The sequence below is a fragment of the Mytilus edulis genome, chromosome 1, assembly GCF_963676685.1.
Source record: "Mytilus edulis chromosome 1, xbMytEdul2.2, whole genome shotgun sequence".
In the NCBI taxonomy this organism is placed as follows: domain Eukaryota; kingdom Metazoa; phylum Mollusca; class Bivalvia; order Mytilida; family Mytilidae; genus Mytilus; species Mytilus edulis.
In genome coordinates this window covers 18,981,983-19,054,071 of record NC_092344.1, presented here as the reverse complement: position 1 = coordinate 19,054,071, position 72,089 = coordinate 18,981,983, and the positions used below count along the sequence as shown (strand labels likewise).

Below are 72,089 nucleotides of genomic sequence, written 5' to 3'. Positions count from 1 at the left end.
TAATCAAATATGAGAATTTTAGTCAAATCGGTGAACATGAATTTGACAACTAGTGCCCTTAAAACATATGATAACGCCCACATTTTCACGCCTCTATTCGGTATTTAACGGAACACGACAAGTTAAATCAAGATGACGATTGTTTCATCAATGATAAGTGTGGTCTAACTTATTGTTTTATCCTTTTAATTTCTACGTTTTGTTTACTTGTATATTATTAACGTTTACACCTCTTGAAAAAAAGACGGTAGAAAAGACCCTTTCAATATGTAATTTCTTTTAATATTACATGTGTTTTTATATTAAAGTCCATATTTTATTACTTCATACAACATGCAAAATTCAATCTAAAATATTTACATTGTAATAAACAAATGTTGTGTTGTTTTCTTTAAAGCAACGCATTGGAAATAACATGTGGTTAATTGTGTTTATAATGACGAGTTTTTAAAGTTTTGCACTGTAACTTTAGCAGTTAGTAAAATAGTATCTGTTGGGCTATGCAAATATTTAGCTAGTTTATGTCGTAATAATATAAATCAATGAGAGCGTTTCAATTGTTTATATCTTTGTTCTGAGCATACAACATTGTTCCTACTGTGATGCATGCCATTATGTTGCAGTAATTAACTAATGTTAATTGATAGATTTTCAAGAAAACCATATCACTTGACGTGATAAGTTCTTACCAATTATTATCTTAAGCGCTGAATCGAAATTACGATGAAGAGAGACAAAAAATACCAGATGGTCATTCAAACTCATAAACTGACAATGGCTCAATAAACAATTTAAAAAATTCCAACTGGACCATACACTGGGGTTGCTTTCAGTCGCCCCAGAAGGGTAAGCAGATCCTGCTAAACATGTGGATGTAATTGGTTCAATCTGGGAAATAGTATATATTTAGTTTACCTGCTTGTTAAACATGACAATGGGAGAGATAGTTGTTAAAAAACTGTTATAGACTTAATTGCACTGTTATAATATTTTCTAGTGTTAAACTTGCAAATAATATTCTAGGAAATCATCAAGATTATAGCAGCATTACTATATTTTACGGTATAATAAGGCGATAGTAGTATACTGATATTCAATTACCGTAAAATCGTTGGGGAAGAGACAAATCAAAATGACTAACATACACTGAGGTAATTACATAAACTCCAAAAGGATTGAAAACGGGTGCGTTGACATAGTAAGCGTCTTATATTGAAGATTTCAAAAAACTACTCTATCAAAATTTCTATCAAAATCATTGGAAGCTAACAGCATCAGCAAACAGGGAGAATATTACAAATTAAAACAGTCAACTTTTGATTGAATGTTGAGTTAGGTATAAGTCATATAATGGAACGATATCAATCTTGTCTATCCATCGGTTTATCCATATTATTTTGTCGTCACACTTTTCTATTCAATTACTAAACCGTATGACTGATTTTTTCGCAAGCAGATTAACCGTCAGGGGTTCTTACGCGTGTGCTCCGTTCGGATTAGCCATATTCCATTTCCATTTTCAATACTTTCAATTTTTCAAGTTGAACGGAACCAAATATGTTCGTCACAATTTTTCAGGAATTACTAAACACAACTAGAGACTTCATATTTGATTAGCAACTGGGTCGTTGTAAATTTTCTGTCAAAAAACTTCTCCCTGTTTGCTGAAGTTGAAACAAATATGCCCGCCAAACTTTTCTCAGGAACAAGTGGAAATTTATGAACGCTTTTTCAAAACATATCAGACACCTACATCATTGTGGTTTTTTTTTTAAATAACGCGTGGGGTTTTCTATGCACGACAACGCATCACACTTCTTGTTTTAATTAGTCTTGAGAGTTCAATATGGAATAGTTGTTAACAGAATATAATTATACGTGTATCAACATTTGATATCAGGATAGTATTTGCAATCCCTTATATTGTCACATTTTCATATAAGATAAATAGATATTTTCAAGTTAACAATATTAATGTTTTGCAGTCTCATAAATATGAAAACTGATGACAATATAAATCATTTAATTCAATGTTTAAATGATAATACATAATGAATAGAGTATTTTAAATTTATGGATACTTAACTAATAGTGTGTGGTGTGGTGTCGAAAGCATTCATATCCTGATAATTCGATACTTTCGGAAAGAGAAAATTTAGTTACATGATAAAGATTCAAATATGCTCATTTGGCAGATTTCAATTAGATAAAACTTTGTGAGAATTTATTATTTGAATTTACAGCATAACTATCATGATTCCAACAAAATTGCAACACTAAATGATTTGCCATCGGCTAGATGATATCTTTTATGTTTTATGATAATATACCATTTAAAATTCAAGGCAAAATTCTAAGTTTTTTTGTAGAAGGCTTAAGTCAGTGTTTTGTGTACCCTTGGGGTAAACAATCACATTACTACAAAATCTATGCAGATATAAAGCCACTGATAATGTATTTTATTGTATAGCAATATAATATTTCCCAACAGAAAGTAACCAAAAGTTAGCGTGCAATAAATTCCAATATTGCACTAGTGCAATAAATCTTCAAAATACATGACGTCATCAACGTCAAAATCTTAGTTTAAACCAGTGTTTTATTTTCAAATATTAAATTGCTATACAATAAAAGGGTTATTGCATGAATATTGGGGAATGTTGTCCCTCGTAGAACATATATTACACTCGCAAGCTCGTGCAATATAAATTTCTACTCGGGACAATATTCCACAATATTCATGCAATAACCCTATAATATTATATGGGAAGGAATACTAATACTGAGATCATGCATGGTGTTTAGGTTTAGTATTTGGTTCTTTTATTCCCATCAAGCAATATTTTTATTTATGTATAACATTAAAAGTGTAAATACTCTCCCAATGCAGATGATGAAAGTCTTGGAACATCATTTTTCTTAAATGTTGATTAAAGTAAAATTACAAAATTTAAAACAGAAGTCAATTTGACAAAAATATTTTCTAAATTACAGATGTATTTTAACTCTCCAATCAGGTAGTTACATATATCTGTAATCAAGAAGTTACAGGTGGTTCTTTAATAAATAAAAATACGATATTAAAATCTTTAATATTTCGCTAATCAAAGAAATAAAACAAAAACATACTACATAAAACAGTATATATGCTACAAAAAAAATACAGATTTTATGGAAAATATGGTAGCTTTGATAGAACTACTGAATCGTTTTATCTTGTAAGCCTGCAGATGATGTGGGCTAAATATACATTCAACCTTCACAGAACGTTTAATAGTTATTACATTTGATCATACTTCATTATGCATAACACAGTGACGTTTTGTTAAAAAAAAATTTAAGTTAATATTTAAACTCACTCAAGGTCTTTCTTGTAATAATACTATAATGCTACTAGTTTTTTTCATAATTTCTCTCTAGATTTAAAAAAAAACTTATCCACAAAATTATGACGCTGACACACTGAAATCGATCTTTTACCATCACCATCTCGAATTGGTTGACTGGTACAATGTGTGTTTGTGTTTCTTAACTCACAAAGGACATAATTTTGTTTGTTGTATTGAATCTTTAAATACCAGAATAGTAGTCTGATCTTGTGAATTACCGATTGTGTCCTATTCATGAATGTGCTAAATTTGACTGTGTGTGGATTCGCACAAGAAACACTTACTGTCGATGCTTTTGGTCTCGCTACTTTTGAGGTCATGCGATTCCCTTAGTTTCTTAATGGTTATATGATATTTGAACATCATTTAACTACCGTTGCCTCGTATTTATCGAGAATAAGTATGCAGCAACAAATATCATAGTATGTACCGCGTAACTGTACAATTCGTATTTTATGTAAAGATCAAAGATTACATTCTTGCATTGGTAGATAGTTGTCTCATTGGCAATCATACCACATTCCTCTTTTTTGTATACTGTGAATAAAACTCACTTGCGAAGTTCTATGATTTTATAAGGGAAACTTCAAATATCTACGATAGAAAAGTTGGTAATTAAAGGCAACAGTAGTATACCGGATTTATAGGATATATACAAATGTGTACGGAGATGTGTGGTTATGAAAAGGTTGTATCATTACAAAGTAAATAACAAACGCACATTAAGGAGGTACCTTACACTACAAGGAGATAAAATCAGCTAAACGTTTTAATCACGTTGTATTGTTAAGGAAATATTAAGCTTCTAAATGATCAAAATTAGTGTTTGTTAAACTGCTATGTATCCAACCATTTTTTCTGAGAAAGTGATAGGTTCATTTGTTTTGAAATTTTTATATTTTTTTCAAAGGGTCAATGTTGATATTTTATCAAAATTTTAAGGTGTTGGGTACCACCTTAAGGGCATCTCATACAATTACAGGGGAGATAATGACGTTGCTAACGTAAATTGTTATTTTCGCGACGTCAAACTATGACTTGTCGGGAAAAGATTCAGTTTTCGACTGATTTTTATCATTCAAACTTATTTAACTTGAAAACAAGTTCATGAACCACTCGTTTTTAAAATGCCATTTGGTTTGAATACGCGAGAAGATTATGTGCCAATTTTCATGAAAACGTAAATAGTGCATTTTTTATATATACAGCAAAAAGGATTATTTTTTCTACATTCATGAACATTTGATAGATATGAGTTATTTTTTAATAAACAATGTATAATTTTTTAGGATACTTATGAAATACAGAAATTACAAATTATTTAACAAAACACAATTTGTGTTTATCTTTTAAAACAAAAAAGTTATGTCTTTCTTTCGAAAGGGAAATTTGAATTTTGAGCAAATATACAAAATTTCGACCTCATTTTACTCAAAAAGTAGCAAATGAAGGTATATTTTTGTATTACATATTATATTTAATCAGGTAAAAATTAGTCTATATGGAAATTTTTATTAAAATGTATATACGGGATCAAAACTGTATCGTATGCCCTTAAACAAGTAAGATTGTGTAAAAGTGTCACGATATTCTGTTCAGCGATTCATTTAATACGATTCATTAACCATTACCCTCATCATTATTACCCGTTTGCACTAAAATGCGTATTTAATGACGTATTTAATGACGTTTGGTGTTATGCCGAATGTAGAGCTTGGAAATGTTATGGTTATTTTTCAGAAATACAGAATATGTGTGAAAAGAACACAATTTCATACATATAGTAGGAACCCTTACATATGTGAAAGTCAAACCGGGCATGGTAAACTTAAAACTTTAGTGTTAAAAGTCATTTATTGTGTGAAGGGAAAGAATGACAACATGATGATGAAAACCGCATTATAACATACAAGTAAACTTTAAATCTTCAAATCGGTTTACAGTTATTAATATTTATGCGTACCCGAAAATAAAATTTGAGTTATTAACGTCTATAATTGAAGTAGAATGATATAAAACAAAGATCACCTTATTTACTTACTGGATAATTTCTTGATTTAAACAACTAGAATAGTACGAGAAATATGCTAGATAAGTCGTCACCGATGAGATATTAATTAAAGGTTTTATTATTTAAAATATTGTTTCTGTTGAATTTAAAGTCAATCTTGCACTTCTTTTATAGCATTTGATTATCTTTTATCAGACCCATGATCATACTTTTATATTGTGACGTCATGAATGTAAACAAAAACAGTTTGAAAAAGAATTAAAATGTGTTCAGCAGAATTGATTTAAAACTTAAAATACTTATCACGATATATGAAAAAGTATTATCTAAATGGGAATATTGTATTAATTTTTTTTTTAAACAGAACAGGAAAACGATAAAATTTGATGATACGGATTTAATATCTTGTTTTGACGCTTTTCAAATCAGTAAAAATAAGAAAACAAAAATCAATGTCCATTGGGATCAAATATTAGTGCCATGAATTATTGGTTTTTTAATTTTATCAAAATAATATGTTACTTACTACAAAATTATTATATGTGGTGTTTCCGGTCTTATATACTTGTGTTGATATACAAGAAGCATGCGGAAATAATAAATGCCTGTATGTGCAGTAAACCCGATTTTATAACTAGCTAAACCTCTCACGTGTACGACAGTCGCATAAATTTCCATTATACTGACAACGATGTGTGAAAAAAATACAAACACACATGATAGGTAAAAATATAAAAAGTAGAGGTACAGTAGTGCTGTGTCACTTTTTTTTTTTTTTTTTTTTTTTGTCAATTATATCAATCTTTTTTAACATTTTGAAAAATACATTTTGAGATACTGTTTTGTTCTCATTCATAAACCTTCGTAGCTCCTTTATAAACATAGCATACACATCTAAAAATTTCAGTTTTTGCTCGGATACATAGTACGACTTGTAAATGCAAAAAACTTTAATTGTCAAGAAATAATTAAAACCGTTATACCCTTGATCTGATATTTTGTATCACTATACTATATACGTCACAATAGAAAATTTTATGTCATAACCGAATTCTGACCAATGAAGAACTGAGATCAAACGAACCACACGTTGACTAAATAAAAATAATCAACAGGTCAGGAAAAGAATAAATCGTGCAAGAATTAAAGAAACTAGAATATCTCACCAGAACTAACATTTTTTAAATCGGAAGTAGCGACTTTTCTCCCTTTTCCAAGTATATACATAGAGACTTGATTTTTGGAGACAAATTTTAATAAAGCTATCCCTGCGTACAAAATTATATGCCTGGTATCTTTAATGAGTTTATGCAACCAGTGCTGGTTGAGGTTTGGTTTTTTTCAAGAGTGTATCACCAGCCGAGCAGTCAGCACTTATTGTTGATAATTATAACCGACCGTGAGAGACCGTCATGGATATTCAATGTCGTTGACACACACTAGTATTACGTATTGTTGACATGCAACAGCATTGATATGTCAATTATTTGTAAACATATCGTGTTTTTAACTGAAAAACGTCCGAAATCTATTGTTTTTCGTTCACAAGGCATAGTTTGCCCTAAAGGGCCACTATCTACGAGATACATTTATTTTGTTCAATCATTAATGAAATGAACTAGAAATAATATTTCGCTATTAGCAGCGACTATGGTTCAATGTTGTCAAAATAAGCTAAGAAACATTGATGATGAATTATTCACTTGCAATTGAATAATTCGACCTCATTGAATCCGTATGTAACCCCTTGGCTAGAGATGGATTATGCATGATTAATGCGTGTTGGGCTATTAAAAGAAACAAATGTTTATATTGAAAGTGAATCAAAGGAAAAATCTTGTTCCACAAAAAATCATTCTTGTACAGATAAAATTAAAAATTATGTTACTTTTTTAATTTTAAAATTGAATTCAAAAATATATAAAAAATGCATTTGCACAAAGTCCATATATCTATTGATATTTTATGTTTATGTCGAGCTATTTGACCATCAGTTGATTTTTCGGGGTCAACTCGATAGTGAGTTGGTGGCGTCTAAACTAAAATACAAACGAAACGAATCTACATATTATCAAGCCCATGCCCTGTAAATTATTATTTTAGATTTTCATAATGGATCAATGTTTAACATTGTTATAAATTTAATATGATAATTTGAGTCAAATCAGTTAACATGAACTTGACAGCTAGTGCCGCTTAAACCCTATTTAATACAACTTTATGGAATTTCGGTTTTCAAGTTGTCCAAATTCGTATTTGAATTGGCATCAAAACGTCTCTGGAGTACAACTTATATTTTCGATGAGTATTTTGTATTCCTAAAGTGACTATTTCCAATCTCCCTTAGTGCGTAGCTTACATCGTTCTGTTTTAATAAGTGTGAAATAAGCTGTCTCCTAATACCTAAAATTGACTTTTTAATTGCAAGTTACTATTTCCCCCATTATTTTATTGAAATAAATTATATATTATTCGTCAATTTAATTTTATTTCAAAATCCAATTAACAGATAAAAGTTTACTGTCATGTTACCGTATGGCTGTGAAAAGTGGTTTATATTTAAAACCTTTGAAACTTGATGAATATGGATCGACTCGTCTGTGTCATATTTAAGTAATTGTTTGAGACTAGCATAAACTTTTTAATGCAGACATCTGTCTCATTTAGTATAAACCAAAGAAAGAAGATTTTAACGAATTGTATTGTTGATGATGTATTACTCTTACAGGCAACCTTGAATCTTCTGTTTAACAGCATTCATTTGATTTAATTAATACTTGCACAATTTATTTCATTCGCACATCATAAAACTTCATCTGTTATCTGTAAGATTCATTGATGTTTAAGCCTTATTGATTACTTAGTTATTTTTTTCTCGTCAGGTTCAAAGAGTGTTTTTATCATAATTCTTGTATAGCAAGGTTTATAAAGAAAATAACGTATTCAAGGCGAAGGTGGATCTAGAGACACTATGATATGTTGGGATATAAGGTGCACTAGCAATTCAATTCTTAAAACCTTCCGAGGATACACATCGGCTGCAGGATATTGTGGGACTTATTTGTTCAACTAAACACAAAAACACAAAACCAAAACTTCAACATCCCCCGGAACAAACTAACATTATACCAAGTTCCAAATCAGATCGAGAAATGTTGAATTCACAAAGAGGCCAGATATCTGAAAACAAGTAATGAAATTTATAAATTAACAATGAAAATGATTAGTGAGGGCGTAATAAGTACAGTGTAATAAGGATAATGAATAGAGTATGGTAATCTGTAGATACCACAGAATATTTAAAACAAACTATGGAGATAAATAAAAGCACATAGGTATTTTGGCACGAAATACATTTAAATCGCCAAACACGAGGATGTAATGTATAAAAACGCATCAAAGATACATGTGACATCTACATTAAACAGAAATCGGAATTAATTTTTAAATTTACATTAAAGGGAGATTTCATTGTTAATCGTTTACCTTATGTCGTTTGAAGCAAATGCGAAACAGCTAATGCAGATGGCCATAACTATTCAAAATTATAATGCTACCTTTTACCTAAAATCCAACGTTATTAACTTGTTACTGGTCAATAAAGTGATATGTTATTGTTGAGTCCCAATCTAAAAGTTAAAAATTTAATAAATAAAGCACAATACAAAGATTTTATAACTCCAACTCCCAAGTTTTAAAATGCTGTAACTTTCTTAATAATGCTTGAAAATTTATAAAAGCGGTAGTTTTGGATAGCTAACAGATTACTCTTTCATATAAATGCAATGTTATTATTATGCAACAATTATGTAACCAATTATAATGTTAACTGTGTCTAAAATATTTTCCACCTAATTTCCACTTTCAAATGAAATTAGCTTCTGCATAGGTATCCCTAGAGGGTTGATTTTATTATATGTTGTTCCTATGGCCATTATCTACAAAAGGATGTCTCAGATTTTAGATAGAATGTATAGAACAAATTTTACACCTAATCAAACATTATCTTCTTTTATGTGGTTAGGATGTTTACACTAATTAGAGATTTATGAGAGAATGGAATGCAATAGAGACAATCTGAGACACCCTTTTGAAGCCCATGATGTGTTGATTAAGATTTCGTTAAAATTTTCAGTATAGTTAAAGAGATGATAGAGCTAAATTCATTCAAGTGAACTTACCCAGATTTTGCCACTAATTACATAATAATTGATTACATAATGATTGCATAATAAAAATAGTGCATTCTTTTAAAAGATTAATCTTTTATCTTTCTATATATATCTCTTTTATTATTTTCTATGCATTCATAAGAAAGTTACAGCATTTCAAAGGTTAGTGATTGGAAGTAAAAAAATCTTTGTATTGTGCTACCTTAGTCGTGCGATTGTTACTTTTTACTTTAGTCTTAAAAGTTAAATACCTTTAAGAATAAAGTAAAAAGTAACAATCGCATAAACCTTTTAGAATAAAGTAAAAAGTAAATACCTTTAAGAATAAAGTAAAAAGTAACAATCGCATGACTTAAGGAAAGTTATTTATTAAATTTTTAACTTTTAGATCCTTAAGTCATGCGATTGTTACTTTTTACTTTATTCTTAAAGGTTAATTGTTACTTTTTACTTTATTCTTAAAGGTTAAATACCTTTAAGAATAAAGTAAAAAGTAACAATCGCATGACTTAAGGAAAGTTATTTAATAGGTTGTAGGTCACGTAAGAGCTTTCACTTCCAAGAACCTGTTCGTGCTATTGTCCATTAAGGATGGGTATTTATAACTGGTATAACTCCTAATTTGTTTTGACCGATTTACAAATGACAAATATTATGGGCAATTAGCTTCATTAAAGACCGTATATTGACCATTAGAATGTCTATTGTGTTTTTTGTCCTGTGAAGAAGTTGCTTAATCACTGACTTATATCTATTACTTTCTTTTATTCGTATTAAAATATTGCTAGTACTTATCTATCAGAAAATTTTAAGGGAATTAGCAAATTATTGATGGTACAAAGAACAAACTTAGAAAGTCAAGGCCATTTGGTTTCTTTCGTTATTTGTTTATTGTAGATTGCTCGTCAGTTCAATAAAACAAAACGTGTTTTTAATATTCGCAATTCAAAAATGGCCTAACCCGCCGGTATACAGGATTACCAACAAAATTGTGAATAGAATTCATTAGCTTCCATCTGGTTTCAATGATATCAATAAAACTGAAATCTTCTCTAAATGTAATAGAGTTTTTAATGTAACACTTCATAGATTTGCATCATATCTATAAATTTTAATAAACAGATGAACTATATGATACATTACTGCAGTCAATTTTTATGGTAAGTATTATTCAAATTAAACTAGCAATTGTAAAGAGATCATCCTACGATGTCTGTACGAATAATGCATCAACACAGATAACATTCACTAGACTTGAATGCCGTTGGTAATACTAAGTCAGGCACAAATCTTAATTTTAAAAGGTTATGCCGTCAGAGTAGTCAGACAATTACTCAGTCAGCACATAAGTGTCAATAACAATTTTTAAATTTATTAAACAGTCTACCTCGCCATGTAGCGTCAAATTTGCATTTTCAGTAGTTTCCTTTTTATTACATAACGCTTTAACAGAGGTAACAATTGCGAGGATCACAACGTATTACAATTTATATCCCAGATAAAGTATGACAATCCCTTTTGCTTTTGCAACTATTTAGAAGATGATATATTACGTGGAAATGGTAATTTTCTATACATGGAGAAGGAGGACGATCCTAAATTGTTGCGAATTACAACTCCTTTGAAAGGTAGTAAAAGAAATTGCGAAAACAAAATTGAAGTAAAGGACACATGAAAAGGTTTAAAAAATATTAGGTCATGTAACCCTAAATCATAAAGTTTGTGTACACTCTGACAATCAATAAAATTCAAATTTGTTATAATTATATGGTTGCCTTGAAGATGCTACATGTATGTCTATTTTACCCTGAGCTAAAAAAAAACACAATATTTTGTTGGCAAAATGTTTAGGTTTCTTCTAAACGGGACAAAAACACAACTGGTATATTTGTTTTGTTGCTGGAACGTTGTCAATTTCCTCCTCTTCACCACATTTCTATTGGCAGCGGATATAACATTCTCCATGAAGCAGAAGATACAAAGGGATATTCCAACTCATAAACGAAAACAAAAACCTGACAAACCATGGCAAGCGACAGCAAACTACCAATAGACAAACAATAGTCAACAAAACAACATAAAAACCTGTGATTGAGCAGCGAGAATCCCAGTCTAACCCGAGTTGTTCTCATGTGATCCGAAAAGGTAAGCAGATCCTGCTCCACTGTAGCAACAATAAGGCATTTAGATATTACGACCAACATTCACAACAACGTGTAAGAAACAATTTATGTGACAGTTGTTAAATGTTTATCGAGATTGAATATTGATTAACTAACGCATCTATCATGTGTATTTGATAAACTTAGGTAGGACATATCAATAAAATATAAAAAAGCAGGAAATGCTTTTCAACTTGTGTTAAAAGACATGCGATGTATTATATCACTCCACATTGACCTCTTGTTCTTTCCTGTTTTGACCATCGATGATTGGTTTGATTCAGGTACTTTTAGAGTCCAAAACAATGTTTGTTTTTCTTTTTGATTTGTTTAAGTTTTTTAAGTGAAATTTTCAAAAAAAAAGAGTGCATTTTTATAGCTTACATGTGATTATAACCGCGCAAGTTCTGCCTACTCGTTCAGCATTGATCTTAATTTGACTGTTTTGATAATGTATCTCTTATATTTTCCAAAATACATTAATTTTCCCTGTGTCTTTGCAACAACAAAGTTTCTCACCTTATTCATTATTTCACAGTTAAATAAAAACTAGACAAATTATGGATGCGTTCATGTGTAATAGCTGGCTGTTCGGTATAACCCAAGGCTCCGTGTTGAAGGCCGTACGTTGACCTGAAATGGTTTACTTTTAATTATTTTCACGTCTTGGATGGAGAGTTGTCTCATTTTAACATCTTATGTCTAATTATGAATGTCTTCATTTTAACATCCATCCCAAAGATCCCAAGTAAACCCCTGGAAAAATTAAATTTTGTTGTTGAAGGCCGTTCGGTGATTTGTATTTGTTTACACATTTTGCTTTAGTATTTGGATGAACAGTTGTTTCATTGGCAAGCATACCACTCCTCCCTATTTTTATATCCAACAGGGAAACACAAATATATTAAGTAAATTTTCTTTTACCAAGGTTAAGTTAAATGTATGATAAATAAACGAGTTAAAAATATTTGATAGTGTAAATTATTTTTCGTTTGCATGCTAATACATATATGATTTATTCATATAAATACATTTATTGACTCTTGTAAATACGTGCAATCTAGAAGTAGACTCGATCTTGTTTATTCTGATAACGTATAGAATGCTTTTAATAAATACACAAAACACTTGCTATTATATGTGTAAACTAGAAAGCTAATCTAACGATGGCTACTTAGGTATTGTTCTTGGGAGCCCATCTAAATATAGAATATTCCTTATTCATTACCACCAAACATTTGCAATTAGAGACATAACCTCATCATCTGGGCAAATTGTTATACTATCTACAAGGAAAGCTGTTTATTAACGTCTCCTAATTCCATTTGACTTAAAAATAAAACCATGGATTCCAAAGTATTATATTTCCATCATAAAGCTAAACAACTTAGCCGACTGGTTTAGTTTTTACCTCGTTTGTACTGTTCGGGTTTTCTGATGACTACCGATATAACCATTAATGAAGATCAATTAAACATTCAATTTACAAAGATGGTTCATTAGAATTCCACCATTGTGATTGACAGACAGCAATCACGTGGTATTTTCTCCAATAAACGCAACATCCATGACTGTTCACGTGCTCTCCATGACAAAGTCACAGTTATGAGCAAAAGTAAGAATATGTAGATCTTAACAAAAAAAAGCCTGATTTTACTCGTATTTTTTACTGTTATTAGCCTTAATATGTAATTTTCAAAAGTGAATGCTTCTTTTATTGTAGCTTTATTGGCCTCAGGTATAAAGAAATTGACCGTTAGGACATTTTTATTATGAAGCGCTCCATACAAATGTACTATTGCCAACGTACATATATATTCAATATCCATTTTAAAGACATTTCAGAACTCAACATTTTTGTCTTGAAGTTGTTCCAGAGTTTAACAATTATATTCTTAAATTAAATTGCTTATTTATACTACACAAACCTTTATTGTTAAAATAAACACATAAATGCTTAAACTGTATGTTTTCCTGATTATATAATTGTAATTGACAATACATATTTACTGCTAACGGTAGTTAAAACTAACAATATATGAACTATTAATTTGTTCTGTAGCCAAAATGCAACAGTCAAGGCTAATTTTCTCGTTGTATGCGGTTTTGAAAGATTAGATCTTATCACAGCAAAGTTATGTAAAATAAGTGCACCAACTGTATGGAGTAGTAATGCTATTTCAATTCACTTAACAGGAGCCAATGTTTACGCTCATTAGTTACAAAATGTTTGTCACATAACAAATTGCCTCCGGTCATTTGTCATTTCCTAATGGGTTACTGCAATTCATTATGATAAAAACATGGACGTCATAATTCTGTAAATAATAAAATATTAAGTAGAAGTATCTGTTAAACGGGACAGTGTATTCAATCAATTATATCATAAGGTTTTTTTCAATTCAATTCAATTCAATATTTTATTGGAAAGAGCACAATAGAGGCGTGATCCAAATACAGACAATTATAATATTAAAACAACACATAAATGTTTTGTTGATGTATATGCTCAATATTTTCAGACAATTTAAAAAAAAAAACGTCAATTTTCCTTCATCAAACAACGTGTGGATCAAACAAAGTATTTGGTACAGTTAGCTTTTAAGTTGAATGATCATAAACCTGACTTTTTTTCTTCAGAAAAGCGCTTCATACCCAAGGATACACAAGGACCGTTCGTTTATTGATCATCCTTCTTACCTTGAAATATAAACGTTTTTGGGAAAAGATTTATCATTCCCTTTCCATTTCTTGTTTTGAAAAGGTATCCTACATTTTTATTTCCTTTTATTATCTAAAATTCTATAGCTCATATACAATGGTTTCTCAGAAGACATAAAAATTAATCTTGTGAAACATATGATTTCACTTCCAGATGTTAAAGAAATACTGTAAGGTTAGGAGATATATTTACGAACGTTTATGCGTTATCACAAAATCATCATCATGTTATCACTGGATTATTTGTCTTCAAACTCTGATACTGATAGGAATCTGATACTAATAGGTTATCAACATTTTCCCTTCCGTTTTATAGCAGCTGTTGATATAAAACAGTAAAATTTACAAGTAACAGAAAAAATGTACCAAAATTGTTTTCTTTCAGAAATTTCGTTTTGTGGTCAGATCGGTCGAGTGGTCTAAGTAGTTCTTCTAATGCTTCATTCGCCTGTCAACACTTATGTTGAAGTTTCGAAACCCTCACCTGTTAGGGTACATTATACTCGAACCTTATTGTCCAAGAAAGTCAATTTTCTTGCAGAAATTTTTGTCTCTTTTCGGGCTTGCTCCGGATTCCTCCATCAATGAAAACTTGTCACCTCGAGATAGCAAAAAGATTCCACCAATCATCTCATAGACAAAAAATAGATGGAGAGTTGTCTCATTGCCAATTATATGTATCTTCTTTATATAGAAAACTGTATACTGATTCGGCATAGTATAAACATACATAAATAAGCGAGAAATAAGCTCTGTTGAACTTTTTACCGAATATTAAAACATAAACAAAACAAATAAAACAAAGCATCTTGCTCTTATAAAACAACCTAATAAAGCCCAGAAATTCCCAAAATTTCAGATTTCTAGCAATCCAATATAAAAATTAAAATTTTGTTAGAACCGTTTGACAAAAAAAATCAACAACTCATTTGACAATCACAATTGGCTACAAGCATATTTCAGACGAATTGTGCACATCCTGCTACAAGCATGAAAAATGGCGTAAACTTCAAAAATGAGTCCTCAATCCATTTCTTCGATTTAGAGTTTTGGATAGATTGATTAAAACAAAAATCACTATAATACTAAAACATTTTTAAAATTACTACTATTTGGCCAAAATACATGTTTATTCACAGTCACCACCACATGCATTAGCGTCTGGACTGGGTAGCATAAGAGCCAATCCAAGGCTCGTCCCCTAAAAACCTGCCCTAGTATATTGCACGTTTTACATGCTGGAAAAGACTAGACCAAGTTGAGGAAATAGCCTTAATTAGCCTTCCCCTTTGTGCAAATAGTTATGTTCTTGTTTCGTTAACCATGTTAGCCCCATCTGATAAGTTTGTGCGATCTTACAGGAAACCCGGTGATTTCGGTTGATCAAACATCATTCTTTATGTTAGAGTCACATCTTCAAATGCAATCAATGTCTCCCACGCAGTCTATTTCTTTTCAAGCAAAGAGAGAAACGTATCACAACCGTTAAAGGCATTGATCACAATAAGTGTGTGTGATCAATCATTGCCTAGTACATTTTAAAGGCCATTGATAGATATTAATCCAAAGTGTTTTGCCTTCCCAAACACAATCCATAGTTCGTCTACACCTATGTCACGGAATAGCGAAACAGTTAAATGACAGCATCATCAGTAACGGCTGTTCGAATCATGACTCGTTTAGGTTCGTGTTTCACTGCATCAGACACATGCACCATGATTCTAGTGTCAGCCTCTTAATGTGGACATGGTGCTAAACTTGAAATACATCACGTGGTGGATAACACTAAACATCCTGAGCATTTGTTGCTACAACTACCATACTCATCAAAGATTTCATCCACTCTTGTTACAGTTTCAAGGTATTTTATTAAGGTAAGGACATAATACCCAGTCAACATACTCGTTAGGCCGCAAATACATGTTTATTCACAATCGGAGAACTGATTTTCCACATTTACAAAGACTTTTGTTTGTAGCAGGATGTGCACAATTTTTCACAAAGCCGCCGTACTATAATGATATCGTAGGAGTATACAAAAAGTCATTCATATTTGACACAGAAATGTTGTAAGAAAACTCTTACCACTAAAATTACTAGCCCAATTTAAAATAGAAAAGTATTCCATTTATCTCCGTAGGAATAAAATCCTTTTATCTTATAACATATCTTTTGTAGAAAAAGAGTAATTACATGATTATCTGAATATATAAAATTTCAAAGTTGATTTATAAGATGAGATTACTAAAATGATTAATTTTCATCAATGAATCGTATTGAAAGGTGAATTACCGGTATCAAGAAGTATTGTGAATCTTCCCAATGGTTTACAGGCATTGCATTCTCATCTGTTCTGAGTCAGAAACCTTGTTGATTTTTTAAATCTGTCATTTTTCCATATAATCCATAGGGAAGATAAAGATTTTTATCTTCATTATATCCCTCCATAAGATTGAGAGTTTTTCATACGTGTACTGTTAACAGCGAGGTCTTTTTTTTAAATTAGGTTTTGCTATTACATATTCTTATGCCCAACATTTCTTTTTATCTAAATCGGTAGTAAATATTTATTTCAGATTGTAATTATAATGTGAAACAAACCATATCTTTAGAAAATACGTCACTTTTACCATTTTTGTTTGGTGATAAATATTGGGACCAGGAAGTAAAATCACAAAAATACTGAACTCAAAGGAAAATCCAATCGGAAAGTCCATAATCACATGGCAAAATCAAATGACAAAACACATAAAAAAACGAATGGACAAGAACTGTCATATTCCTGAATTGGTACAGGCATTTTCAAGTGTAGAACATGGTGGATTAAACCTGGTTTTAAAGCGCTAAACCTAACACTTTGATGACAGTCTCATCAAAATCCGTTAGCTACAATGATGCGTGACCTAAACATTAGAAACCCAACATTATACTCTTAATTCATCATATCATGTCTAAAGCATTTATGATTTAAAACATGCAAATTAAGATAAACCAAACATAAAGATTGTTGAAAACAGTTTCTTTGAGACAATATTTGTAGATATAAAAGTATGACAGTGCACCATACAGTTTAATGGTTATTTACGTTTGAACAACAGTGGTCGCACAATTTTGTTGGTCAATGAAAGGGGTCAGTGTCTTAAAAAACAATTATAAAATATCAAAATCTGGCCAAAACTAAGGCAAAATGATAGATTTTCATCACAAGAGTGCATGTAGTTATAAAGTCATGATAATATGATCATTGCTTTTGCCGTTCGTTAAAGTGTAATGGGCTTTATATCAGATACTGGTTAACACGTGTTCTTCAAATTGTTTCTATAATTCCTAATTGACCTTTCGTGAAAGAGAGGCTAAAGATACCAAAGGGACATTCAATCTTAAAACGAAAAGCTGAGCAACAATAACCACAACGAAAACTGTTGTAATCTCAGGTCCCCCAAAAGGGTAAGCAGTTCTCGTTGTGTTGATCATGTTAATACATACCCGGTGATTAGTTAGAAACATATCCATCGTAATTTGTGAAACGAATTCCATAACGGTCAAATAACTCGTGATGGCGTCCGGTAATTTCAACTTCACCCAAGATAGTCGTGGTCTAGTACCTTCCTTGTAAGCAGAAAAATATCTATCAAGGAAATCATGATATGAAATACATGTCAAGCGCTGGAATATCGTATCAACTGGGAGCTATAAAAACCTTATTCAGGCGCTGCTTACTCTTTTGATTTAGGAAAGCACAAAAGTCCGAATACGTACATTTCTCACGAGACTATAGACTTTTTTCTACGGGGATTTTAATTATATGTTTTGATTTTGGAAGAATCGTTAAGCTAAAAGTTTTCGAAACCATATATTAGATTAAATAATCCTCATATTAAAAGCTAATTTTAAACAACATCGTACTAATCGAACTAATCTAACATTATAAGTACGTCTACCGCACTAATGAAAAACTATGATTATAAAACATCGACCAATTGATGGCGACTGAATGCTTTATACCAACGTTGTCATTAGCCATTTGTCATGGACAAAGAGATCCACAAAATCCCAATCAAACAGTTCAATAACAATATGTGATTTTGTTTAAATCAACATGTGATAAAAATATGTTCAATTGATCCTTTTTTTTTTTTTTTTTGGAACAATAAATCAATAGACTTTTTTTATCAGTTATACATATATATTTTTTTTAAATGATTGAGTTAGCTTGCAACCAGAAATAATATGTGACTTTCGACATAGGTATACCTCAGTATGGTCAACCTCACCCTTTCTTATTTGGGTATTCTTATAATTCTTATAGTACTCTGTAAGGAACTTTTTTATACTTATTACTTTTTAGTGTTTTATACCAGTTGTGAGTTGCTTTTTTACGTTTTGAATTGTCCAATGTATTATTATCTCGTTGACTTTCATTGCATACAATACGCTATGGGCTTTGATTCCCTTTGAAGGTCAAATGGTTACCTTTAGTTCTTCCTTTTCTTTAGTTATACAAAATACCATCGACTTCAATGATTATATGATGTTGCATACGTGTATTTTTTTGGAAATTTTACCAAAATTAAACAGAAAATTACATTTGAGTGTATAGAAAATATAAAAGTTGTAGATAAAACTATGTATGATATTGATTATTTAATCTTTTAACGCATAGTACAGAAAACAGAAGTAGGGAGCTGTTCTCTAAAGCTATCGACAGTTATGCAGAAATTATTTCATTGTGACATTTTTCATGACAAACATGAGTAGATATGGGAAGATGGGGTATGAGTGCCAATGAATCAACTCTCCATCCAAGTAACAATTTATAAAAGTAAACATTATAGGTCTAGGTACGGCCTTCAACACGGGGCATTGGCTCACACCGAAAAGCAAGCTTTAAAGGGCCCCAAAAATTACTAGTGTGAAACCATTCAAACGGGAAAACCGACGGTCTAATCTATATAAAAACGAGAAATGAGAAATACGTATGAACTACATAAACAGACAACAACCACTGTACATCAGATGTGTGTCTGTTTGAGTCTTTGGGTGTGACTAAGTGTCTGTATGTGAATGTTTTGGTTTTTCTTGTTCTTCAGCTTACTAGAATGAGGATGTTGGATGGTTTGTCATCTTTTGTTCTATTTAACTCCTTGATTCGAGTCTTTTGTAGACGAAATGCTCGTCTAGCGTACACAATTTCAATTCTGGTATCTTTAATGAGTTTACTTACATCATTATCAATCTGTGCGTAGTTTACATTCTGATAGTGGTGGTAATTTATGTTGTGGTAAGCATATTAATTACGCTTTTTGCATTCCGGTGTTTGTTGCAGTTATACTGTGCTTCAAACCTTGTTGTTGGACAATTTTAATTTTAGATAAAATTTCAGTTGAATGAACAAGTTTCAAAACAAAACCAGAAAATTCAGGTCAATAGTTCGTAAAGAAATGCAAACCTACCTTATCCCATATTTTCACTGATGCTGCTAACAATATTTATCTCTACGGGTATAAGCTTAAAGTATGTATTGAAAAGTCAAACTACATCAAGGTTGTTTAACCTTAATTAATATTTGATATCTAGTGAAGCTGTGATATATAAATATAGATTATATCTTATTCTTTGCAAATTTGTAATTTCCGTACCCAGTTGATTTTTTTATATATAATCCACTCTCGGTAGTTAGATTTGAAATATTTAAAACGCTTGGCAAGCCTCGCGTTTCAGATTTGTAAATTTAGCGGTCTCGAGTTTATAAATATAACTACATGCTGTTGTAAAGAATCTATATGCACCTGTTTGTTGTGTGAAATGAAAACTATTAGTATCATTCTATTTAATAACCATTGAAATCTACTTTAATGTGAATGTGGTATATGAAAAGACTATGCTCTTTTTTTTTAAAGATACCTCAGATCTTTATGTTTCAAAAATAGACCAATGAAAGCTGTAAAATTGTTAAACCAAGATGTGAGGCTATTAATGTGCTGCATGGTGGTACATTATTTATTGCAATTAATTGATAGATATGATTGAAATCTTTTTTGATAAAGAAATAATTCTCCCTCATGTTCTGGTCCGATCCTTTTTCGGGGTTTGCTTTACTTTTTGTCCTTTTTGGTTTTATCAGCTTCTTAACGTTTGAACTATAAAATGTATGTTAAAGATTTTCGAATATCTTGAACTCCAACGTTACTTTATCAACATTAAATTTCAAAGTGCGAATATAGTGTAGTAAAATTGGCAAAGTTTCTGTCCTTATTTATTTAACTGAAGTACAAGATACAAAGAAACATTCTTAGTTGTGTAGTTAAATAAATTTTGGGATGTACCTTGAATTATTTGTGTGTGCTGATATATTATAAGATAATCAAGTTTATAATGTATTCAATAGTAGTATATAGAATTAATTGAAACAATTAGATTGTTGCCAGCAAAACAGATCTTTGTCTTTTGTGGATGTGCGTTACATTTTTGCATACTGTTAATAAACATAACATGGTACGATAATATAATAATGTGGTACACCCGTATGGGAAAAACACTAACATACCACATCACCAAAACATAAATTGACGGCAAAGATAGTTTAACAACAACAACAGCCATTGTTAACATACAAACTGAATATTCATAGTTTGTTTTTTTCATTTCTGTACGAATTTGTATAGCTCCACAAACAAAAAAGAGATCAAACAAAGCGGTAGACTGCATGCGCTCAAAATTTGTATGATAACAAAGACAGTGGGATATGTTTCCTAAGCTTTCATTTCTGTGTCATTAACAGCTTTATCTTTATCCCATGTCTTATTTTTTGTTGTTGTGGCTTTTCGCAAAGCATGGAGCATGTAAGAGTAAGCGCAATGTTTTGCCAGTTAGATTCATAATAATATGTCTACGAAGACTACGAAAAGTAACATTATGAACGGGCATGTTAAAATATGACTTACTTTTACTATTTATCTAGAACAAAGCAAGGTTTTATTCATATCACATTTATATTTTATCTTTGAAAATATACATATTCAATATATGTCACTTGGTGTTAAGCAGCCACCAATCAATCAATCATCAACTATGTTTGAACATCGGATTGATATATCTTTGTCTGTGCTACTTTCATAGAACGAAGAAAGAAGAGGCGGAAGACAAATATGGACATTCAAAACTCGCAATTTAAAGAAAATCCGACAACACAATGACGAAAAACGAGACGACGGTTGATAAAAATCCAAAAGGATAAGCAGTGTTTGGTCCACATGGCACTCGTGTAAGTTCTTATTTAGTTAATGATGTCACAATCAAGGACAAGTCAACAGGATTGTTGTTACAACCATTCTAACATATCCGTGGTCATCTTCTTAAGTTCTGAGGAAATCTTCTAAGTTATTATTTAATTGTCATTACAACTGATATAGCATCACCGTTTACTGCTTGGAAAAATCGCCTATAATCTAATCATGCATTTTGTTTGGTTTCATTGTAAAACCCTGCAGCGTTTGCTGATAATGATACCACTACTATGCAAATATATCAATAATACGTCACATACATATGTTATTAAATTGGTGAAAGTCAATGCCTTTTTATAAAAGCTTGTTTTCACTTAAGTTGAACTAGTTTATTTCATTTTGATGTGTAATGAACACATTTATAACCGTTTTCGAAGGAAAAAAATCTTATAGCATGTTTGTTGTGGAATATTGGAAAATGAGAAAATTGTAAAAAAAAAGTTAACTTAAATTTACAAATAAAAATAAATCCTTATTAATTTTGGACTAGATGACGAAGTATTTCTTTTTTTAACAGATTACTTTCGTTCGTACCTGATGATAGTCCTTACAGAATTACGTGTAAAGCACACTGTAGCCACTGAAATAAACACTCTTCCTGGTCGCACGAACATAAACAAAGGTCGTTTTCGCGCTGAAATAAATACGATGGTGATGATCGCATGTCAGTGCGATTATCACACTGGATTGCACCAAATTAAACACATGTTTTCAACCCATTGAAATAAGCAATTCTTGATCGTATTAAAATGAACAAATTTGTGTTTAGCACACTGAAATAAGCATTTCTTGATCGTATTAAAATGAACAAAAGTATTATAGCACAATGGAATACATAGAAGTCTTGTTCGTACTGAAATAAACGCAGGTGTTTAGCAAATTGACATAAAAAAAGCTAGAATTGAGCTTACTAAATTTGATATCGATTTAGCGAGTCAAACTGGCTTTTTCCCAGGTAAGACGTCAAGTCAGGAGCCTGTAATTCAGTGGTTGTCGTTTGTTTATGTCTTACATATCTGTTTTCGTTCATTTTTTTTTTATACAAATAAGGCAGTTAGTTTTCTCGTTTGAATTGTTTTACATTGTCATATCGGGGCCTAGCTTTTATAGCTGACTATGCGGTATGGGCTTTGCTCATTGTTGAAGGCCGTACGGTGACCTATAGTTGTTTATGTCTGTGTCATTCTGGTCTCCTGTGGACAGTTGTCTTATTGGCAATCATACCACATCTTCTTTTTTATATATACTTAACTTTAAGTTTGAACTACGAACAAACATATCTTATTGGTTTTTAATATAAATGTAAGGAGATGTGGTATAATTATGTCCATTACATTTGAGATGTTGTTAAAAAGAAGAAAAAACTACAGTATACTGTAATCAATCATAATCTCAAGAATCTGAAAGTACTATCTTGGGAACATTAAATACATTTAAATGATTTAAAGGTACACAGTTGAATTTGTTTTTTTTTAAATACAGCAAGTAAAGTTGTACGAAATGAGGTGATTAAAACAGATTTTTCGCTATTTGTGCCATGAGGCTTCATGTCAAACTCCGTACAGTGGTCGTTTCCGTTCCGAAACTATTTTCCTTTAATCCATGTAGAGTAGTATGCTACGTTCTGCTGACGTTGTGAGATTTATGTTTGAACAGTCTGTAATGATTAGCATGTTATGATGTCGTGCCAAAGAAATATTTACATTTGTTTAACTCATTAATCTCATGTCTGTTATCAGAACACACAAAAAGGTTACTTTTAAGTTAATTTTTTATCTTCCCTCCATTATCTGTGCTTGATGCGGATAAAAAAAAAATCTTTTGATCTACAACGTAATTGTGCAGAATAGTGTTTGTTGAACCTTATTACGAGTTGTGTTAGCAATTGTAAGAATTAAAATTACCATTGACCAAAGATAAATTTGTAAATTTGTTAGATGAAAGTGAATTTTGTACGTTGTATTGACGGGTTAATCGTCACTCGGCCTTTATACTGATGGGTATACACTCGATTAAACTCTATTAATGTTCGCGGAGCTACAAATTTAACTTTACTCGGGATTTCTCGATTTATGCTTTTCTACTTCAGATTGTTTACATTATACATTTTGTCTATTGCAGAGATATTTTTTTTACATATAATCCCATTACTACCGCGTCAATGACATAAGACGAGAGAGACAAAATTGACTTTTACACATTAACCATCGTCTATTGAGAAACGTAACTTGTCTTTCTCTCTAGCGTGTCTGTGACAGCCCTCATTTAGAATAAACCCCATAAAGACATGTATGTGGTTGGATTTGTATTTGACTCTAGTTTTCTTCTTCTTGCATATACATGTATATGACCAATATGATATCGGAAACTGTTTTTATGCTGCAGCAGTCCTCCTACGAACAAAAGCCTATAAGAGTAGTTTCTTGGATTCCTGAACTCGCAGATCGAACGTGGCTGTTTAATTATACATCCAAACGGACGCCTATCTTTAGAAAGGGTTTGGCTGTGTAATTATACATCCAAACGTACGCCTATTTTTAGAAAGAGTTTGGCTGTTTATTAGCAGAGGATCATTGTTGTTTCATGGCGTTGGAGGCTAATAAATAAAAAAGTATGAAAGTAAAATAGAAGTATTATATACCATACATTATATAATCGATATAAGGTAGCTTCCTGTTGCGACTTTTATAATTGATTAATTGTTTTATTTTAAAGATGAACATAATTGAAGGTCGTACTGTGGCCTATAATTTCTTGTAACCACTTTATTTTAACTCTTGTGGATATACATGTAGTGGATATACATGTAGTTGTCTTATTGGCAATAATACAACATCACATGTTTATAATAATCTGCATCAATATTTAAAAGAAGTACATTTACTAAGGATTACCCCCACGTTTTACAGCACTAATCATTGCTTTTTATAAAAATACGCAGCTATTTACGTATTTTAGAATATTATCAGTTTTGGAGAAGGAAGTGCACTGGTGAATGACCGTCTTAACACGCCATGCAACATTTTTAAACGTGATGTTACTATATGAAGACCAATAAATCTTTTTTTTTAATAATATCTATAGTATATTTATCTTCAGATCATGAAATATCTATACAGTTCCATGTTTGAAAGAAATTCCTGTTATCAATAGCGTCCCTGGATCTTCATGCTATGGGAAATTTCTTTAATTGGAAAATTATTCTGGGCGTTACACGCTCAAATTGATTTTAAATTGAATTGGCGTACCGTTCATTGACTTTACATAGATGAAAAAATAGACATAGGAAGTTATCAAATTATTAAATGTGTTGTAAAATTGAACGATTAAAATAGATTAACCGTAACACCATTAAAGTAATGAGTTATACATTTGATATATGATAATTGAAACGTGTATATGCCAAAAACTAAACAAATATCTAAGTACATAGTCAATGATAAATCTGTAAGTCATAACTATCTATTTAAGGTTAGGGTGCTATATGATAATGGAGGTGGGTTAAGTGCTAACAGACAAGTCTAACCCCGCCCTATTCCCAGGGTAAAACCTGTGGTTGTTGTGTGCCATGCTTATTTTTCGTTTATTTGATAAGCATACGCCAGGCCTTTGGTTTTTTAGTTTGATTTGTATCACATTTTGTCATGTGGGGCCGTTTACAGCTTACTATAAGTTATGAGTTTTGCTCATTGTTACAAAATGTACATGCGTATGGTGAATTAGTTGCTTGCATCTTTATCCTTTGGTCTCTGGAGGAAAGTTGTCTTACTGTGGCTTCATTTACTTTCGTGGATACCAATTTTCGTGGATTGAGGAAAACTTGCATTTTCGTGGATTTCATGGTTTTGCCAAAGTCTGTACATGTATATTACAGAAAAATTATAATTTGTGGAACACTTCATTTCGTGGTTCACCTGTACCCACAAAATCTACGAAAATTGGTATCCAACGAAATTTAATGAATCCACAGTACTTGGAATCATACAACATATCTTAAATTTTATATTAAGTAGCTTTTAAAGAGAGAAAAAAGTGTAACTATTATCATGAAATATAAGAATTAATTATATCTGCATGCAGATTCCTATTACCCCAGGTCGTAAAAACAGATCGTATTTTCAGGAAAAAGATCAAAAGTATCATCAAAATGTTGATTCTAGAATTGCAATCACGATCAAAGTAACGAAAACAAATGAAAGCTAGATATCGTCATAATAAAGAGTGTGTTGAAAAGAAATAAGATAAAACTTATGAGAAAGCTTAAGGTATTTAACCTTAATATCAATATATTAACATAAAGAACATTTCATCCTGTGCTAATAGTAATAGAAGACACATAAAACACATTACAATTTTCAAATCTTCTTTTGCTCATTAAATAGCCATCGTAAATTCCACGCCCATAAGATTCAACGTAACGTCAATCAAAACATATCCTGCAGAATCAATACATATGTATTTTCAATACTATCAGAGAACAACAGAAAAAGCTGATGCGGTGTTGTAATAGAGAGTTGTACAGATTTTATTCTCACATTGATAGCTAGTCAACTTGCATAGTATTTTTGGGAAACTTGTTAAGGAAGTTTAAACATTGAAAAATGAATGATACAAATTGGACAGGTGTGCAAGAAAATACCTTTGATGAATTCAACACTGACAAAATAATTTTATTATGTATTTATATTCCGGTATTCTTCGTTGCTTTAGTTGGGAATATTCTTGTGCTTGTAATGGTGTGTATGAACAAAAGTGTCCGGAGAAATGTTGCTAATTATTTCCTGGTCAATTTAGCCGTAGCAGATCTTTTAGGTAAGTAAAATACATGACAATTTCATCGGATATCATTTGAATTTTGTTGGATTTTTCCAGACTCGAGGCTATCGTACGAATGTAAAATCGTGTATATATATACTTTTATTCGTTGTCGATGGCAAAGTAGACTAAGTTTTAATTAGCTTTGCGATTAAGTTACGGAAGAGGAAATTAATGTACGGGTTTATAATCAAATAACATGCTTTATACTTAGTAAGAGAAGGAAATAACTCAACACATTTTGAAACATTATGGACGATCATTTGAATTTTGGTTGGGAGGGCTCGGTGGATTTTCAAAAACGAATATCCTGGCCTTGTAAAAACAGAAGCTAAATAACACAGGACGGGATGTTATTCTACATCATAACATGCTAGAAAGAATTGTGTATAAAAGTGAAAAATAAGTATTTTCGAGGGCAAAAAATAACATACCAAAGGCTGAAAATAAATAAAAAATCCTGATGTTCCCCACAAGAAAATTAAATTGTCGTCCCCTTTCTCAAGTTTTTACATTTGGTTATCCCTGTGTTTTTTATAGCTCACTAACTATATATAGGTGTTGCTTATTGCAAACAAAACTAAGGAAGACCGTAGAGTGCCCTGTAGTTGTGTATATCATTGTTCAATGGTCATTAGTGGATAGCGATCATACATCATATTCCTATGATTATATTGAAGCAATACAACATATTTATTCCTCATTCTGACAACTAATATTTTAAACGAATCAGATAATGTCACTGTATGTAGAAGTAACATTAAACATTTGTTAGCAAATTCCAAGCCAGAATAAAAGGATTTAATCAGTCTTATTTTTCTTGAATTATAATAAAAGTTTAAAGCTTGAAACGACGATAACCAGACTGAGTGCTGTCATATTTTTGAAAACGATTGACGTGTTATTGAGATCTTCGATGGTACAAAAATTGTTTGAAAATTTTTAACTTTTACAACGCCATCGTGAGTTAGGTGACCGTTTTTGAATCTTTGTCGACAGATGAAGTTCACATGTGTTTTCCAAATGCTGTATTCATTCTCTTGTTCTCTTTTGTATATTTCGCCTGGCTCATTTATAAGGTCCGGTAAGGGCCAATTTTGGCCGAAATCTTCAAGTACATCTGATGAAAGATTTGGAACACTTTTTAAACACTTTAAAAGAGTCTACTTCAATCGATTAAATTAGTTTATGTGAAAGATTTGAAATAATTTAGTCATTCACGACGCTCAAATTCAAGATTAAATATGAATAATCTATCAAATATGCTTTTAAATGACACTTTTTAAATGTTTCTTTGTCAAAAATGAAAGTGCCGCATTTGTGTTCAGTCTCAACCTTTATATATGTTATGTATTGTCATCAAATACAACATACATTTAAATATTAAGAAAGAACACAAATGCGGCCACTTCCATTTTTAAGACGGAAACTGTTAAAAAATTAGCTCAATTGATAAAATTGTGAAGATTTTAGTAATTTTGCTTGACTTTATGATGCCAGTACCCGATACATATGCATTGTATTGTCAAAAACAGCCCATATGTGAGGGACCTGATGGGATTATTTTCGTTCTTCGTGATCGGCGCATTTTCGCTATCGTGATCCGTTTTCTAGTCTACATATTTATTTTTATATTTTCGTGATCCGTGATCATGGAAATTTATTTTCTGCGAATCGTGATTGACAAAAAAATCATCTCGTGAATCGTGATGAGACCCCCCATCAGGCCCCTCATATGTATGTAACAGAAGTATTCTGCTTTCCAATAAAAAGCTGAAAGTCTATATTTTAACAATTTTGTAAAACTGCTGTATTTTGGGGCCAAAAAGGGGTCTTACTGGGGTTACTCCTTAATGCAGTAAAGTGTTCATTGAAACTGTAGTTACATGTAACTGTAGAAAGTATTGTAATTGTTGAGTAAACAGTATGTCGAGTAAACAGTATGTTGTTGAAATTACTATGTACGTAACAATTCATTTTGATGGTCCCTTCGCGATCCGCGATGAAGCCATGTCTATTTTTATAAAATTCATTGAAACTTATGGGTAATATTGAAAAAAGAAACTTAACACGAAAGCGCCAATCTAAAATTGCATGATAAAAACCATATACGTTATTTATACGGAAAAGTATTTAGATGTATCAGTACACGCTATGAAACATGAGAAAAGCTCTGCGAGCCTTGCTTTTACTTCCTGTATCTAAAAAGCAAATACATTTTATATTTTCCTTCGATGTGCGTATATTGTATATGAATTGTGCAACGGAAATTTATTCCATTTTAATATAATAATGCACATCAAGTGAACATTTTCAAAATGCATTTATAGAACTATTAGTATAATGTCTCTTAATGTCAATATTTAATTATCATACGTGTTTTCTCTTTCTCTGTGTCCTTATAGACAATATATAATATAGATATAAGAAGATTTGGTATGAATGCCAATGAAACAGCTCTCCATCCAAGTCGAATTTATAATTTAGTAAACCATTATAGGTCAAAGTACGTTGGATGATGAAAATGCATATCTTCGAAAAATTATAAATTTTTGTGTGTGATAACTAGGGTTTTTAGTCTTCAACCACTAAAAAAATCTAGTCTTCCCTTTCACGAAATATTTAATTAGAATTTTTTTAAATGTTTATGAATTTCGAAAATTCCACCTGACAACCGATCAGACAATAGTTTTAAGTTGAATCAATGCAGACACGTTCATTAACTGATGCTCATTAGCTAATTGATACGTTTGTCTGTTAAAATACAACTGACATATAAGGATCGTAATGGTGCAATGTGGATAAATTTGTCGGTTTCCGAGAGCAAAATTGGCAGCGCGTCATCCCTACAATGGCTTCCATTTCTACGATTGTGAAAATGAACTGGCGTAATGGGGAGATAATTTTGACGAAGTAAAATCCTGACTGAATCAAAATATTTGAAACAATATAACAGAAGAGGAAACAAAACAATAATATAGTTTGTATTTAAAAAAAAATGATCACAGAAATATATGGTTGAGAGCAATGCTCCAGGACTTGAGTTCTGTTCAGCTTCCTGATGGTATTATCTGTTCAGTAATAAGGACTGTGGTACTGACAATTTTTGGTAGAATTATCTGGATTTTAAGTTCATTATCATCTACATTTGTAGAAAACAAGTTTTCAATCATAAAGGTTGAATTATATAGCTCTTGGTGGACCGTGAGTCCCAGAGGGTATACTGTTTTACAATATTTTAGAAATAATTAAGAAAACTAAGATTGCAAATCCCTCAGGCAGTGTTGACCTTAGATAATGTTTGCTATTCTTTTAATGTTCTGTTCATTGTTTATACATCATTGGATATTTTAGTTGGAAAGTTCCTGATGAAGGTATATTTTAAATTTCCGGATGAAGGTACATTTTAAATTTTTCTGCTGGAAGTTCATTTTTATTTTCCTAAGTGCCTTTTGATTTTCCCGATGAAGGCAAAGAGCGTTTTTGGGGAAGGTATTATATCAATAAAAGCGCTTTGTGCGCCACACATGCAGTTATAACATATTATCATTTTTTTCAACACTTCTCAACTGAACTAGATGTTTGTCTCTGAAGTGCCCTTTTTAGTTAGTTTCTACTGTTTCCCTAAGTTCTTTATGGTATTTGTGTTGTGTTTGGTTTTTTTTATACCATTTTTATGTTACTCCATAGGGAAAAATTATTCTAATTCTAGAAGTAGATTCTGTATTAGAGAGACTTAAAAACTATTAATGAGAAATTATAAATTCCACTCAGTGGGGACATATAGTCTACCTATCTCATAGACTCACAACTGTTTTAATGGATCGATTTTGTTATAATCTTAATCACTATAAAAACAAACAAATATGTCAACGAGAAAAACAAAAAGATATATAGACAAGTACATTCGCAAAAACGAACGACGAGAATACAAAACTTTACAGTAGCGCTATAAAAAATAAGCACAAGAAGCCACGATCTCTTACAACGCTCAAGGTAAGTTAACTTTTGCAGAAAAAAAATACCGAAAATAATTCAAACTTTAAATTAATTTAAAAATGTCTAAACTTGTTTGCACTACATAATATATAACTGTAAAAAAAATGGGTATTTGAAAAAAAGAGCTAACTTACTATCATTGTCAAGAAAAGGGAAAATTGGCAATAAGAAAGGAACGACGTTTATCCATAAATTCAGGTATGAAACCGTGAGATTTATATCAATATCTAGAAAGGACCTCGCTTTCGTCATGTACACTTCCTAACACGAATCCAATTAAAACATATGGTGAAGTGTGGTGCACTCGAAGTGTAGCACATGGTCAAATACATTAATAATTGATGAATAAATATTTATCAATCTTATTTTTAACATAACACAATTTTGACCGCTGTGCCCCTATTTTTTTTTATATACTTTTACCTATTTTGTCTGTTTGTTTTGATCACACATCGTTGTCAATATAATGGAATTGTATGCGACTGATGCTTTTAGTGAAAGGTTTATTACTCTATAAAACCAGTTTTAAACCACCATTTTCTACACAAGAAAATGCCTGTACCAAGTCAGGAATATAACAGATGTTATCTATTCGTTTGATGTGTTTGAGCTATTGGATATTGTCATTTGATTAGGGACTTTTCGTTTTGAATTTTCGTCGGAGTTCGGTATTTTTGATATTTTCCTTTGCTGTAAGAAATCCACTAATACGACCGCCAACATAATAGTGTAGAACGTCATGATTGCCGATTAGCAGGGTACCTTGTGCTTATGAACATATGTATGGAATCCCTAGGATGATTTTTGCTCAGTTACGAAAAAATTATGCTATTGTTTGTTTCATCATTGCTACATTGTACACGCTGAACTGGCAGCATAGCCTAACATACATAAATTACCCTAAATCCAATAAAATGTCTCATATAAAAGTGTCTTATGCTAAATTTACACATGATACTTAAAATGCCTATCACATACAATTAGCGCGAGATTAATTATTTCCCAATAGCTTATTTCTGGAGAAAATAATGGAATAATCTTTCATTGACCTATCATTGCTAAACCCATTAACTAAACTAATGGAACTCATGGCCAAGATAAAACATAGTGATAGAAACGTCAGGACTTTGTAGGAAGAAAAGAACCAGGATTGACTTTAAATTAAAAAGGAATATGCGAGCTGTTAAATGTATTATCTGTGAACATGATATGATAAGTCGGTTAGTTGGTTTTGAGTGTAAAATTATGCAGCATTGGTTGCAATATGTATAAGTTGGATTCAAGAATTAAACAGTCAGTCTGGTAAAGAAAACAGCATTAGACTACAGAAAAAACAACCTATACATACCACAAATTTGAACTTTTTCTTTGATACTAAATGACGTACGATACAGTCTGACTCTGAAATTTAACTGAATAACTAAATTTTAACCGTGTTGGTTCTACAAGTATAAAGAAACATATGCATTCGCACGTTACCGTTACAACTGTGGCTACTAGTCAGTATCATGTTTGTTTATAGCGGCTTACTTTTGAATATATGAAGGTTTGAAACATAAAATGTTGACTATTTTAAGCATAGTAACCGAAAAGGGCTTCGGTGTTGAAGGCTGTAAGGTGACCATTATCGTTTTCATATTTGTCGTTTGACCTATGTTGAGTAGTAAAAACGTGAACAATCATGCAACATTCCTACCTTTGACATTACAAAAACAATAAAAAGAAATCTGATTTAATAGAAATAATTTCTTTTCTTTGCCATTTAAGAATACTAAATTTGTTTAAAGGATGTACTACAGACATGGGTAATAAAGAAACAAAGTTGCAGCCAAGAAAAAAGACTTAACATGCATTACATATTGTAAAAATTAGGTACTGGAGAAAGATTCATAAATGTTAGATTCTGGCTTATGATTAAATAATTGACTTATTCACTTATTTTTGTTGAATCACTATAAAAGCTGAACAAAGGTCGACTATCTTGAGTTTGCAATATCCGATGACTGATTTGGTACATTCAAACTTTCCCTATAGTAAACTGTTAATGTTTTTGCTCAAGTAAAACAACGTATATAATGACATTATCGATAATGGTGTAATTACCATAGACTTACCAGAAACAACATACTAGCTTGGTAGGAAACAAATTATAAATCACAGAAGACTCACATCAAAGCATTTATTAATTCGATAACCAAATTGTGTATCCCTCTGAGAATGACAATCACTAAGGATAAGTATAGAAACATCGGATATTCCGAATGACATTATAACGATTGGTCAGAAAAGTTTTAAAATGCTACGATAAATATAAAAATAATTTCATTGCTATAGCAGTTTCAAGTTTTAAGGGTTAATTTCGGTATAAATACAGAGCTTCACAATTTATCTACCAAACAGTAAAATTTACCACAACCAATCTCACTTTAATTTTTAATTTTTTTATTCTTTTACAAACAATTGTGTAAGAATAAAGAGAGTTAACTATTTTTAAAAGCACTCAAAATTCTACCAAATTTCTCAAAAGATCCCAAGAAAATAATAACTTTTATTATATGTCATTGAAGCAAGCGTTTATGTACAAAAGATAATATTGTACAACATAAATTTCACTTTCTGTAGTTTTAATGCGAAGTCTAGATCTACTATTATCAGACATCAGAACTTGAACAATGCCTCTAAAAGCCATGTTTTGTAGATAAACCTCCATTTTTGAATCAGAATAAGTGAACATTTGAGTCAAGCGATTTAAAAAATAAATAAATATAAAATATGAAATAAAATAAAATATATTTTTAGAAAAATTTGCAAGAATTGAAAGTGAATGCAAATCAGCACTATGTGTAACTGAATATAGAAATAGAAATTCCATTTACGAGCTGCAACGATTGAGTCCATGAGATCATTATAAAAAAAAAAAGAAGAAAGAATTTACAAACTAGTTTTATTTTCGATCAGTGACGAAACTAAAGAGTGAAAATGCACAAATCAAAAAGTCAACTGAAAAGAAAATAACTAGTCAGAAAATACGATATACATGATATAAAGGCGTAAATCCCTGAACAAGTTTTAATCCACAGAAAAGATACGAGGACGTAAATTCCATACTTTTTACATATCAATACAAAATTAATTCCCCCTATTTTGCAATCTATACGCAGTGTTCGTGGTTCGTGGATCAAACCATCTGATTTTGATGTACCAATCGATATGCAGTAGTCTAACAGTTCATTTAGTGCTATCTGTCTGTCAATGTCGGGACACTACCGAGTATGTTATAATGGATTTGATATCGGAAACTCGTCCCAAATGATCGGCTAAGTTAGGAAATTCAGTATAAAGAGTAGTCTTAGTAATATCTTCTTTGACACTTAATGTCGAGAGACTTACAGAAGTTGCAGGAAATTAATATGAAAGTACCTGTAACTGATGCTAATGTTTTCTTTTAATCAGAGAGATACAGACGGACTAAATATAAGTGAATATGTTCGTTTACAACCATATTCGAGACAATCTTATAATTTAAGTTTTAAATCTGAAATTTTTAAAAAGAATTGGCGACGGATGTTTTTTAGTTTTATTTAGTTAATACCTTGCAGATGACCGTTGATCTTGCCGACGCTGGATTTTACATATACATATCCCATTCAGTTGATATCATAAATGTTATCTAAGCTCTTTATAATCAAAGTAAAAGAGTAAAGTCATATAAAAATGCCATAGAATGCAAATAAATTAAGTTTTAAATGCATGATATATACTTGTTCTCGCAAAAAGAACACCATAGCACAGAAATAGTGTAAATATTGTAGCACAATATAAAATCACTTATAAACTGAATTTCGTATACCAACTTTTTGTAATGACAAATCAGACAAATTGTAATCCCGTAAGCGTTTTCCAATTTTGATCTTCAAAAGACATTAGCGCATCACTTGGCAGTGTGAAAATGCTCTTTCCAGGCGTTCTTTGACAAGGATATCTGCTTTGGCTTAATCTACTGTTCGATAATCTGGACCCGTATTCATAAAACCTCTTAAGTTTAAGATGTCCATTCGTAGTACTAATTTATCATGGGACATGTAGAAAAATCCATCAGTTCGGAAAAAATCTGAACTTAAGTAGTTTTATGCATACTGGCCCTACTTTTGAAAACTACCCATACTTGCTCCTTTGATGTTCCTTACCAAGTCGTGTTGCCTCTTGAGATTGCAAGTTACCAAGAAATAGCCTTAAGGTTTACAATGAAACTTATGTGATATAGGAGTTTGATTGATTTTTAAGAACGAATGAAGCGAATTGAAATTGAACCAAACTTGAATATTTTTCGACTATTTTTCCTTAGTGCTGTCATATGCAGATAAAGGAAAGCAAAATCGAGTAGATCAAAGTTTTAAGATATTCAAACTTGACAAGGATGTTCCTTTGATGTAAGATATAACAATGTCATCGATTCATATTTCAATATCGTCAAATAATCAGCTGTTGAAAAATAAACCACTTCCGCTTTCAGTGCAAATAAGTTGATGATCCGCGGTAATGTCAAAGAACGCCTCGTCCTGTTTCTAAAAACGTTCATTGAAGATACAAAGACCTCGTTGATGAATATTCCGCATTAACTTCACAAATAATAAATGATGGTCTAAAAGTATAGATTCTTGGAACTGACGTTGGTTATCATCTTTTGTACGTGTTAAAGTACACTGTTTGTGTACTTGTATATTTTTAACTTTTACTGTTTATCCATTTTTGATAATTTGACTATGACGTGGATCAGTACTTGTCTTTCATTTTTGCTAATGCACTATATGTACTTTATGCCATTTTATGTTTCTTTGTTAGATAGATAGATGGACACTTTATTCTCTAAAAACTAAAAACAAGTTTACAAGAAAAATACAATATAATTTCAAATACAATAGCCTAGGTGATCAAATGCTGTACGAAAGTCTAAAATTAAGTCTAAAATTATTATGGCATCACGATAAAAGGTTAAACTAAATAAAAAGAAATCAGTACGATACTTAATTATTGACACAAACTAACAGACATGGTACTCTTCAATACAAAACTCTCCAAAATGCATAAACTATAGACTGTTAAAAAACATCGTATTGTTCTGCTCACACATTGTTGTCAATATAATGGAAGTCTGTCACACAAATAAGATGTTTAGCTAGCTATAAATCCAAGTTCAATCCGCCATTTTCTACACAAAGAAATGCATGTACCAAGTTAGAAATATTACAGATATTCTCCATTCATTAGATGTGTTTGAGGTTTTTATTTTGCCATTTTATAAAGGACATTCCGTTTTGAATTTCCCTTTGAGCTTAGTATTTTTGTTATTTTTTTTTACAAAGATGCTTGAACCTTCGTCATGAATTCAATTAAGATACTTCAATTTTCAAAATTTTTACGCATTCAGTCAAAAATTTATGAGCAGAAAACGAGTAATTTTGGATATCTTCTTGAATTTTACTGCCAAAAGTTCATTTTAAAGGATAAAAATAATTCCAAATATCTTAAATGATGGGAATATTTTCTCTACATCACATAAACTCAGCTTGCTTTCTGTCTCGACATATTCATCATAAGAACAGTTGAACTATTATATTTAGTATACAATACAATTTGTCTATAGACTGCACTTCCGCATGATCAGAATGCTATATAGTAGTCAATTTGTAATGACACTTTGATTGTATGACAGCTGTGACAATCATTAAAGATTTATTGTAAGATGCTTTATTGTATTCTCGGAGGTTATTTCATAGTCTACAACAAACACATATTCATGATTGGTATTCCCATTGGCAACTCAAACTTAGTTTGACTCCTTACCTTATAATGACCGATTTTTAGATATAAAAACAAGGTTATTCACCGATGGGTATTTATATAAACTTTTTTTTATTCAATTACCACTAATAACGTAGTGTAAACGTTGTCGTAGTCTTCCTATATTTAGTTTCTCTCATTTCTGAGCACTTACTGAAATTAAACTGATTCACATGTGTTAATCGAAGGATCATGTTATGTAGGATTCGTGATTGTGACATTTTCCGTTGGCTTATTCGCCAAATATCCTTATCTTGATAGTGGATATCTATATCTCAGTTATTCAGTTAGCATCCAAAGGTGGCGATCAAATACAGCTGTGCTGTATTTAAATCGATGTCAACTATAATTGTTTTAGATAAGTTGTTTTGCTGCTCAGCATCAAGCACAGTGTCATAATTCAAAATCTACCAATTTTTATTATTTTTTGTTTCGTTTCAAAAACGTTGAATGGAAGATTACTATGATTTGTTCCATAAGATATTTTAGTATTTGATATTCACAGTTCAAAACGTCCAGAAAGTGACTAAGTTGACTTTCCGTTATTAGGTTTTTGTCAACCAACTAAGTCTTCATATATGATTATACATTATATTTTCATGACTTTCGGCGTATTGAATAGGTTATGGAATAACCGTTTCACAAATGATATCGGATATGTTCCTTACGTCGTAACTACAATCCCCTTCCCTTTCATAAATGTGACCTACCGAATTAGACTATTTACCGGATTTGATATCTCATAAGCAACACGACGGGTGCCACATGTGGAGCAGGATCTGCTTACCCTTCCGGAGCACCTGAGATCACCCCTAGTTTTTGGTGGGGTCCGTGTTGTTTATTCTTTAGTTTTCTATGTTGTGTCGTGTGTACTATTGTTTGTCTGTTTGTCCTTTTCATTTTTAGCCATGGCGTTGTCAGTTTATTTTCGATTTATGAGTTTGACTGTGCCTCTGGTATCTTTCGTCCTTCTTTTAAATATATGTTTAGCATTTTATAAACTTCATTCAACCTAATTTTAACAAAATCCCTTATATATCCCAAAAGCTTCTGAATAATAAGAATCGGGTTTTATAAGTTTATTAAAAGTTTTATTAATTAAAAATTTACCAAAAACTGTTTACCTCTTATCAAAGATTGTATTAGACGACTTAATTTAAAATAATTTCATGTGTTTTTCTTGCAATGAATATTTTAAGACAAACACAAATAAAAATCTATTTCTTTTCAAAACACAGAGAAAGACAAATATACAATCACGATCAATGAAACACGATTTTTAAAAAAGATCAAAACAGAACATTAATGGCAATTCCTTGCTTTGTTGTCAAGGGAAAATAAAACTTTAAAATTAAAATTATTGATCGTGTTTGTTCTTCTTTAAGTTTTAATTTCCCTTTTCCCAGTTTATGATTGCTTTCAATAATCTCTTTTATACTGTGCACTGAATATTGCAGACTCGTTCATTATGTTATAACCTAACTGAAATTGTACAAAGAAAATGTGGATAATATATGATAATCATTTGCTATAAATTGATATTAAGATCTATTTTGCTGACAATCAACACACCAATACATCCTGCCAAAGGATGTCATTGGTCTTTACGGTAGTTAATTGATTTCAGAAATTTCAGGGATAATAAAGAGGTACCAAAATAAAATAAAGTCGGAGAAAACATACACCATTTTCAAAAGAAAAGGTCGCACAGTTCACCAGTTATTGTAGTATATCAGATATCACACCCAAAACAAAAAGAAAGAAACAACAGTCCTCTAAACTGTTACACTTATGACGATCATCGTCTTAGTTGTGTTAATTCCTTATTGCACATAAACTACGGGTTGCATTGTACAAACAAAAGTTTGTCTTATTAATGTTGAATTACGAGTACAAAAGCGGCTGTTAAGATAGGTCGGTAAAGCATCAACAAAGGGAAGGATAACTATAGGTTTAAAAGGAACCTTAAATATTATACATATATTGTTGTCTGCTCTATGGTCGGGTTGTTCTCGCTTTGACACATTCCCCATTTCCTTTCTCAATTTTATTAATAAAGAGTGCTGACAAACATCCAGATTTAGATAGGTTTTACTAAAGCTAAATGTGAGCAATAAAGGCAATAGTAGTATACCGCTGTTCGAAATTCATCAATCGATAGAGAAAAAAGAAATCCGAGTTACAAACCAAAGCCGAGGGAAGCGCATCAAATATAAGAGAACTACGACACAACAGAAACACAACATTAAAATGTAACACACACAGAAACGAACTATAATATAACAATGACAAAACAGTCACAATCGGGAATAAGTCACGGTCGGTAATAAAAGGATCAGACGACGTAATAATAAACCACAATCTAACACGTGGTAAAAATGTCCATAGTTAGTTTGGACAAAGTACCTCGTATGGATCAACCAATTCGTGATGGTGTCTTTTTTAATCTGTCCTCCTCATAACTTTGTTGGAGCAGTTTCTGCGTTTGGAGCACACTGTTTATGAAGTCCGTATATTGTGAACATGCACGAGCATAACGAATCAACTGAGATATGTAAACACCATACGAAGGGGCAGAGGGTATGTTACTGCTGAGAAATAGGAAATTGATAATTGGGAAGTTGAAATCCCGTTTATCATAGATTTTCGTGTGAAGTCGTCCATCTGTGTCATTATTGAGGAAAAGATCAAGGTATGAAGCAGTCCTTTTAATATCAGTAGTGTCTTTAATTTCATGTTCACTGGGATATATGAGATGCAAGTATTGGCTGAAATATGGGTTATTTAATAATAGGACATCATCAATATATCGGAAAGTAAAATTAAAGAATTTCGCAAGGTGCTTTTTCTGTTTGTCTTTTAGAAGGGTTTGAATGAATTCTGCTTCATACGCGTACAAAAACAAATCGGCTTGTAGCGGAGCACAATTAGTACCCATTAGAATACAGACTGTTTGTTGAAATATTAATCCTCCAAACTCAACAAATATATTGTCGATCAAAAAGTCAACCATTTTGATAATATCATCTTCAGTATATTTTCTGGCAGATTCGGTGTGGTTCTTCACAAAATATGAATTATTGTAACCTAAAACAAGAATTTTGTATCTACGATTCCAATTTTTATAGAAAAAGCTCTGTTTAATGAGATGGTGAAGTCGATCATTTAACTGAGCATGGGGAATAGAAGTGTAAAGCGTAGAAAAATCAAGTCTCTATGTTGCTGCAAAATTGGAAAGATTGTGATCAAAGATTAAACAGTAGATCTTTCGAATTTTTGAGAATCCACATCTGATTTACTACTGGTAGAATATTCTATCTCATCACAATATTTTTGAAGCCCATCTTTAACTGTAGACAGAATAGTAGTCAGTACTTTAGAAAGATGTTTAGTCGAACAGTTTGATGATCCAGCTATGTATCGTTCGCTATATGGAGTTTTGTGTAGTTTTGGTATCCAGTATAATGATGGTAAATTTTCTTCGTTTTCTTTGATGTTGATACCAAAAGAAAGAAGGACAGATTTGTGATTTTATAAAAAAATCTTCCTTGGTAAAGGATGTTAAAGAATATGTAGGGTTACCAGTTGTTCTATTTATTCCAAGCTCTGTTGTGAGACATTGCAAATAATGGTTTTTACATATGTAGACAATATTATTAGAGGCTTTATCTGTTAGAACAACGACATATTTGTCATGCAAAGAGGATAAAGCATCCACAACATCCGGATTCTTGAAAGGGTTAGCCACTCTTGTGCTCATAGTACATCGTAACTTTTGAATGTGCTGCTGAATGCATGATCGAATAGCTGTGGTCTATTCAGACAAAATGTCCAGTTCTGGTTCGTCTGGTTTACCCATTTTCTTGCATAGTCCTCAACTGCATCAATCAGAAACTTGAAGTTCTTTTTCCAGTTGATGGGCTGGGGATTTATTCTATATTTTGGTCCCTTGGCTAACGATAGTTGTTCATTGGGAACGATGCCAAGGTCACCAGTAATAACATGACCCGCTGGATTATAATTGTATTTTGACGATGCACATGACCAATCCGGACCTCGGATTTCACATCTTTGAGGTTAAAGGCCTCTAAAACGCTCTTGTGGTTGAAAATCTTGGATGCAATAGACTAGTTGTAAGTATAAGAAATAACAGGTGTAGCTTTATTTTTGAAGTAGTCCGGTATAGTTTTTTGTACAGATTTCTGATGGAAAATATTGCTAATATTTACAGCATCTAAACCTTTATTGGCAAATTATATCTTTAAAAAATTACGTTTCTCCTCATTTTTAGATGTAGTCGATACTGGTTTGAATAGTCTATGGTTAGCAATGTCCATGATAATTGCAACTAATCTATACAAAACAGAACGAGAATCAGTAACGAAATATTTTGGACTTTTGACTATGGAATGGAGTATAATTTAGTTCTGATATGATGAATTCCTAAAAGTTTTTGAACATACGTTAACAAACTATCAATTGTCACGGTGTGCATAGTAGGTGGTATATATTGAAGTCTGTGACCAAGACTTCAATTCCGTCGAGCAGAAATATTAAATAATTGTAATGTATTGACAGTGATACACCTGGGACTAGACAAAATACCTACACCATCAATTTTGTCATTGCATCCAAAGGGAGTGGCTGTTCCCACCTCTCTTATCCAAAAGTTTTCTTTTTCTAAACGATATGGTGTACAGCAAGTTCGTCAACCACTTATTTTCATTAAAAAAATCACTCTTATGATAAAAATTCATAAGATAATATTACCAAAAAGATATCGTTTTTGTTTTTCTTTGTTTATGCCAAGAATTTATAGCCTGGCTTACTACACGATATGGGATTTGATCAGTGTTTTAAGATAACACGATACTCTTTAATTGTTTTCATCCTCATGTTTTGGTGGATAATTGTCTCAAACGTATTTTTAAAGCAACATACATATGCATTTTAAAGAACCATTTTTGGAAGCAAGTTCTTAAGTAAAAAATACGAAATACTGTGCTATAGTAACGAAAAATTGTTATTATTATAACTTCATATTAACATTATCATAAAAACGAAATATCTAACGTCGTGATAACAACATTCTTAGATCATGTGTAGACGGTTGATGTTCCTGCTTATGTACAGTATGAAGTAAAATCACAAAAGTTATGAAATTCAAAACGGAAAGTCCCTAATCAAATGGCAAAACCAAAAGCTCAAACACATTAAACAAATGGATTACAAATATCATATTCTTGACTTAGTTCAGGAATTTTCTTATGTTGAAAATAGTGGATGCAACCAGGTTTTTTAACTAGCTAAACTCTCACTTGTATGACAGTTGAAAAAAATTAATCGTCGAACTAAAACATTGTGTAATAAAGTGTTATTTTTCAAACATTTTTAGTAAAAGCAAAAAACCATTGACAGTTTATACATATATGTAACTTACAAATGTTTAATGATGGTACAAAACAGCTATTTGACAGATTTAGTAGTATTTTTTTAGTATTTCTTTAAAAGTAATTAAGAAGAAATTTTTGAACAAAAGGAGTAGGTCCGGTAAGGACCGATTTTGACCTCAAATTTCAGGTTCATCTGACGAAAGATTTTGACCACTTTTTAAACACTTAAGTGTCTATTTCATTTGATTCAATTAGTTTATGTGAAAGATTTTAACTGATTTAGTCATTAAAAACGATCCGATTCAACCTCAAATATGAAAAATCTACCAAATATGCCGAAAATTGTCACTTTTCAGATGGTTTTTGACAAAAATGAAAGTGGCCGCATCTGTGTTGATCCTCAACCTTTATATATGTTATGTATTATCATCAAATACAAATTACATTTCAATATTATTGATGAACACGAATGAGGCCACTTTCGTTTTACACGAAAACCGTCTACAATTTAACTAAAATGCTAGAATTGTGAAGATTTCAGTAATTTAGCACGACTTAATGGTGCTTCTACCCGATATATGTCTTGTATAGACAAGTACAGCACAAATTTATGTAGCAGAAGCATTCTACTTTCCAATAAATAACTAAACGTCTACATTTTAACAATTTTGTAAAACTGCTATATTTTGGGGTCAAAAAGGAGTTTTACTGGACCTACACTTTTGAATTTTAATCACAAAGAAGTCAAGCAATGTATTGTTTTTTAGAAACATATTACTTCAATTTTGTAAAAAGGGTTTTCTTTGATACAAAGCATGTAAAATAAAAAGTGTTATGGACAAGTGTACATGTCATACTTTTACAAAGACATTTTTTTTATTAAACTCTCACAACTTATTATAGTTGTTAATGTCTGTGTCATTTTGGTCTTTTGTGGATAGTTGTCTCATTGGCAATCATACCACATCTTCTTTTTTATATTATTACATATAAAATATGTACGCCAAAGAACGAACTACAAATGTATAAAACGCAATATGTTAACAACACTTAAATTATCAGTATGATTAAAGATAGAGGGGGAAATTGAATTTAGAATTGAGATTTATGATAACATAGATGTTGTTCTTTGTAATTAGACTTCATAAAGATAATATGTGCATTAATTTACCATTAGCAGCTATAAATGTGCAAATTATTTAAAATACTATATAAAAAATCCTTGAATCATCAATGAATTAAGATTTCGATAGATTGGTCCTTATTTGGGTTTCCTTATTTATTTTTCTTGAAAATCGTGTTGAAAATGTTTCACATCAACCTTAATTCTTAAATAAATTATTCTACATTTTGTTTATTCTTTTTAATCACTATATCTGTTTAATTCTAATTTTATTGTATTTTGTGGTTTTGTGTTCCAGGGTCGGTATGTATAAAACTACTTATAAATTAGTACTACGATTGGACATCTTAACTTCAATGTTTGTGTATGCATATCAGCCCTGCACTTCTGCTTTTCATAAAGGTCAACATCTCTTTAATTGTATATTCCTTTGATTAATTACCTTTCATATTTTTATTTATTTACCCAGCATTATCCATATTTACAATGGTTTGACATTATTTGAATACACTTGAATAAAAGAATCATTGATGACATCAAATTCATTCCCTATCGTATTAGTTATTAACGGTGGTCATCTTTTATACAAATCTGCGAAACACGTAGATTACTGAAATGAAAACAATTCATCAATTATTGCGCCACAGGTTCACTACCGATTGTCTATTTCTAATAGAAAAACATACACAGCAGCTTTTATATGATTTTCCAGATATTAAGCAGAATAATGATAACTTTTTATTCCATAATTGTTCGCTTTTATCGCAGAGATGCGGCATAATTCAGAAATTTCGCTTATAATTAACTGTCAAAACATGTCAATTTAACATCCACTGTTGATTATTCATGTCCATCCAAGGCTCAGTTTGAACTTTTGAACCACAGTGATGATGAGAAGTAAACAAAATATAATGCCTTTTTTTCTTCATTAATTGATTGATTTATTTTAATTAACGTGATTTAGATGGAGGATAGATGTCCATATATTTCTATAATTTTTTCTGCTATAGAATTAATTAATTACAATGACCTCTCAGAATAAATTATTATGTTTATACAGTTGAGGTAGATCGGGTATCTCCTGTCATCTGAAAACAAAACAATCCGTCTTGATTTTTAATGACATATGATAATTATGAGAGTGGGTGCAATTGTAAGACTTTTCATCTAAGTGTTTTTAAAAGGTTTTCCAAAATTACAATTCGTTTTTATCAAAATATTTTAGTTCGGTGGGAGGTGTAAATACTACAGGCGTCTGCAAACAGTTTCAGACCGTGCAACGTGAATTGTTATGGATTGTTCAACCAATGAATTTATGTTGTTACTAGTGAGTGGTTACAAGATAGGGTCAAATTTGATATTGGAGATTTTACCTCTAATCGTTAAGGAGAAATTGCCCATGACATGTGTGAAATTGGCACTTTAAGCACTTTTCATGCCATAACTTGTGAACCATCAACCAATGTATTTCAATTTAAATATATGTTGTTACTGATGACATAATGAAGGTCAAAGCCATATAGAAGATTTTTTCTTAGCCGTATTTGGCACAACTCTTTAGAATTTTGGGTCCTCAATGCTATTCAACTTTGTACTTGTTTCGCTTTATGAGTCTTATGTAGACGCGCGTCTGGCGCATTAATTTATAATCCTGGTACCTTTGATAACTTTTACAACACTGGGTCGATGCCACTGCTGATTGACATTTTGTCCCCGATGGTATCGCTAACCCAGAAGTCAGCACTTCGGTGTTGACATGAATATCAATTATATGATATTTTTAATAGATTTCCTCTTAAAACACAAACACTTCATATTTTATACAGCAAAACTATGTCAGTACTTCAAATTATAAGTAAAACTAATTTCCCTGGAATTGTTATCCAATTGAGTTGTTGTAAAAACAATGTGTTAATCTTTATGTGTAATGTAAAGAAATACATCTGCATGTGTAAACTTTGAGATTACATTTTTATGATATCATGACGTATTTCTTAACTGATAAATAAATTACAAACTGTTAATGAGTACAAAACTGCTATTTGAATGATTTAATAGTATTTTTTAGTATCTTATTCAAAAAATAGTTTAGACGAAATTTCTGAAAAAAATCTGAAATTTAATTAAAAAGAAGTCAAGCAATATATTGTTTTTAGATACAAATTACTTCAATTTTTTCGATGCAAAACATGTTAAAAAAAAAATTGTGCATTAGATTGTCGGCAGAAATATAAAACATTGAATAACTCATTAATTTTTTGGTTGAAATTGTATCGGTTAGAACCTTCAATTCAAAATTTCAACAATTTCATTATAGAAACTAGCGATATTTTCACCTTAAAATTTTTCTAACATTACTAGGCGATCATTCGAAATATTAACGAAAAGAACTAATATACAATTTACCCAATAAGAAGGTTCTTCTCCAGACGTTGCTGGGTCATTATGCATCCCCCACATCCAAGCGGGTTCCTTCACTATCCTGCATCCTTTCACTACGACAGTTTTTTTTATAAATACAGGTTTTTAATTATCAAGATATTTTTCAATTTTGCAATATAAGAGGAGATTACTCAGATAATCTACCTTTTTAAAGAAATATGTTATAACTTAATCGTTTTGTTTTCCAGCAAGAAAACGAGTCCCATGATCCCAATTTTTATTTTCATTTTAAAAGAACATTTTGAGAACCATATTATCATGAGTGATCTTTAAATTGTATCTGTACAAGAAAAACATTTTTTGTGTATAATCTTTAAAAAAAAATAGAGTTTTGCATAACCTGCAGACAAAAAAGGCTCGGTGGCAAATTTTTTTGTATTATATATTTTTGTAGAGCATTATGTAACAAAATTTTGGCAAATTATTAAAATATATTTATATATATCGATTTAGTTAAAACCTTGATGTTTGGTTACTGTCTGTTGAGTTTACTTCTCATCTCTTTTATTGACAGCTTCGATTATGTGATTTTGTTTTGTGGTGTATGCTTCCTGATTTCGTTTGTCAGATATATTAGATTAATTGCACTGTACTTTTTGCCAATATAACTATAAACTATTATGCACATATTTTAGATAAAGGTACTAAATCGTCATGGTTCAAATAACCGGGGAAAGGTCTTCGCTGGTATTTTGCAACAAAGATAATTACAATTTAGTCGCCTTAATCAGATTTGTAAGCGTTTTTGTCCAATCCAGTATAAGCTGCAAGTGTTGTATAGGTTGTGATTATATTGTTGGTATTGAATCGGAAAACACATAAAAATCCATGTAACAATTTGTAGAAAGAAGATAACACGCAACTTAGATATACTGTTTTTGTATAAATCTATTACCGACTACCTTGTTGTTCTTACCGATGATATAGAAAACAGAAACAATATCATTTAGGATAATAACTTTTCTGCATGAATAAAGAAAATCATTCGATCATTCAATGCCGTATTCATTCTTTTGATTATATTTCTGAACGGCCAATACAACGTATATACTATTATAACAACCGAAAAGAAAAAAGAAAATTATGTTTGCTGATTATAATTATAGTGTTGTCATCACTGCATAACAATGTAGAACATTTTTATTGTACTATTGTTTTAATGTAAAACATAACTATTGTACTTTACTCACGTTAAACATTACTATTTGCACGTAAAACATGTCATGTAGCTTGTAATACTAATGGTATTCTAGAGTTTTTCCCTAATGTACTATACTTCTTGTCAGACATCTTACATTACGAGGTATTGAATGGTATGTCAGTAAAGAAGTAAGGTCATGTGGAATGATTGCCAATGATACAACAATCAGTAATGACTAGGGGACAAAGACATGAACAATTACAGGTCACCGTACAGCCTTCAACAATTAGCAAAACCCATACCGTATAATTAGCGTTGTGTTATAGGTGTTGACTTTGGATAATGCTTTTGCATGAGGAATTCAAATGTTAAACACAATAGACACGTACTAGTCAACAAAAGTGATATACACATGTTTAAACTCTATATATTCGTATTATTACGGGAAAAAACCTACAAAACTATGAAAAATCTTACCTGGTCGGAAAGTAAACAGTTACCATGTAATCGAATAAAGGGTCGCACTTCTTTTTGCAGAAACTGATGACACAATCGGCATACAATTTAAAGGGTCAGAAAAGTGTACTTTTAAATTTCGATCAGACATGCTTATATTTCAAACTTTATGTTCAAATATTTTTCAGATAAATAAAATTGCAATAAAACATCGGCATTTTTGCCTTAAATCAATGTGTTTCATGAGGAAAAAAAATTGTAAACACTTGAACATTTGGAAAATTTAGCTTGATACTTTTTATTTATGGGAAATTTTTTCTTGTATCATTTATTTAAAAAAATAATTGCTTTCTTTTTTAATTTTATTGAGATTGCAAAGTGTTGACCAAAGCACATTTTGTATGAAGTGCGGAGGCGCTCTATTCTTAAATAGGTGCACGAACAACACTTTTGCATCCCAATAAAATTTCAGAAAGAAACATTTATTTATATTTATGCTTATTAAACCATAGAATAAATTTGGAAATTGTAAAGAAACTAAGGTTTAAAATTCCTCAGACAAATTTGGCCTTATGTTGATTTGGCCATTTTTTTTGGTTATTTTTGGTCTTTCAAGTCTACAATTACTTCGGTTTTTATACATCCTTGGCTTTTAAATATTTTATCTTAAGCGTAGGACTGGTGAAGGAAAAATCCGATTAGCGCTTCGGACGCATGAAATATATATAACATGTTGTTTTCACTTTTCAGTGGAAGCACGAGTCAGCATGAATGTCACATTTCATTTTGATATGGAGATAAATTTTTGAATGATTCGATTTTTGTTAGCCAATCAAACTAAAGGGTGAAACGTGCATGTAGTTTAATTATTATTTATTATAATGTAGAGAAATGAAAATAATTTCAATATCAAAAATTTTAAATGTAGATTTTTAATTCACAATTACTTGATTTGATTCATTACTTAATTAAACAAAATTGACAACGTTTCAGTATATAATTTAATGTTATATCATAATATTGCACAGCTATTCCCTGATATTTTGCCAAAACACTGATTAAACTGATCTTTTACGAAAAAATCATGTATTCACATATATAGTATCTTACAGATAGTTTGAAAATATTTAAAATTAAGGAATGTACCTCCCTCATGCAAAGTTCTGATTCATTGCCCGGGTTTGTCTATACTTTTTTGTCCTTTTTGGTTTAATAACATTTCATCTTTGGAATTTTAAAAATAGTTTGGCCACCAGCACCAATGAAGAGACATTGATTGTCGAAATGCTCTTCTGGTGCAGGAACTTTGATATCGTTTATGTTTTTGAAAGACAAGTATATACATATCTCTGCTTTATATGAGTCTATGGATTACGTGATTTTAAGTAGGAAACCGTATTGTTTTGTAATAAGCGTAGTTGTCTATACACCATTATGCCACGCTTATTACAAAACAATACGTTTGCTATTGTAACAAGCAGAGAAATAGATCGCTATAAGCAACTTATAAAAACTGCCAACTTTTCAAGAGCGCAAATAACCTTATACTATATGAAGGTCAACCAACAATGGCTCAAAGATGAATGTTTAAGTCAAACTTTCTCTCAATGATAAGCCAGACTGAGTGTATATGGACATGTATATATATTTTAATAAAAAAATATAAAGTTTGGTAATTTTTGGTATTTCTATTCTCTCCAACCACATCCAAATTGTAATTGAATTATGTATCTGAAGGTAAAATACCACCATTGATTTCCCCTATTAGTCTTTTCAAAAAATTGTGCAGAATTTATCTTTATTTCAAATAAAAAAATACTTGGCATGAGTAAAGTTTTATCCTGCCCAGTACGGTTTTATAGACCAAATTTCTCATAACATTTCATTGCATATAAGAAAATAACCATCACTGAAAGTTAACCAATCAAATGTTTACCCCTTTTTTCCCTGTGTACAAGGTTAAGTAACAATGTAACCTCAAGTTGCCAAAATTTTCCATAGAAACACCAAATAAATGAAATGTTGCTTTAAAACACCCAAGATATATGTTTATGACTCAGAAATTTTTTACTGAAATAAAATGAAGGATTAATTTCCTACAAATGTTAAAAAAGGGAATATTTTGTTCGACTCTTTTTCGTTTGCAATTGGATTTCGTCGTACTATTATTTCGTGGTATTTAACCTGAAGAGGTGGACATACCATGAACCGTTTGTAGTCTAACATCGCACTGTTTCATAATTAGTTTGTTGTATACATTTTTTGTTAACCTTTCTGCCTTTTCATTCACTGTTGTTGTCTGTCTCAAGTTTAATTATGCATTGAAATAATTAACATCTTTTCAAAAAACTAGAAAACGGTCAATGTCCAGTCAAGTTTGTGTCTAAAGAGATAGCCAATCAGCACAATTTGACATCTACATAACAGATCTCCAAACTAATCAGACAAAATCAATATACCACAAATAGTTGATAATTTATTCATAACATTTGATTTATTTTTATCCTTTTTATCTAGATATGTCAGGGAAGAATATTGGATACGTTATACATATCTATTTATAAATCTAATTGAATGATAAGTGAGAATTCTTATTTAGGGAGGATGGTTATTGGTTTATTGCAATAACATACTCGTTACCAATTTGAATGATTTTCTCTATATATAAACCATATACAGTCAAGATATGCTCACGTGAATCTCTCATTGATCTCATATGCAATTCGTGTGGGATTCACCTTACACGAGCTTATACATGAAACCATCTGAATTTCACATGAATTGAGAATTATATGAATTTGAAAATTAAGATGTTTCTTGAGATTCTTTATTTTTATATTTATTGATTTTCACTTGAAATTCACGCGAGTTTCACGTGAGATTCAAGTGAGTTTAATGTATGAGCTCGTTTGATGAAAAATATGTGTGAACTTCACGTCAGATTCACAAGAATTTAAATCCACCTGAAATTGATGTGGTTGAAATTGCCATGTGCACTGGGGTAAAGCTGATGACCGTAACTGCATTCACGGTCATCCCAAGATGTCGGATGAAAAATTAGGTCAGTTTCTGTATTGTCTGTTAAAGTGTTTCTATATCATTTTCTTTACAAATCATACATTGAAACGATGTAAATTTATAAAAGAATCACTCGAAAATCACTAATTACTTCCGAGAAATGTGCATGAAACGGGAAATTCGATTTGAAAAAATCGTTAAGATGACCGTAAATCATAATCAAAATATTTTCAAGATGACCGTAACATAAAACAAGGATGACCGTGATTGGTAAAAAGATGACCGTAACTTGTAAAGGATGACCGTAATTTGTAAAGACTGACTGTAATTTATATAGGACGACCGTAACTTTTATAGGATGACCATCAATTCTAAGAAATATCCGTATTGTATTCAAAGCTTTTTTGTTGAGTTTGTCGATCTCAATAAGGGCTCGGTTAGCAGATATAAATATGTTTCATAAATTTCTTTTTAACCGGATTTTTGTGACAAAAATATCGGTTATTGATTTGAGGATGTACGGCGGGCGGGCGGGCGGGCGGGCGGGATGATGGGCGGCAATCGAATGTTGTCCGTGCATTAACTCATGAACCGTTCAACCAAAGCTTTTAAAATTTTAATATGTTGTTACTAACAACTAAATGAAGGTCAAGTTCAATAATGGCGATTTTGACTTTTACCGTTCAGGAGTTATGGTTCTTGAAAGATTGAAAAATGGAGTTTACAGTCGTGTCCGTGCATTTACTCATGCACTGTTCTACCTAAGCTTCCCAAATTTTAATATGTTGTTACTGACGACAAGATGGAGGTCAAGTTCAATAATGACGATTTTGACTTTTACAGTTCAGGAGTTATGGTTCTTGAAAGATTGTGAAATGGCGTTTCCATTCACGTTGTTGCATTTACTTATGAACCATTCAATCTAAGCTTTTCAAATTTTAAGATGTTGATACTGATGACAAAATGGAGAACAAATTTGATATTGACGATTTTCACTTTCACCATTCATCAGTAATGGTTCTTGTGATATTGCCAGGACACAAATAAATATTAATAAATCCGGTTTGCTGTCGTTGTGACAGCCTTTTGTTTTGAACTATTAATTAGACATATTTAGGATTTATAACAATGATAGTAAATTGCACATTTCGTAAACAATGAAATATTTATTGATATCGACGTTAAAATTTTAACACAAATTGACAGCGATACGACGAAAATTTGAAGAAACATGAATGTGTCCCTAGTTCACGGATGCCTCATCTACACTATCATTTTCTATGTTTAGTGGACTATGAAAATGGGATAAAACTGTAATTTGGCTTTAGAATTAAAAAGATCATACATAGGGAAAATGTGTACTAAGTTTCAATTTTATTTAACTTGAAGCTGGACAAACGGACAAACAAACAGACGAACGGACGAACGTACGCACAGACCAGAAAAACATAATGCCAATAAATAGATCCGGAGCATTAAAAACATTAATAATACATACGAATATTTGGTAATCGAGCCCATGTGTATGGTTCCAGATGAAGCAGATTAAAATCTTAATTTGTCTTGATATATGTAGGCGGAAACACTTTTGAAATAGAACAAAAGAATCGAAGCTCTGTGTTTATCAAGAAAGCGATAAATGTTAACTGTAATGTTTGATATAGTAACAAAATTTTAAAAAGTTAATAGAAACAAATAAAACGACAATTTTCTTATTTTAAAAACACCATTTGCATAAGTTTTCAATGTATCTATTACATAGTAATGCAAAACAATAAGATATAAAGTCGACGACATGGTTCTTATCGGGGCCTTTTATAGCTGACTATGCGGTTTGGGCTTTGTTCATTGTTGAAAATGCAGAACCTAGCCGATTTTTTTTTATCACGGACGGAGAACATATCAATCTTTTAGTTCAGAAATGTTCTTGTCTGCCCTTCCATTATGTGAATCAGACAAAAATCCTCAAAACAGGTAACGATTGTATCGAAAAGAGAAAAATCGAGTGCACCTTTTTATGTTAGGGCATGTTTGGGGTGTATATTTTGTCTTTAAAACGTACAAAGCAAGAGTATTTTATATAGCATCTCGCTTCAGATTCTATCATTATTATATATCAAAGCTACAGGTTGACTTTATAACGTAAAAAAATGACAGTACGAAAAGATGAAATATATGGGTTAAGTGAGATACCTATCTAATGAATCACAAAAACAGAGTAGGTGTGTTCGAATAGCTATTTTTTTCTAAAAGTACTTGACGACAGTCTTTTAATTTGGATGATGAAAATGGATATCTTCGAAAAAATATGATTTTCTTGTGTGTGATAACTAGGGTTTATAATCTTCAACCACTGAAAATGTTTAGTCTGCCCTTCCACGAAATATTTAATTAGAATTTTTTTAAATGCTTAAGAATTTTCAAAAATTCCATCTGACATCCGAACAGACAATATTTTTAAGTTTAATCAATGCAGACAAGATCATTAACTAATGCTCATTAGCTAGTAGATACATTTGTCTTTTAAAATATAACTGACATATAACGATCGATCGTAATGGTGCTATGTGGATAAATTTATCAGTTTTCAAGAGCAAAATTGGCAGAGCGTCATCCCTACAATGGCTTCCATTTCTACGGTTGAGGGCATGAACTGGCGTAATGGGGAGATAATTTTGAAGAAGTAGAATCCTGACTGTATGAATAACATTTCTGTATATACACAAATTGACAACGTTCCGCCTTGTGGTACGCTTTTCGTACAATTCTATTTTAAGGATCTACTTTGCTGGAGCTCACATTCACTAGTTTACTCGAATGATATTTTCAAAATGTTTCTGTTATTTTATTTGCACGACAAAATGAAAGACGATATAATATCAATGGGTGTACATGCAATTTGTTGGCATTTTTAAAAATGTGTATTTATTATATGTCATTAAAAGGAATCCCAGAAACAAACAAAAATCTTTTGTCGAGCAGTTGAAGGCTGTGCACCCCATTTTTTTTTTATTATGCTTGTAAGGTGTCATTTTATCGCGCTTTTGTGGCATGTTTTCCCTTCCTGTTCATTTGCATGTCTTTTGGCAATCATTTCATACAAAAAGATAGTTGTATAATTACGGATATTTCTTAGAATTGAGGGTCATCCTTTAAAAGTTACAGTCATCATTTACAAATTACGGTCATCTTAAAAGCAGTTACGGTCAGCCTTGTTATGAATCGCTGATTCTGTTACGGTCATCTCGATTGTGATTTACGGTCATCTTGGCGATTTTTTCAAATCGAATTTCCCGTTTCATGCACATTTCTCAGAAGTAATTAGTGATTTCCGAGTGATTCTTTTATAAATTTACATCGTTTCAATGTATGATTTGTAAAGAAAATGATATAGAAACACTTTAACAGACAATACAGAAACTGACCTAATTTTTCATCCGACATCTTGGGATGACCGTGAATGCAGTTACGGTCATCAGCTTTACCCCAGTGCATGTGTACCTTACTCTAATAATAATTTTAAACTAAATAAGGTGTTAGTAATGATCTTATTATACTATTTATTTCAGGGACCACATACAATACATTGACTCTGAAGTGTTAGAACATGTACATAGTTGACCATGACTGTCTCTTTATTTTAGTGACCATAGTTTGTATACCAATGACAGTCACAGTAATGATATACCCAGTGTGGATTTACGGAGATTTCATGTGCCGTACTTTAGACTTTATGCAAGGTAATACTTGAATTATTATTATTTCAAAAACAAAAAAAAAAGAATTGCAAACTATAGACTTTAAGGTAGTTAATCAATATTCAGTAGGTGTAATGAAAATGGATGAAAATAATCGGAATAGCGTGATCTCTAAACGGAAGAACGCCGGCTGCCTATGCGTGCATTACTTCTCCAAAGCCATAATCAGAAGTATGCTTCAAAAGCCAATGAGTGCAACTATTCGGTTTAATTTTATTTTAATTTAAATTCAAAACATATGAAATAATGGCAATAATGTCAAGAAATACAGTTAAGTGTTCAACAAATTGACAAGGACTATATATCTAACATTCCTAAATTAGATGTGATATGAATTACAGCTCTAATATTAGTGGCTTTTTAATCTGTCAGTGATCATTTGATAAGTCGAGCGAACTCAAGAATCGCACCAGCTATGCTTTAACATGACGACGTCGCAAGGTCTAAATTACTATCATAGAATAAAAGATCAATAACATTCTAATGCATAAATAATTCTTTTAATCTGTTACTGTTTTATTCGGCGAGTGTAATTGATCTGACAAACAGGCTTTTGTTGCCACTGATGTTGAAATTTAAATTTAAATCCGACAATTCTAAAAATGAACTGAAAGCAAGTGCACTATGTATACAACATACCACAACTAAGTATTAAAACACTTGATGAAGCTAGTCAGCCACATGTTGCAGTCATTACGATTACATCATTGAACTTTTTGACAGTAATTGCTGAAATTACACGACTTTCTACAAAAATTATATTATAATCAATCGTCTTAACATCAAAACTCCTATCGATTGCTATGATTAATTTTAAAATAATGACAAAACAATATAAGTTAAACCAATATGGTATAAGAAGTGTGAACATTTCCATAATCCGGTCGTCAAATGTCAGAAAATCTTATATTATTAATCAGAAATTGTATTTTTGTTGAAAAAACATATTTTTTATCACTAATGAATTGCACTAAAAACCATGTTTCTCCGTGCTTTCTCGTCTTAAGATATTTGATGTTTGTCAATTAACGCTCTACTACGCCCATTTTCCCATCTGTCCTCCGCCTTATTTTCAGTTTAAGTTGACATTAGCGATTATGTCAGTACTAGACTCTATGATAAATCTAGGTAATGAGATTGGTTGTCTTCTTAAATGAACTTTTGACGTGGCTCAGTATTTATAATCCCGCCATTATTGGCAATGTGCTATTGTCATTTTTTTATTTTTTTATTTTTTCTTTTTTGATTATGTACTCTGTCCAAAGAGTGTTTATATGCCAATTTGTCGAATTATTTATTTCTTTTTATGGTGATTCAGATTATATCTCAATGTTGACTCTATGCTCCATGATTTTACACTTTCACCTATCATGTCTGTTCATTTTGCCCAATTATTGTTGTCAATATAATGGAATTATATGCGACGGTTATACAAGTGAGGGGTTTAGATAGCCATGAAACCAGGTTTAATCCACTATTTTCCACAAAAGAAAGTGTATGTTCTAATTCAGGAATATGACAGTTGTTTGCCATTCATTTGATGTATTGGACTTTCCGTTCTGAATTGTATATCGGTATTTTTTAATGTAATTATCTTTATTATAAACTTGAATGAAGCACTTAAAAAAGGATTGAAGATGTGTATTTCCTTTTGAAATTTGTTCTGAGGTTTCACATATGAGAGTTTAATCATATTTGTCACTGCAATTGTCATGGTGTACATGGCTGATGTAACGTGTGACTCCAACAGTTTTATTCAAGGCTATGCAAAGTTTGCATGATGATTCCACAAGATTCAAGATAGGGATCTTCTATTGTAAACAGTTTTCCTACGCGATAATTGTCTTTAGACAGTTTTGTTGTGGAATGTTAAAAAGCGTACCTAGATGCGTACCTATCTTGATTTATATGCAACTCCAACTGTCTTTCTGCAACATCTGTAACTCTTTTGTCAGTAACTGCACTACTAAATGTACCTTATGCTTTACCAGACTTTCCTTGTGGAAATTAGTCAACTTTTATATTAGGTTTTCGATGGTCTTCAACTTCTGAATTGATTTGATTTTACAACTGTTTTCATTCGAGTACCACTTGTGTAGACTAAAAGCACGTCTGTCATATTAAATTAAAGCCTGGTATCTTTGGTGATTATTTTTTATTAAGAGATGTATAACATTCATTGATATTTTAAAGAAAATCTGGATAATTCAAAAAAAGAACTTATCATATTAGTATCTACAGATCTAATGGGGGTTGTAACGTTTCATCTTAAATAAAGCAAGTCATAAACTGTGATTTGTGTGTTAAAAAATCAAATCTGCGATAAGAGGGTCATAGTCAGTGCATAACTTTTACAATGAATTTGAAATTTTTTGGGGTGCAAATTTGATGATATTATTGACAGTTTTTCACTTTATTCAATTCAGGTTAAATAAAAAAAATAGTTTCCACATACTTGGAGTTAAATAAAGACAACAGTAGTATACCGTGGTTCGAAACTCATAAATCGATAGAGAAAAAAACAAATCCGGGTTACAAACTAAAACTGAGGGAAACGCATCAAATATAAGAGGAGAACAACGACACAACAGAAACACAACATTACAATGTAACACACACAGAAACGAACTATAATATAACAATTGCCATTTTCCTGACTTGCTACAGGACATTTAAGAAAAAGTTGTATGTTGAACCTGATTTTGTGGCATGTCAAACCTCCCGCTTTTATGGCAATGTTAAATATAACATTAAAATGACAACATTACATGACAAGACTACAAATACAAATAAATGGGAGAACATGTAGGACAGAGAAACACTCGAATACTAGCTAATAAATGGTACCAGGTTTAAGATTTAATACGCCAGACGTACGTTTCATCCACACAAGACTAACCAGTGACGCTCAGATGAAAAAAGTTCGAAAGCCAAAACAAGTACAAAGTTAAAGAGCACTGAGGACCAAAAGTTGCAAAAAAGTGTGCCCAATACGGCTAGGGTTCTTTGCCTTGGATAAGAATGTTCTTATTATTTAGAATAATTCATACTTTTACAAACAGTAAATTTTGTAAAAAAGACTAACTACAGAATAAAAACGGCTACATTACATAAAACAACGCAATACACAGCCAGGTTAGCCAAAGACCAAAGCACAAAGTGACGTCACATTTGAAATTCTAAAACAAAACACACAAAGTGACGTCACATTTGAATTTGTAAAAATATTTCCCAAAAATAAGACAGAATTAGGATTGATCTAAGATTAGATTTGTAATACTAACATCTAAACTATTGGTTGTAAAGTTAAATTTCATTAGTGAGAGTAAAATAACAAAAATACCGGACTCCGAGGTAGATTCAAAACTGAAAGTCCCGTACAGGCATGTTCGAATGTACAAAGTGATGGATTAAAGCTGGTTTTATAGCTAGCTAAACCTTTCACTCGTACGACATTCTTATTTAATTCCATTAAATTGACAATGTGTACATAAAAGGGTAAAAATGTCAAAATAGGGGAACAATTGTCAACATTGTGATTTCATTTTATTCACTATAAAAGCAAACAGCATTTGAACAAAGCACATAGGTGTAAATGAAAGACAAGAAAACACAAATTTACCATTGAACAATAACACAATGACGGGATATATTAGTACCGAGCATCGTCAAATGGATATCATCAAATACAGACTTAACAATAAAAGTAATATTCGAAATGACAATTAAAATAATACTATAATACGTTATTAAGATGATAAAAAACGTCAGTACTCAGAGTTTATACTTCAATACCATCGTGCATTATTTGTGAAGTTGATACGGAATATTCATCAACAAGGTCTTGGTACCTTCCGATGAACTTACCAACTAGTACATTATAAATGCATTGGAAGTTGTTCTGTTAGGGTTGATGATTTTTTTCATGTGAACATTATATTGGTGCATGTTGTTAAAGGGTCGAGATGAATAATAAAAAGAAGAAGAAGAAGAAGAAACAAAAACGAGACAAAATCATTCATTCTCCAAAACTCCGATTGGCGACTTAATGAGGGCTTTCTTTCTCCTTTCATATCATATCATCTCATAGTTTAAGGAATATGATATAATATATCCAAGTGCAATGAATAGACTGTCGACTTGATTATAACAGGATTGCAGACTGCCCGAAAAAAACAACTGACGTCATTAAATTGTGTCAGCAATTGTAAACATGAAAACGAAATGCAGTTTAGAAAAGAACATAATTTCTACTGCGGGAGATTTATCTTTGTAGCAAATGAATAGTTACCAATTTTATCGTCAATAAATTCTTATAAAAGTAACTGATTCGTAAATTTTGATAACGGTGGATATGCCTGCACGTCGATGTTGAATTGACAACACATTTTGATGGTCATAAACTCCTTTTTCATTTAGCAATCGAGATTGTACCGCATCAAGAATGCTATTAATTATTAAAAAACAGAAAAAAAATCAACGACTGATTTTTTTTTTGGAACGTATTTGTTTAAGAACATCATTGCTTTTGACTATCTTTCACCAAATATTGCAAACAATAGTTACCGTTCATTTAATTTAAAACCTAGTGACAGTATATAAGTCCGAACGCAAATATGTTTTTTTTTGTATGAACATTCTGTTTTTTACAGAAAAATATTAAAACATGAAATTGTGTAAATTTACCTAAAACATGCAAATATTACGTTTAAATATCTCATAAAGTAAACCATAAAGGTTTTGTGTTGTTTCTATAATACGAAATTGTATACCAAATTGATTTTTTTGGTCAATATTTCAAGGAAATAGCAACCTCATATATCTTCTGTATCATATACGCTTATTGTTAATAAATAATGGCGATACATTTGTATTAGAAATTCAGTGTTTGCTTCTTGCAAACACAAGCAACAAGTGAACGATATTACTATTGACCGGAGCTTTTATTCGCGAAAACCTAGTCGCTGACTTTTAAATGATCTCTCATCGAATAATTACGATCTGGATGATTCCTATAAGCATGAATAAAAAGACTGACGAAAGTCAATACTGTACAATTATCCATCAATAAAGGTACTAAAAGCATTAAGATGTTTGGTTTCTTTGTTTAATCACGACCTATCGTATAACAATGTTAAGTTCCTCGAGGTAATTATTGAACGATCTCGTCTACAAGAAAGTACATCATAGATTATTATGTTTAATTATGTTTTATGACTGAAATCTTCAGAAAAGTAGTATAATCTTTTTCCTTCAAAGATGTGATTATTTTCTAATAGTTCGAGGCCATACTTGAACATAAATATACATTGTCCAGACAAGATACATCATGGTTTGACGAGAGAGAAAAAATATTTTATGTAGTTAGTTCAAGGGTAATACATATCCTATTTTACGATTTAGAAGAAAAGCCAGTACTGTTTTCTTTAAGATTTTTACTGATATTTTAGTTTCTATATAATATTGTTTTTGACCATTGAGAGCAAAAATTATAAATTCGAAAATGCCTTTGAAAGATTTTAAGAATTTCCTGACATTTGTCTTAACAAGGTGCATTATACGTCAAAACTGTCAGCCGATTTCTCAAAGGACATATTTCATTTCAATAAAAAAAAAAAAAAGTTTTATATTTCTTTTCTGCCTACTATCTTTAAAACTTTAATAGATGAAGAGAAACTTTTAATTGCAAAAATGATCAGCAAAACACGTTCTACAAATAAGTTTGCACGGTCTAAATAATCAGTCAACTTTTTATTAGAGCTATTGTCCTTTTATGAAATTATTACCAATAATTTTGTTTTCATTATATCTTAAAAGTTATAATAGACAGAAAGAAACTTAGCTAGGCCTATCTGATCAGCAAATCAAAATCTACAACGATGAAAATATGGAAGAAATGTCAGACGACTCCTTAATAGAGTTACTGCTCTTCAAAGACGTTGATCAACAAGTCATGATCTTCTCTCAAAACAAAATTTACAAATATTGTTAGTAGACTGTCACTCTTTATAGGAGTGAATATCCTTAAATGAAAAATTTGTTAACCCTTTTTGTGGTTTTAGCAAAAACTAAAATAGATAAAGAGATACTAAACAGAATTTAAAAAATCATCAGCAGTTCAAGATCATGAATTCTATTTTCATCTACAATGTTGAGGGTAACCTTTGCTTGATATGTTCCGACAAATATGGGCGACACAGGCTCTTGGGAGCCTCTAGTAAATTTATTGTAATAAAAATCACCACTATATCTATATTCTAAAAAATAAAGTCATGCCAAATGAAAATATCATCATACATAGTTGGTGTGCAAGAAACGATTTTCTGAAGGTACCTTTAGTCCTGAAACCTTTAGTTCCTTGATGATCAAAAAGTCTAAAAAGAGTAGTATGTATCCCTTCTATCATTAATGGTTTAAAAACAGGTCTTCTTAAAAGAGGGGCGAAAGATACAAAAGGGACATTCAAACTCATATGCCGAAAATAAACAGACAACGACATGACTGAAAAAATAATTCATAGGAGCTTAAATTACTGGAGCCCCATTTCAATTCCCACTAACAAACATTTGAGCTAGGCTTTGGTGTTTGCTACCTACTAATAATCATTTTTTCTATATTAACCGAGTTTCAGCATAAAAATGAAGAACACGAAGAGAAGCATTGATTGATTCTGACGAGCCTATTTATATCACTACAACCTATCTTAACAAGACTCTAATCAGCTGTGATTGAATGAAATCTTCGCAAGCTTTGGCCATTTGAACAGTGTGTATATTTTTTTAAACAACTCATCAAATAATTTTGTATGTCAGACGCACGTTTTGATCAAAACGACTCCTAGGTTATGGTCGAATTAAAAATATAAAAGGTCAATGACAGTAAGTAAGCTGTATTCCAATCCTCTTTTTTTATATATGTACACGATAAAATTAAAACAAATCAATAATTTTTTCATCTCTTTCAGGGGTATCGATAGAAGGGAGTGTTATAACTATTGTGTGTATGGGTACAGAACGATATTTTGCTATTAGACACCCCATGAAAGTACGGAGTATATGTAATGAATTCAACGTTAAGGTCGCTATAGCAGTTACATGGATATTAGCAATAATCATAATGTGTCCTATGGTTATGTATAAGCGACTAGTCGTAGACCAGCACGTATTTATTTTTAATAGTACAGACTATCTGTTCAATGGAACTCAGGAAATCCCGTCATTTCACAGAGAAACATGCCAGGAAGATTGGCCATCTACCTCGGATAAAATTGCCTATGATATTTTTTTGTTGTTTATAGTATATATAATTCCTGGATTTATTGTTGTGGCTCTATATTCTTTGATTGGCTGCAGTCTTTGTAGACAAAATCACGCACTGAATCGTGCTAATTCTGTTATAAGTAATGATGTAAAAGTAATGGCAAGTAGAAGAAAACTTGCCCGAATGATGATTATAATTTCTGTACTGTTTGCTTTGTGCTGGCTTCCATATTTTATTATCATTATGGGAACTGATTTCTATGAGGATTACCGAAATACTCTGGCCAAGTTATACCCATTTGCCTTGCTATTAGCACATTCTCATAGTGCACAAAATCCTATATTGTACTGTTTTATGCACAGGGGATTTTTAGAGTTTTTGACAAAGCTAGCCCGATGTCAATTTTCAAGTATTACTAATAGACGACAGGTACGTATTTTTTTAATATTATTCTTAACGAAATATTATATGTTTACTCTCTGTAATACATTAAATACTGGTAATAAGGAAACATATATCAATCATTTAAACACCAAAAGAGAGACAAAATATACCAAAAAGACTCCAAACTCTCATATAAGTTGAAAAAAAGTGACAAAACCATGGCAGAAAACGAAAAAGGCCAAAAGTCAAACAACAGAATACAAAGCATAACATAAATAACTAACGACTGATCAACACGAACCCAGCAAAAACAGGGCTAATAAACTAACGACTGATCAACACGAACCCAGCAAAAACAGGACTAATAAACTAACGACTGATCAACACTAACCCAGCAAAAACAGGGCTAATAAACTAACGACTGATCAATACGAACCCAGCAAAAACAGGGCTAGAAACTAACGACTGATCTACACTAACCCAGCAAAAACAGGGCTAAAAAACTAACGACTGATCTACACTAACCCAGCAAAAACAAAAAACCTAACGACTGGTCAACACGAACCCAGCAAAAACAGGGCTTAATAATTAACGACTAATCAACACGAACCCAGCAAAAACAAAAAACTAACGACTGGTCAACACGAACCCAGCAAAAACAGGGCTAAATAACTAACGACTGATCAACACGAACCCAGCAAAAACAGGGCTAAATAACTAACGACTGATCAACACGAACCCAGCAAAAACAGGGCTAAAAAACTAACGACTGATCAACACGAACCCAGCAAAAACAGGGATAAAAAAACTAACGACTGATCAACACGAACCCAGCAAAAACAGGGCTAAAAAACTAACGACTGATCAACACGAACCCAGCAAAAACAAAAAACTAACGACTGGTCAACACGAACCCAGCAAAAACAGGGCTAAATAACTAACGACTGATCAACACGAACCCAGCAAAAACAGGGCTAAAAAACTAACGACTGATCAACACGAACCCAGCAAAAACAGGGCTAAAAACTAACGACTGATCAACACGAACCCAGCAAAAACAGGGCTAATAAAAGTTATATCAAGTGATAAGACATCACAGCACAGCGGATTGGTAAAAAAGGATACTGGTCTCTTCATAAGACATCGGCAAATTAATAAACTTTCGGGCAAATAATTATACCATCCCTTAAACTTGACCGACTATGAAAAAATTATACGCGGTAGACAAGACTGTCACAGATATAAACAACACACACATTGAAAAATTAAAAATTAAAACAGAATCAAATTTAAAATAATGCCATGATCAACAGATCCTGTTCTACATCTGGCACCCGTAGTATTGCTAACATAAGAAAAAATCCGATGATATTCGGGGCAAAGAAGACATTATTGCTATTACGACTTTGAAACATGTCCGTCGTCTTACAATACACATTGCTTATTAAAACCAGGGAATCGAGAGCCACTTCGTAAAAATCATTATACAGACAACCTTTGATAGAGATACAAGAACTACATTTAAAACCGGGAGTAAACGTTTGAGCAAAATTAATGTAGTTATAATATACTTTTTCTTGCCTGAATATACACATAAATTGATTTTTTCTTCCATTTGCAGATGAAAAATTCATTCACCTCTTCTGATAGAACACAATCGCTTAGAATTTCAAAAATGAATGATGGTACAAATGATGAAAGGAAAAGATTAGTTGTGACTTTGTCAGATCCAGGAAAAGCTGTTTAGGCCATTAATTGTAAACAGTGCTGAAGCAGTCGTGATACATGTATATTACATGAAAAAAAAGCATTAATGAATTAAAAACACTATGCCAATTGTACAATTACTGTACTTGTGTCCATTTGCTGAAATAAATTAGTATATAAATGATCTATGTTTGCAGAGTACCCATATAAAGTGCATTAAGCTATTAAAACACAATTGAGTTTCAGCTTAAAGATGTTCAGACAGGTTTTAATATAAAATGATCTTACAATGTCATATTTTTCAAAACCTGTGATTTCTCAATTAAGTAACCAGACATTGCTGAGATAAATCCTTTGCAATAAATTTTATAAAAATCTACCAAAAATTGAAAACGTTAGAACGCTAAAAGGAGCGGATGGACGGATGCCCGGCATTTCAACGCCCTCCACAACACGTAGCTCGAGGGACCACAATAATGAGAGACACAACTTGAATTGGTACCAAACAGATGTTACAAACAAATAAGTGAAATATCAAATATTAAAATCGCTGTAGTATAAGCAGTGCGTGTGTCATTAATAGTTTATACTTCAAGCTGTTAAAAATATTCGAAAATGCAATCAACTCTTTTGAATCAAACAACATTTTAATGGTTATGATCTCCTTAATATTATTTAATTCAAAACTATGATCATCGTGAAGTGTTAATTCAAGTTATGATACAAAGTTTATAGTATGATAATTTGAAAATGTTTGATATTTTGCCGATGTAATTAAGAATCCCGTTTTCCTATATTTCTTTCATTAGGTTATCTGTAATGAGAATTTTGAGTTTGAAATTCAAGGCCAGATCGTACCGAAAAAAAGATCGATAAGAACAATAACATGGCTAAAAGGTATTTAATAACAAGTAACACAAAATAGCAAAATAGCTAGTACACTAAAATAAAATGCCACCCCAAAAAATATTACAACTGTTATACATGAATTTTGTAAAAAGAATTGACAATATTGAAATGAAATGTAAATAACGTTTCATATCGTCCGTTAATGATATTTGACACATTTCGTATTGTTTTTGTCAATAAGAAACTAACCCAACGGCACTAAACGCTTGATGTTGCATTGACGTCTTAAAATTGCATTCTATTTTTCTCTCTTTTTAGGTATACAAAGAACATATTACTGCCTTTATTTATTAGAAATAATCAGATTTCATATGGAGCGTTCATGCACATTGTTGTTAAACAAACGGCGAGAAATAGACGTATTGTAACATGAATTCCTCTATAAATTGATATTGGCGTTAAACCGGTATATACTATTATCTTACCTCCTATACATTTCCAGGAATATGATTGGTTAAAAGCGTCCGAGTGCAAACCGTGTATATTTGATATTAGGTTAGTAGGAAGGCGGGGCTTATCTCATACACGGTTAGTAGTGGAGTTACGTCCCTTTATAATCCATATTAGGTAAAAAGGGGCGGGGTTTATTTCATACACGGTTAGTAATGGTGTTATGTCCCTTTATAAAAACAAAACGGTACTGAGAAAAAAATCTTAAAAGTTCCAACAGATGCAGAAATTGATGATTAAGACTGAAATAAATTCATAAAAACACATTTAAACCTTACAATAAAATTGAGTCGTTATTGTTGGCATCTGTTTTTGTAGGATCAATGGAAGTATTTTCTTAATGCTAACAGTATTGAAGACTTGCTCATTTTGAGAATCACTAGTCTTAATTTCACACGTTCAGATAGTCGGTAAGATAAATTCGTTACATAGTGTGCTAGTGACGTAATAAGGTAATATCAACATATTGGGATCCCGCTAACATGTTTAACTCCGCCACATTCTGTATTAATTTGCCTGTCAGGAGCCTATAATTCAGTGGTTTTCGATTGTTTATGTGTTATATATTTTTTTTTTTCGTCCAATTTTTGTACATAATTTAGACCGTTAGTTTTCTCGCTTGAATTGCTTTACATTGTCATTTCAAGGCCTTTTATAGCTGACGATGCGGTATGGGCTTTGCTTATTGTTGAAGGTCATATGATGACCTATAGTTGTTAATAACTGTGTCATTTGGTCTCTTGTGGAGAGTTGTCTCATTGGCAGTCATACCACATCTTCTTTTTTTCTATTGATTAAGCAAGTTGTGAAATTCACCACCTATTTGTTTCATTATTACGTAAGTATATAAATTCTTTAGGATCTATCAATTATAAATCAAATTACCAATTTAAACCTGTGGATTACACCATATAAAATGAATAAAAAAAAACAGTACACAAAACACAACACAGAAAACTACAGCAACACGAACCCCACCACAACTGCTGTTGGTCCCATGTGGTCTGGAAGGGTAGGCATATCCTGCTTCTTATCTAGCATCCTTTGATTTGTTCATGTGAGTACAAACTCAGTGATAAGTCTATACAGTAGACAACATTCAAGAAAAAAGATGACGAGATTGTAGTTACTGCAATTGTCAAATATCCGTCTTTATCTGTGAATCAGATAATTGATAACGTCGATAAAATTAAAAGAATAATTTCAATTTCACCACATGAAACTCCTGATCCAATAGTTTCTGTGTAAGCAACAATCTTTCATCAAGGAAAATATGATAGAAAATGCAAGCTTTTGAATATCGTATCAGCTGTGAGATGTACATGTATACCCCATATGCAGTCGCTACTGAAATGTTCCTACATAAAAAAAAAGTTCATAATTTGGAAGCAAACATCATCAGGGTGGTAAGGATTCTGTCCAAGTACTCTAAATATTTCAATCCTTTAATGGTGGATTTTACATAGATGAATAAAATCGTATAAAAGAAAAGCAATAAATGAGGTTGTTAAATTTGTGGTATACCTTTTTGTGCTTCTTTGTTACATTTCTTATTTTTTATAGTGATTAAGATTTTAACACAATGTTGACTGCTGTGCATCTATTTTTGGCATTTGTACCTATTTTGTATGTTTGTTTTGTTCAAGCATTGTTGTCAGTATAAAGACATTTGATGCGACTGTCATACAAGTAAGAGGTTTAGCTAGCCATATAACCAGGTTCAATCCACCATTTTCTACATAAGAAAATGCCTGTTACAAGTCAGGAATACGACAGTTGTTTTCCATTCGTGTGATGTGTTTCAGCTTTTGATTTTGCCATTTGATTAGGGAATAACCCATTTTCCTTGGAGTTCAGGATTTTTGTGAATTTCGTCTTTTGTGGTAAAGTTTTGTTCTCAAAAAAACTTTATTATCAATTTATAGATGTAAATCATTTTATGAGTAGGAAGGATTATGTTATGATAATTCTCAAAAACAAATTGAGATTATCATATTCTATAGTTAGTACATTTAAAAGAGTTTAAATTGTGTGTTGCTGATCCCCACTCTATGACTCTAAAGAAAGCGCTGTTTGACTTCTTTGAGAATCGTTAATTATTTTTTTAAAAGATCGATCTCCCCAATAAATAATTTTACAATTCTGATAAATAAACTTATCACAAATTCGATTATTTATAATGATACACATTACATTAATAGCAACACGACAAGTGTTGGATGTGTAACGTGTAACCGGGCAGGGACGTTAAGATATTTTTATCCTCGTACCAGTTTCCTGGGATTTGAAAAGCAATTCAAAAGTTCTAAAGTCCATTAAAAGTTTACACTATTACTATTAAATATGTAACAAATACTATACTACATAAAACGAATTTCAACACCTATCAACCTAAACCGAACTTGTTGAATTAAAACTGTTTAAAATCCTTTCAGTCCAATACTGTTTAAAACCAACTGTGTGAAACTATAGTCTGAAACCTAAATGTATGGAACTGGTTTGAAACATAAATGTATGGAACGGGTCTGAAACCTAAATGTATGAAACTGGTCTGACGTAGCAGAAGCATTCTGCTTTCCAATAAATAGCTAAAAGATTACATTTTCACACTTTTGTAAAACTGCTATATTTTGGGGCCAAAAAGGGGTCTTACTGAACCTACTCCAAAGGAGTAATATGAAATGAAAAGATGTGGTATGATTGCCAATGAACAACTATTCAATAAAGACTAGAGGACTTAGATGTTAGCTGTTGTAGTTTTTCATTGTGTAACTAACTATTTTTACAATTATTTTTACCATAAATGTGTAAACACACAGGAAGTACTGTTGCCAGATCCAAAAGTATACACCATGCACGGTATTTGTATAGGCGGGTACAATAAAAGAAAAATGCATACACGTTTAAACTCTGGTGATCTTAAGTTACGATTTTCCTCCACTACATTGAAAAAAGATAAATTAAAATTTGTTCATACGTGGGCCTTATATATTTCTTTTGATTGAAAGTCGAGAAACGCAGGGACAACATTGGGCTACGAACATTACCGGGTATCTTAAAATACGAACATTTCAAAATCAATGTCTATATAATGCTTTTCAGGCTCGTTACGGTTTCATGTAATGCAGCAGAGACTAATGATACATCATGATACTTAATATCATGTACCTATGTATTCACTGTTAATTTGCATCAAAGGGTATCTTTTAAAAATGTTTTCTCATTGCATAACTACTTGCATTCTCTGAAATAGCGCGCCTGTTTTATTTATGATTGAACTCATGTTAAAGTCTGTCATGTCCAGGTTGTAAAGACACTAAGTTTTTTAACTCCCTCAGGCAAAGTTGGCTTTAGATGAATTTGGCTTTTTATTTTAGGTATATTTTACATATAGCTCTTAAACGGTTTTTGGTACTTAAACATCTCCGAATTTCAAATATTTGGCTTTGAGCGTTCCTGATGAATCCAGAAAAGCGCTCCGGACGCAAGAAATTATTAAACGTGTTGTTTTCAATTTTTTATATAACAGTTATCAAGTTAAATTTGACAATATCTCATTTTCATATGAAAATAAGGCCATGGTAAGATGAACCATGCAAAATAGACACGTGCATCATACAACCATTACCAACAGCACATGTAGTTATCCTATCAGTACAGGAGAAACAGAATAAACCACAAAATCTTAACAATCACCGATGAACCAAAGAAACTATTAAAATGAAATCAAGGTCATATGATCCCTTACAATCATTCCATACAACAAATATAGTTGACCTATAATTGTTTATAGCATGTGATGAAATAACCATGAAAATGAGATCAAGGTCATATGAACCCTGCCAGACATATATATACACCTAACAGTCGTTCCAAACACCAAATACAATTGACCTTTTGGTTATAACATTTGAGAAATAGACCAAACCACAAAAACTAAAGTGCCCAATGAACTACACAAATAAGGTCAAGGTCAGTTGAAACCTGCAAGTAAGACAAAGTGCTTGCATTTCCTATCATGATTTTCTTGATAGAGGATTACTGCTCACAAGGAAGCTATTAAACCAAGAGTTCCAAATGGTGAAGTTGAAATCATCCCTTCGTAAATTTTACGGACGCCATCACGAGTTGGTTGACCGTTATGGAATAACCGTTTCACAAATAATATCGGATATGTTCCTTTCGTCGTAACTACAATCCCCTTCCCTTTCATGAATGTGACCTACCGAATTAGACTATTTACCGGATTTGTAATCACATATGCAACACGACGGGTGCCACATGTGGAGCAGGATCTGCCCTAGTTTTTGGTGGGGTTCGTGTTGTTTATTCTTTAGTTTTCTATGTTGTGTCATGTGTTCTATTGTTTTTCTGTTTGTCTTTTTCATTTTTAGCCATGGCGTTGTCAGTTTGTTTTAGATTTATGAGTTTGACTGTCCCTTTGGTATCTTTCGTCCCTCTTGTTTTAGACAAGGTGCGCATTATAATCATTCCATACACTACATAGTGGTCTTATTACTTATAGTATCTGAGAAATTGACCAAACCACAAAATCTTAACATTATCCAATGACCATGAAATTAAGGTCACGGTAAGATGAAAACCACCAGTCGGACTTCTTACAATAATTCCATTCACCAAATAAAGCTGACCTACTGCTTATAGTATCTGAGATACAGATTGACAACGTAATTTTCAATTTTAATCACTGATCCATTGAATGAGGTTGAGGTCAGTTTAACCGTACCTGACGGCCATGGAGACCTGACAAGGAACCAATACAACAACTATTGTAATCCTCTTACTCAAAATAAGTGAACTTTCCAAAAAATATTTTTCAAAGTAGTCAAGGACACTGGGCACATGACAGAATGAAATTACATAACATAAGGTAACTGCATACAAGGTATAAAGCATTCAGGTCAATCCGACATATAAAGCTTTTCACAAATAGTTTACTAAAACTTTATTTAAAAAACATTCTACAAATTTCGCAAGTAATTTAAATTTGATTCAAAAGAGCTCATTCATTTTTAGCATAATCAATGTATTATAATCACTTTTAATAAATGTTTACCTGTGATACCTGGTGATGTAATGTAAACGGCAACCGAATATCTTAGTCAAGTATAACTATGTCTTTCATATCAACTTCCTGATAGACAAACATATGGGAAAATGGAAGAAAACAATACTCAGATGAAGTGACTGTAAGCTAAATCAAAAGGTAAATGGTAAAAAAAAAATACTTGTGTTTATACTTTTGACAATGTTTTAAGGGGGATATATAAAAACTTTAAAGTATGATATTTTTTGGTTCGATCATCATCATTAATAAAATTGAAATAGTGAAATATTAAATCACTTTAAGCAGCCAGTATGGTTCAATTTTGTCAAAGTAAGCTAAGAAACATTAATGATAAATTATCCATTTGCAAGTGAATAATTCGCCATCATTGAATTCGTATTCATGTGAACTTCAAATAAAACCCTTAGCTAGATATGGATAACGCATGCATTTTTCTGAGTTCGGTTATTTAAAGGAAAAGAATATCATAATTGAAAGTGAAACAAAGGTAAATCATTTGATTGACTGATTTGATGCACACAATAACATTCTTATACAGGTAAAAACGATGATTCACATACATTTGTAATCTGTAATATGAAAATAAACAGACCTATAAAAATATCAAAATAAATTCATAAAATTAGCGAAATAGGATGATTTTTCAATTGGCACAAATGATACCTCACGGTGGGTATGGTTGTCCTGCGAGAGAACGTACTGTGCTGGTGATTTGGTCCTGACGGGTGCTGGTGGGTCCTGATTCTGTGCTGGTGGGTTTGTTTACATTGTATCAGAACGGCAATAAAACGACTGTTTTGTTGCTTAATTTTTCTCTGATGCGTCATAAGTACCATGCAAAGTATATTACAACAATATAAAATTGCAAAAGTCGTGCAAGTTCGTTAAACGGAATTGTCCTGACGATGTGCTGGTGATAAGAAAAACGGTCCTGGTTCTGTGCTCCTATGTCCTGGTTCTGTGCCTTTATATTTTAGTTAAAAGTGGCAAATATTCAGTCAAGATCATTGATGCTGTACTGTTATTGACTACTAGTAATTAACTGTTGTCTGCTTTCTTGAAATTGACATTGTTATGAATCTGTTTACTGTTATTATGAGAGAAAAAAAAAACCTATTTTTTATTCTTTTTATAATTAACTGTGATTTTATTTATTGGCCTGTTAATGGAACCCTTCGTGCCCCCTTTTAAGATAAGAAAATATGTTTACGATTTTCGGGATTACGATCATTTTGCAAGATCGCCAAAATACGTTGTAATTTATACAATACTTATATAAAGTAGATGATGTTGTATGTTTGTTGTCAATGAACAAATTTCCATAAGAAACCAAAGAAAGTATGTGTTAACAACCATACGTCATTGTACGACCTTCAACAATAACCCATAAAATAAAAATGTAAAAGGTTTTGTATAAAAATGGAGAGCAAAAATATAGAAGAAAGGACTTTCTGAGCGTTTGAATCATATGTCTTTAGCAGCTAAAACACATTTGTTTGTGAAAAATTGAGTGTTGACTATAAGAATGACAATAGTATTGCGGGTTTGTTTGTTTGGTTTTTTTTGGGGGGATGGGGGATAAGTTAGAGCGAGGTTACAGTGAAAGTGTTAAGCTTGGAATAGTTTCCCGTAAGATTTAAAAGTTGTATTTTAAAAGAAAAATGTATCTTACAGCTATTAAGAATCACTTGCTGTATCTGTAAGATTTTTTCAACATATTTTTTTTGTCTGAACGGTTATCAGGTATTTTTTTTCGAAAGTTCGATAGAACACTAAAAAAAATCACTATTTTATGAAAGGGCAGACTAGAATATGTCAGAGAATATGTCAGAGAATGAAGACGAGATAACCTAGAGAACATTAACAAAACTAAGATTTCTTAGCTTTTTCATTTCAAAATTCCAAAATAAATAAATATTTTTGATAAAGAATTACAGGGGAGGAAGTGAACAATGTGTCCTACTTTTCTATATTTAACTATTTTTATGAATAAAAAATCAAATGTGCCTTAATTATGATTGAAAATGAGTAAATGGAAAAACTACCAAACTAAAATACATTTTTATTTTAATATTGGTAATATCACTAAGCTTTTAAGTTTTGTGTGTCAAACACACCATCTCTGTAGTAATGACTCCTTATTAAGATATTTCACATCTCCATTTTTTTTCTGCATTTTTTTATATTGTGAATTCTTAGTATTATTATATTAAAATGTAGACTTAATTTATATTTAAAAAAACTGAATCTAAAGCCAGATAAATCAAACATTTTTGTTTCTATCTATCCGTTTTCAGGACTTTAACAATCAACGTAAACACGCCTGGAAAGTAAAATGCGTACTCGGCTGTCTGTAATCGACCATTTTTAGACACCCTCCTAAAAAACAAGCCGGGGTGGGGGTTCAGAGATGCAAATTAAGTACTTAGATCAATATTTTATATTTTCGTGTATGGTTTATCACCCCTCCTGTGGCCTGTCAATTACGAAAATGTGCAAACTGCAATAGTATCAAAACAGCACAGACAATGAATAATAGAGATATAATTTTGTACATATACAT

At 31.5% G+C, this 72,089-nt stretch overlaps 2 protein-coding genes across 2 annotated transcripts in view; both read left to right on the top strand.

Annotated features, from left to right (window-relative positions):
- The first annotated feature begins 26,224 nt into the window (after positions 1 to 26,224).
- LOC139525882 (QRFP-like peptide receptor) lies at positions 26,225 to 63,263 on the top strand. The gene is made up of 4 exons (XM_071321127.1): positions 26,225 to 26,553; positions 53,614 to 53,709; positions 60,692 to 61,416; positions 62,993 to 63,263. Exons 1-4 carry the CDS (start codon positions 26,343 to 26,345, stop codon positions 63,116 to 63,118), a joined length of 1,158 nt encoding a protein of 385 aa, XP_071177228.1. The 5' UTR covers positions 26,225 to 26,342; the 3' UTR covers positions 63,119 to 63,263.
- Positions 63,264 to 69,548: 6,285 nt separating this feature from the next.
- Positions 69,549 to 72,089, top strand: part of LOC139525866 (uncharacterized) — a 10,711-nt gene continuing 8,170 nt past the window's right edge. The window contains exon 1 of the mRNA XM_071321126.1: positions 69,549 to 69,664. The gene's annotated coding sequence lies outside the window, so the exon portion shown is untranslated. The remainder of the gene's footprint in view (positions 69,665 to 72,089) is intronic.

Coding starts and splice junctions, on each gene's coding strand:
- LOC139525882 (XM_071321127.1), top strand. CDS start 26,343: ATGAATGATACAAATTGGACAGGTGTGCAAGAAAATACCTTTGATGAA. Junction 26,554..53,613: donor AGCCGTAGCAGATCTTTTAG/GTAAGTAAAATA, acceptor TCTTTATTTTAG/TGACCATAGTTTGTATACCA. Junction 53,710..60,691: donor TACTTTAGACTTTATGCAAG/GTAATACTTGAA, acceptor CATCTCTTTCAG/GGGTATCGATAGAAGGGAGT.